Source organism: Nicotiana sylvestris, chromosome 5 (assembly GCF_000393655.2).
Source record: "Nicotiana sylvestris chromosome 5, ASM39365v2, whole genome shotgun sequence".
Lineage (NCBI taxonomy): Eukaryota > Viridiplantae > Streptophyta > Magnoliopsida > Solanales > Solanaceae > Nicotiana > Nicotiana sylvestris.
The window spans coordinates 107637842-107709930 of record NC_091061.1 but is presented as its reverse complement, the minus strand read 5'-3'; the positions used below and the strand labels follow the sequence as shown (position 1 = coordinate 107709930).

Genomic DNA, 72089 nt, shown 5'->3' with positions numbered 1-72089 from the left:
CATAAATTAGAGCTCTGATACCAACTTGTCACGACCCAAATTTTCCACCATCGGGGGTCGTGATGGCGCCTACTCGAAGCTAGGCTAGCCACAAAATATAGAAATTCTAACTCGTTCATTTTTTCATCCTTTTAACGAGTTGAATTAATAGGTGATCAACATTTAAATAATAGTGAAAGATGAAATTAAGTGGAAGACTTAGACTAATATAATATCAAAATCAGTACGAAAATGCCAACATGCGTCTCTACCCAGAAACCAGTGTCACAATATCCACGGACTGTCTATGAATACTACATACAAACGCCTGAACAAGGAAATATAGTCTGTCTTGGAAAAAAGTGAAAACAGAACATATAAATAGATAGAAGAGAACGTCGGGCCTGCGGACGCCTACAGGACTACCTCGGGATCTCTGAGTGGACTGAAGGCTGGCTCCCCAAGTGCTACTTCTCAAATGCTGCTCCGGTATCTGCACATAGTGCAGAGTGTAGCATCAGCACAACCGACCCCATGTGCTAGTAAGTGTCTGGCCTAACCCTGGCGAGGTAGTGACGAGGCTAGGACCAGACTCCAGATAAACCTGTGCAGTTATATAATATACAATGAAAAATAAATAGGAATAAACAATTTAAATGGGAGGGGGTACATGCTACGGAAAATATCAAATCCAGCAGAAACTTAAGAGAAATATGAGAGAACGATTCAAGATCTACAACAAAACATTAATAATACTGTTGCGGCGCGCAACCAGATCCCTTATCATTTAACACTGTTGTGGCGTGCAACCCGATCCATTTATATCACTGTTGCGGCGTGCAATCCGATCCAATATAATATTTATTGCGGCGTGCAACCCAATCCGTATATAATAATGTTGCGGTGTGCAACCCGATCCAATATAATATTTGTTGCGGCGTGCAACCCGATCCATAGATAATAATGTTGCGGCACGCAACCCGTTCTAAATATACAGTCAATAATGATCATAAACATAGTCCCGACAAGGGATAAATAACAAACTACACTATCCCGGCAAGGGAATTGACAACATAAATAATTACGTCCCGGTCATGGAAAAATCGCTAATCCAACATCTAACCATTTCAGCTATCACCAATACTTAAACTTCGTAATTTCCATGAAAACAAACTTATTCCTTGCTCACTATTGAGAGTCATCAATTAAAACGTCCGCAATATCATTTAAGAACACAACTAGTTGCAATTTAAGACTCACGGTCATGCTCGACACCAACGTATAGATACTCGTCACCATGCTTATACGTCGTACTCAACAAGAAGCAAATAGAAAATAGGACGCAACTCCTAATCTCTCAAGCTAAAGTTAGACCAAAAACTTACCTCGATGCCACGAACACAACTCAAGTTTCAATTATAGCTTTACCCCTCGATTCCACCGCCAATTCGCTCGTATCTAGTCACAAGTTACTTAATTACATCAATAAACGCTAAGAGAAACAATTTGAATGCATGAAAATGAATTTACCAAAGTTTTACCTAAAAAGTCAAAAATCACCCCCAGGCCCACATGGTAAAAACCCGAGGTTCGAACCAAAACCTGATTACCCATTCCCCCACGAACCCAAATATATAATTTGTTTTAAAATCAGACCTTAAATCGAGGTCCAAATCCCTAATTTTTGAAAAACCTAGGTTCTACCCAAAACACCCAATTTCCCCCATGAAAATCATTGATTTTAAGTTGAAATCATGTTAAGAGATGTTAATGATTGAAGGAAATGAGTTAAATTAACTTACAATCAATTTGGAAGAAGGGTTGTTCTTGGAAAATCACCCAAAGGAGTTTGTGTTTTGAAAAGATATGAAAAATGGGTTTAAAATCGTCTAAGTAAAAAGTTGCAGGTCGCAGGTATGGGAAATGCGAATAGGGGTTCACAATTGCGAACCCCAACCTCTGCTAACTTGGGAATTGCGAAATAGGACTCGTATTTGTGAGCCCTTCAAAGAAAACTAGACTTTCTCATTTGCGGTCGACATGTCGCATTTGCGACTTGGGAATTGCGAAGAAAGGGTCACATTTGCGACCCAAGGCTGAGCAAGGGAATTTCGCATTTGCGATCGAAGCCTCGCATTTGCGAGCAAGATAGGCTTGGGCTGGTTTCGCATTTGCGATCCAGCCTTCGCATTTGCGAAGCCTGCAGGCCTGGGCACACCAACTAAAATCTGCAACTTTCTAAGTCTAAAAATTCACCCTATGGCCTATCCAAAACTCACCCGAGCCCTCGGGGCTCCAAACCATAAATACACACAACTTCAAAAACATCCTACGGACTTATTCGCGTAATAAAATCACTAAAATAACATCTTGAATGTCGAATTAAACCTCAAGATCAATGAAATTTCTCAAAACTTCTTAAACATCAAATTATGCATTTAAGGTCCGAATCACGTCAAACGGATTCCGTTTCTTACCAAACTTCACAGAATTATCTTAAATCATATATAAGACATGTACCGGGTGTCAGAACCAAAATACAAGCCCGATACCAACATGTTCTAATAAAAATTCATTTCCAAAACCTTTAAACCATTTCAGAAAACAATTTTCTTTAAAAATTCATTTCTCGGGCTTGGGTCCTCAGAATTCGATTCTGGGCATACGCCCAAGTTCCATATTTTCCTATGGACCTTCCGGGATCGTCAAATCATGGGTCCGGGTCCGTTTACCCAAAACATTGACCGAATTCAAATTAATACATTTATAGTCAAAATTTATCATTTTTCATAGATTTTCGCATATAGGCTTACCGGCTACACGCCCGGACTATGCACGCAAATCGAGGTAATGCTAGAAGAGGTTTTTAAGACCTCAGAACGTAGAATTTCAATGTAGAATGGCTCTGAAATTTCTTGGAAGATATTCCATTTTGACCCAAATCGTTGGCCCCAATATGTATACATTACGATAGTCAAGCGGCAGTTGGAAGGTATGGGAGTGTTATGTATAACGGTAAATCTCGTAATATATGATGAAGACATAAAACAGTTAGGAAATTACTCTCTCGAGGAATTATCATGATCTACTACGTAAAGTCAAGCGATAATGTGTCGGATCAACTTATGAAAGGCCTAACTAGAGAGGTAGTTGAGAAATCATCGAGGGAAATGGGACTATGGCTGAGGACAAGTCATTATGGTGGTAACTCTACCTAGAAGACTATTGATCCCAAGATCTAGGTTTAAGGAGATCAAACAAAGTCATTAATGACGGTTCAACATTGTCAACTAAAATATTTTGATCCATTCTCGTGATGAGACAATGTTCAATACCAAGGATAAAACATTAAGGATTTTTAATGGTTTCTAAATTTGATACGGGTTATATCAAATAGTGTATCTGTGGAATGACACGTTTAGGAATCACCTATGTAAGTGTGAAGTGTTAGCCGCTTCAAGGAGAATTTTGTAAGACCAGTTCTCTATGCACTTATGAAACAAGGCGGTGTTCATGGCTAAAACAAACACAAAAATGAGAACCCAAGATGGTTAAGGGTTGATTGTGTGACTTATGGTTGTCTAGGTATACACCAAAGTTCGACGGTTCAAAGATATCAAATCTACCGATTGACCGAATATATTCGACATAAGTTCAAAGGAAAATCTACTTATCGAGATGCGATTAATCCTTGCTTATGAATCATACAGTTTTCATGCATATTTCCATAATATAGACATTCCCCATTGATGTGGGAGATTGTTGGGGTTTTAAGCTTGGTTTAGCTTAAAAAAGGGTGAATGGGAAATGGAGGGAAAAATGAAATATTGATTTTCTCTCCTTGACAAAGGGACATTGTCCCATATTGGAGGAGGGAAAGAGTTTTGATGGGTATATATACAATTGCTCTTCTTCTAGCTCTTAAAGAGTTAAGAAGAAAGCAAGCCTCGCTCCGCCGTCGTTATCGCTCGGCTCATTGTTGCCGCTCGGCTCGTCGTTGCTAGAGAAGGTGGAAACTAAGTGTACAAAAAATACAGTAAAGGTGTATCTTCCTGAAGGTAAAACACTAATTATTGCTTGCACATGAGAGTGTAAAATTGGTGAAAATGACACAATTAAGAATGTTTGTATATACCGGGATTTAAGTATAATCTGTTATTTGTCTCCAACTTTATAAGAGATTGGAAGTGCTTTATCTCCTTTTATCCTGACTTCTGGGTAATGCAGGACCTTCATGCTGGGAAGGTGAAGGGGATTAGTAAAAAATATAATGGATTATACAACTTGCAGCAGCAGAAAGTCGAGGCAAAAGTTGCAGCTCTACACTTATCTAGAGAAACTTTGAAAGAAGAAGATTTGAAAGTTTGGCATGAAAGACTTGGCCATGCTCCTGATAAAGTACTTAAGTTGATTCCAAATATGAAGTTCAAGACAAATAATAGTAGAATAAAGGAATGCAAAATCTGTTCACTAGCTAGACAAGGAATATTGCCTTTCCCTAAAATTACAAATAGATCTAGTAAAACTTTTCAATTGATTCATGTAGATGTGTGGGGTACCTATAGAGTTCCAAATCATGATGGTTATAGATTTTTCCTTACCATAGTTGATGATTGTAGTAGGATGGTGTGGATTTACTTGTTCAGACTGAAAAGTGACGTCATTGTATGTCCGAGATAATTTCTGGTATCAATAAAAAATTAATTTGGTGTAACAGTGAAGATCTTGAGAAGTAATAATGGCACTGATGTTTTCAACTCCAAATGTAAAGCTCTTCTCTAATCTTATGGGATGATTCATTAGAGTTCTTGTGTACATACTCCACAAAAAAATGGAGTCGTTGAAAAGAAGCATCGACACATAGGTAGGAAGAGAAATTCTACTATAGGAAATTTACCTCTTACATTTTGGGGTAAATGTGTTCAAGCGACAGTGTATGTAATTAATAGACTTACCTTATCAGTACTATCTGGAAAATCTTCTTTTGAGATCTTGTATGGTAAAGCACCATCCTTGAAACATCTGAGGACAATTGGTTGCTTATGCTTTGCAACAAATATGACACGAAGTGACAAGTTTGTAGAAACGTCAACTAGGGTTGTTTTGATAGGTTATTCACAACTCAAAAAGGGTACAATATGCTGACTAACACCTTCTTTTTTAGAAGGGATGTCAAATTCATGGAACATAGATTTCCTTTCCAACTGTTAATAGAAGGAAAGCTGCAAGTCTTTCCTAATGGAGTGTTGTCCAACTATGACACTGTTGTTGATAAACCAGGAGTAGAGATGCCAGTTGATAGGGAGGTCACCAGTTGTAGAGGCACCTCTTTCATCGAGTTGATTGCAATGGTATAAGATATAAGCTTAAAGAAATATATACACACAAGGTAAACGATAGAACCATGTACTAAGCGGACAGAAGGAATGGGTCTCATGTACAATCTCTAGCCCAAGAATTTGTCTCTCCCCTACTTCATCCCAACATATAGGAGTCCTGCATGAAACTATAGTAGAGCCAAATTCTGAGATTACAATGCATAGGCCTACTGAGCCATTGAGGAAATCAATAAGAATAGGAAAGGAACCTGCCTCGATGCAGGATTATATTTGTGATAGATCTTCAACAAAGCTCCATGCTAAAGTTGCTTGTCAGTATCCAATGCAAGCATATTTGTGACATGATGGTGATTCTGATAGTATCATAGGAAGCTCAAATCTATTCAAGGACAAGGATGAAGATTTGGAATCTCAAAGAGGGTTTAACAAGATCTCAAGCTAAAAGCTTGCAAAACAAGGTCATTGGACTTCAGGAACGATCAAAGAAGTTGTTAGTTGGGAGGAAGAGCTTAAAGATAAAGGATATGAGTTATCTAGGTGTTATAATTATTTTATGGCCCAAATTCATGTCCAATAAGAGGTAGATTAGATCCCAAGAAATATCCTCTGAAGAAGCTCCAAATCAGCCATTGTTGGACCAATTTAGCACTTAAATGTGTCCCAACTTGTAGCCCTTGAAGTCCTACTTAAAGCCACATTTTTATAGCATAAAAAGGACTTACTTGATGTCCAAGAATGGTACAATAGTCATGCTAGATATTGATCTGGGACTTATTTTCATATATTATGGGACTATATTTATTGCTTTTCCAGTTAGTTAAGGTTATATTTTTCTTTTACTAAGATTTTTGGAATTACTTTTCAAGAATGACTTGGTTTTTGCTTCCTAGTATTTTTCTTTCCCTAAGGTAGTTGGACTTGTTGTCCAAAATAGTTTAGGACATTATTTACTTATTTTTTAGATAGAATTTTGTGACCCCTCTCTATATAAAGGGGTGTATTCTTTGTTTTTATATTTAGATTATTCAGATTATTATTAATAAAAATTGTGAGATTTTTTTGCACTCTTGTGTGTGGCTACTCTGGGATTTATTCTTCAACCTTCAAGACTCAACTTAAGGTGGTAAGATTAAACTCTTTCGAAATCTTAGATCAATTATAGGTATTCAAGAAAGGTGATAAGTTTAAGCTTATTGTTGTTCTTGTTATTCTAAAGGGTCAGATTTCACAATCTATCTCCTGTTTTTAATTCTCTATCAAAGTAGATTAGTTCTTTGTTAGCTAATTGTTGTTTTTAGGATTCAAATTCAAGAATAGACTTCTTGAATTTAAGAAACTCTTTCTTGAATTCAACATATCTTTAATTTTCTGTCTTTTTTTCGTTCCTCCACTTTCTTTTCGCTTCCGCAAGTTTCTTTATTTTTTGGTTTTTCTTTAGTAATTCTTGAATCCTCTATCGTGTTGCTATCAAGTGGTATCAGAGCATAGGCTAATCAAGATTTCAATCTTGATAGACTTGGGAGGTTCTTGAGCAACAAAAAAATGAAAATCAGCCCCAAAAAAGTGTTATTGCTCATTATTATTTTTAGAATTCAAGTATTATTTGGTGTAACGACTCGACCGGTTGTTTTGAGCTTTTTCACTTTGCTCGCCAGTTCTCGGGCATGACTTGCCCCGTGTGATGTATTATGACCTATGTAAATTGTTGGTTTTGGTTTTCAGGGTAATCGGAATGAATTTGGAAGAATAATTCTCAGTTTGAAGCTTGAAATTTGAAAGGTTTGACCAAGATTTGACTTGTTTGTATATGATCTCGGATCGGAATTTTTATGACTCGTCTAGCTCTGTTAGGTGATTTGAGACTTAGTAGCGTGATCGAAAAGTATTTTGGAAGTCCGTGGAAGGTTTAGGCTTGAATTGGCAAAATTGAGATTTTGGCGTTTTCTGGTTGCTATGTGAGATTTTGATATAAGGGTCAGAATGGAATTCCAGAAGTTGCAGTAGCTCCGTTGTGTCATTTGTGACGTGTGTGCAAAATTTCAGGTCATTCGGACATGGTTTGGTCGGTTTTTTTTATCAAAAGCTTAATTCAAAAGATTTTGGAATTCTTAGGCTTGAATTCGATGCAAATTTGGTGTTTTGATATTGCTTTGAGTATTCTGAAGGTTGGAACAAGTTTGAATGAGATTATGGGATATGTTGGCATGTTTAGTTGAGGTCCCGAGGACCTCGGGTGAGTTTCGGGTGGTCAATCGGACCATTTCATGTTGTTTGGAATTGCAGAAAATTGCTGATTAGTATTGCAGAGAAATGGCCTTCACGTTCGCGAGTAGGTCCTCGCGTTCACGAAGGGTTAGTTGGTGAAGGCTGGGAGTTAAGCCTTCGTGTTCACGAGGAAGGCTATGCGTTCGCGAAGGGCTGGATGTTTGGTCATCGCGTTCGCGTAGAGTAATTTGGTCAGTTGGACTTGAGGCATTTTTATTCATCGCGTTCGCGAGTGGTGTAACGCGATCGCGAAGGTTTAGTCTAGAAAGCATCGCGTTCGCGATGGGCAGGTCGCGATCGCGAAGAGGAAAATTCTGGTCAAAGTTATTTTGTGCTTCGCGAACGTGAGGCTTTGACCGCGTTCACGAAGAAAGTAATTTTACCTGGGGCAGAATGTTTAAAAATGAGTTTCACGAGCTTTGGTCTATTTTCTCCATTGTTGAACGATTTTAGAGCTTTTGAGAAAGATTGAAGAGGGAATCGAAGGGTAACACTTGGAGGTAAGATTTTTGAACTCTATACTCGATCCTATGTTGATTCTTACTTGTTTAATCATGAAATATGTGGAAATTAAAGCCTAAATTGGGGAATTAGGGCTTGAATTTGGAGAGTGTAAATTGGGAATTTGAGGGGGCAATTGAGGTCTGATTTTGATGTTCTTGGTATGTATAGACTCGTGAGTGGATGAGGATTCTATTGATGTGACTTTTATCGGATTCCGAGATGTGGGCCCAGGGGCTGGGTTTGAGCAATTTCGGGATTTGTTGATGTAAATTAGATATTCTCGAGTGGGCTTTGTTCCCTTGGTATATTTTAATAGTTATGTACTGATTGTGGCTAGATTTGGAGCATCCGGAGGTCAATTCGTGAGGGCAAAGGCATCGCGGGCTAGAGTTTGGACCGGATCGAGGTAAGTAATGATTGTAAATGCTATCCTGAGTGTTTGAAACCCTGGATTTCACATCGTTGTGCTACTTGAGGTGACACACACGCTAGATGACGAGTGTGGAGTCCTGCACTGTTGGGGATTGTGACTTGGTCCATCTCGTACGAGTGATAAGTCGCGTATTTGATTTGAAATCTTATGATATTCCACATTTTAGAGATTGATATTATATTTTGGGATGTATGCGATGTTTGAGGCCTTGTGCCGACCTGTTGAGACCCTTAGGGGCATTTTTACTATTCTTCCTCACCCTATTTGTTTTGAAAGCATATCCTCAGTCATGATTTACCTGTTTATTGTTTAAACCTGGTTTTATCACTTAAATTCATAAAGTGTGAAAACTGTTTGGGCTGAGTTCCCTGTTTTACTGATGGTCCGAGTGATTGTGAGGTTGATGACTGAGATAGACCGAGGGTCTGATTGTGAGGGTACTGACTGAGATAGACCGAGGGTCTGATTGTGAGGTTAATGACTGAAATAGACCGAGGGTTTGATAGTGAGGTTAATGACTGAGAGAGGCCGAGGGCTTGGTTTTGAGGATTATATATATTTGGATCGGGCTGCACGCCACAGCTATATATATATATATATACAGATCGAGTTGCACGTCGTAGCGATATACTGGATCGGGCTGCAAGCCGCAGCAATATAGCGCTTGGGCTGTAGGAGCCCCTCCGGAGTATGCACACCCCCAGTGAGCACAGTCGACTATATTTATGAATCGGGCTGCACGCCGCAGCGATATCTGGATCGGGCTGCGCACCACAGTAGTTACTATATGGTACCTATTGAGTGTGAGTGCTGAGTGTGAGCGCTGACCGGTAAGAGTGAGTCATGAGTGACTGAAAGGCTGCCTGAGGGGCTATAGATATACATGTACATGAGTGATGCTTTGCCTGAGGGGCCTGTTTATGAACTTACTGTTTTTTCACTCCTCCTTAAAGTGAGTTTTTATCGAATATGTTGATTTAATTACTGATTTCACTCATCTTTAGATCGAGCTTCTATTGAAAATGTTGAGCAAACGCTTTAAAACAACTTTCATTCAAACTGAAGTTTTTAAGTTATGAGATGGGTATAAATTGCTGTTTCGCCGAGGGGCTGTATACAAACTATGTTTTGCCCGAGGGGCTAATTATGATTTTCATCATTTCCACTATATATATATTTCATTAAACCTATATTGAAAAGGTTAGAAAGACAATTTTTAAAGGATTTTTCTGAAGTTGGGGGTTTAACGAAAAGAATTGAATGGTATCCTGGTTTGGGAACATGTTGTAAACACTGTGGTGCTATGACATGGTTGATGTGTTTTCTTACTGCTCAGTCTTTATTTACTCTTATTACTTACTGGGTTGGAGTACTCACATTACTTGCTGCACCTCATGTGCAAATTCAGGTATTTTGGAACCCGATAGCGGGTGTTGATTGCTCAGAGGCGAAGTCATCGGAGTTAGCAAGGTGGTTGCATGACGTTCGCATCACTGCTTTCCTTCCTCTCATTTTCATTACTGTATTCAGTACATTTTTAGACTCTTGTTGTATTCAAACCTTGGTAGATGCTCATGACTAGTGGCACCCCGATGTTGGGCTTGTGTAATTATTATGCACTTTTCTTCAAAAATTTCATTATGAGAATTATTGTTTATAAATGGTATAAAACAATTGTTATTAGAAAATGGTTGATTCGGGAGTTGTGTTGGCTGGCCTAGTTTCATGATAGGCGCCATCACGACTAGGTCTGAGTTTTGGGTCGTGACATTTGGTTTCCAAGTCAAGAAAGGAAACAAGAAGAGGGGATCCTTATTCTTGAAAATTAAAGAAACTTCTTTCCTTATTCTTGTGGGTTTGGGTTTCCTAAAACTCTTTTCTTTTCTTTTCTACTAACCAATTCCTATTCTTCCTAGGTTTGGTCATTCACTTTTCTTTCTTTTTCTAACTCCATATTCTTATCACTAAGGGTTGTGACTAGTAAGGTTTATTAATAAATCTAAAGATTAATGACCAAGAGTTGCATTGAGTGAAAAATGGCAAGAGAGGTGAGAATATTAGAAGGAAAAAGCCAAATTTGAGAGAGACATAATTCTTCTAATCTTTGTTCAAGATATTTCAAACAGGTAGTTATTGTGAAAGGAGGCGAGCTATGACTCAACAACTTAAAAAGTCGAACTTACAGTATACCAAATGGAAGGAAGACAATAGTAAAGTTATTTTTCAAACAAAAGCTAAAGTGATGTCTGCAATTTGTGCCCTTAGAATTGACAAAGAGTTTGGCTATAACTCAATTAGCACTTGTAAGGTTGAGAAATTGAACTTGCATTGTGTTGAGCATATCGAACCCTACGTGTTGAGAGGAGTAAAGGTAGATAAAAGAAAATTATTACTATTCTCTATTGGAAGGTATGAGGATGCAACTTGGTGTGATGTGATTCCCATTAATAATTATCATATCTTGTTGGGAAAGACATGGTATTTTTACAGAAGAGCCTCATATAACATGAAAAAAATAGATACTCTTTTTGAGGTTAACGGGAAGAAACTCATTCTTGGACCTTTGACTCCCTCACAAATTTATGAAGATGAAAGACCATTAAAGAGAATATGAAAAAATATGAGAGAGAAAAGAATGAGAGGAGTAAGGGAGTGCATCCCGATATCCCAAGAGAGGAAAACGAAGAGGCTGTGTTGAGTGAAGAGAATGGGATGTCAAAGAGTGAGCTTGAGGGAAAAGAAAAGATAAAAGGCAATGAGATAACAAAAGTATGTGAGGTAGAGAGAGAAAAACAGGAGGTTTTGAGTGAAGAAAAAGAAGAAAACTTTAGTGAGAGAAAATAGGCTAAGTGTGAGGAAAAAATTAGTCTTGAGACAAAAGCCAAAGAGAGTGTAAGTAAGAAAACATATTCTTTACTTCCTAACCCATTAACTCTTTCTTGTTTTAGTTCTTGTGATCTTGTGCAGCCAAGTATTGACAGACCTTTTGAAAGGGGAGGTAAAGTGCAAGAGATGGTGGCAAAAGTTCCAATTGGATTCCAACATGAATTTGGTGATATCTATTCTTGTTGGATGGTGGAAGATAAAAGCTTGGTTAATTTCTTTGTTGTTGAATCTTTTGACTCTTTTGATCCTTATTTATAGGTTTATGACATGAGTTCCCTAAAGACATTGCTAAGCTAGAGCCATTGCATTAAAGAATAAAAGGTGATGTTGTCCCATTAATAAATAAGTCCAAGTAAGGTATGTATAATTGGTTTATTCACATTTTTGGCCTTTCTAGAACACCTAGGGTATTTCTGTAGGTAATGAAAAATACTCTTATTTCTTATATTGGTGACTTTATAATTTTTGTGGATGATGATATTTGATGCATATCAAGTCACTAACTGTAATATCTAAGTTCAAGTGCAAGAGTAATTTGCTTCCTTTTGAAATTGAGTACGACATAGATGATTATATGTTCGAACTTGGTGGAAAGAGGCATGAAATTTATGAGAAGAGACTTGGAAATGAGTTTTCATGTGATAAATTTCTAGAATGTGAGTTTTGTTGTGTGATAGGAAGTTATTCTTCTAGTTATGTTGATTGTGAGCATGTAAAAGTATTTGATACTAGTAAAGAGGCTATGCATGATTATTGTGACGTTAGTGATCAAATGCTCTTTCATGAGCTTATCTATGACTCTTTCTGTGACCCTTTAAGCAATTGTTTAGAATCCTTTGATGTTGAGAATATTATTTTGGAAAGTTATAACCATGATCTTGAATGTATTTAATTTTGGGAATTATGGGTTCTTTTAACCTTCTTGTGAATTTATGTGCTTCTTTGAATAGCTTACATATAGAAGAATCCATGAAATTTGTAATTGATACTTAGCTATATCATAAAAGTGTCTTATTTGATAAATGTGGTAGAGATACTTGTTTTAAATGGATGCGTGATCAATCTTTTGTAATTTTATTGTCATGCACATCTTTTGACTACCTTAAGAGAGGTTTTTATGGGATAAATCTAAGTAGGAATAAATTTTATTGGGATGATGATGTCCATATGCTTTATAAAGGAGTATTTACACCTATTAGGCTTAATTGAGTTAAGTGGACACATGGTCACTATCTTATTTTATTCTTACTATTTTTTCATATTAGTGGATGCCATTTTTTAGTGCATGTATTCGTTTTCTTGCAAGGTCGAAATTCAAGGATGAATTTTCTTCAAGAAGATGAGAATGATAGCATTCTAGGAAGCTCAAATCTATTCAAGGACGAGGATGAATCTTTGGAATCTCAAAGAGGGCCTTTCACAAGATCTCAATTTAAAAAGTTGCAAAACAAGGTCATTGGACTTCAGGAACGATCAAAGAAGTTGTTAGTTGGGAGGAAGAGCTTAAGGATAAAGGATATGAGTTATCTAGGTGCTATAATTATTTTATGGCCCAGATTCATTTCCAATAAGAGGTGAATTAGATCCTAAGAAACATCTTCTGAAGAAGGTCAAAATCAGGCCATTGTTCGACCAATTTAGCACCTAAAATGTGTCCAAACTTGTAGTCCATGAAGTCCTGCATAAAGCCACATTTTTATAGCATAAAAAGGACTTACTTGATGTCCAATAATGGTACAATAGTCATGCTAGATGTTGAGTGCAAGTTGGTGCCAAGTTGCTTGCAAACTTCCTTCAAGATTTCCAAGATTTTTAATATTTTATCTAAGATTGGTTTGGGACTTATTTCCATATATTATGGGACTATATTTATTTCTTTCCTAGTTAGTTAAGGTTATGCTTTACTTTTTCTAAGATTTTTGGAATTACTTTCCAAGAATGACTTGGTTTTTGCTTCCTAGTAGTTTCTTTTTCCTAAGGTAGTTGGACTTGTTGTCCAAAGTAGTTTAGGACTTTATTTACTTATTTTTTTAGGTAGAATTTTGTGACCCCTCCCTATATAAAGGGGTGTATTCTTTGTTTTTAGACTTAGATTATTCAGATTATTATCAATAAAAATTATGAGATTTTTCTTGCACTCTTGTGTGTGGCTACTCTTGGATTTATTCTTCAACCTTCAAGACTCAACTTAAGATGGTAAGATTAAACTCTTTCGAAATCTTAGATCATTTTTAGGTATTCAAGAAAGGTGATAAGTTTAGGCTTATTGTTGTTCTTGTTATTCTAAAGGGTCGGGTTTCATAATCTATCTCTTATTATTAATTTTATCAAAGGCGATTAGTTCTTTGTTAGCTAATTGTTATTGTTAAGATTCAACTTCAAGAATAGACTTCTTAAATTAAAGAAACTTTTTTTGAATTCAACATATCTTTCATTTTCTGTCCTTTTTTTTCGTTTCTCTACTTCCTTTTAGCTTCCGCAAGTTTCTTGATTTTTTTTGTTTTTATTTAGTAATTCTTGAATACCCTATCGTGTTGTTATCAATTTCACCCAAGTATCAGAGTTTGTTAACCAAAATCACTAATTTCAGGGAGCCTCAGAGTTATGAGGAGGCAATAATAGATCCCAAATGGGTTTCAATAATGGAACAAGAAGTCACAACTCATAGAGAAAATAAGACTTGGTCCTTGGTGGACTTGCCAGATGGAAAATACTAATTGGATATAAATGGGTATTCAAGGTAAAGTATAAAACCGATGGCGAGGTGAAACGTTATAAAGCAAGGTTGGTTGCCAGTGGGTACAACCAAAGAGAAAGAGAGACTACCAGGAAACATTCCCGCCCGTGGTTAAAATGGTGACATCGAGAGTAGTCCTGACCTTAGCTTGCACGTAATTGGGCCTTGCACCAAATGGACATTTATAATGTATTCCTCCAAGGGGGCCTAACAGAGGAAGTTTACATGTCCTTACCTCAGGGATTTCCAACTAGGGAGAGAAGCAAGTATGCAGGATGCATAAATTCTTGTATGGTCTAAAGTAACCGTCAAAAAATGGAATTTAAAATATACTGAAGCACTTATCAACTCAGTCTTTGTACAAAGTCATTTTGGCTATTCCCTGTTCACAAAGAAAGTAGACACAAGGGTGGTGATTATCTTGGTATACATAGATGACCTTCTCATAACTAGAAATGATCAGAATCTAATATTAGAGCCAAAGACCATACTACAATGTACCTTCAAGATTAAGGACTTAGGTGAATTGGAGTTCTTTCTTGGAATTGAAATAGAAAGGTCCAAGCAAGGGATATTGATCAATCAGAGAAAATTTGCATTAGAGTTGATTAACGAACTGGGATTAGCAGGGTCAAAACCAGTTAGCACACCAGTGGAGTGCAACCAGAGGTTTACATCTGTGGAATTTGATAAGCATACAGATTGTAAAGGAGATGAGAAGCTGGAAGATGCAAGACCATACCAGAGATTGGTGGGAAAGTTATTGTATCTTACATGGAAAGGCCGGATATATGTTATGTAGTATATGTCTTGAGCCAATTCATGCATAGTCTAAAAATATCACACATGGAGGCAGCAACTAGAGTTGTAAAGTATGTCAAGAATGCACCAGGTTTAGGGGTGTTAAAGAGGTCAAGACAGTCAACAAAACTTACTGCTTTCTATGATGCAGACTAGGAATCATGTCCAGTCTCTAGGAGATCTGTGATAGGATATATGATGAAGCTACATATTCTTTGGTGTCGTGGAAATCACAAAAATAATGTACAGTATCTAGGAGCTCGGCCGAAGCTCAGTATATAAGCATGGCAAGAGGAGTTTCACTAATTCTATGGCTGACAGGATTATGCAGGATTTGGGTGCAGATGTTCAATTACCAGTTGAGTTGAACTATGATAGCAAAACAGCAATTCAAATCACGGCAAACCTCATATTTCATGAGCAGACAAAGCATATAGAGATAAATCTATATTTCATCAGGGAAAGAATTCAATAGGGGATTGTTAGGACAAGATATGTTATGTCAAAAGACCAAGAAACAGATTTGTTCAGCTATAGGTAAGACACAACATGAGTATCTGATGAGCAAGCTAGGAGTGCTTAACTTGTTTGCACCACCTAGCTTGAGGGGTAGGGGCGGATGCACGCTTATCAAAGCGGGTCATGCGACACCACTTAATCAAACTTTTGTACTAAGTATATGTATTAATACTGTGAGAAAAATGATACGTAAGAAAAAAATAACACCACTTGACATAAATTATCTCTTGGTTCATTGATTTTGTGTTTGATTTTTGCTTCAAGAGGTCAAAGGTTCAAACCTCAACAAGCACTTTTTTTTTGCCAATATTTTTTTTAGCAAATATACCACTAGGCAGGCTGCCTAGTGGCTAATATATAAATAAAATCCCAAAATGGGTCCAAAGCTTACAAGATGTCCAAAACCAAAATAGAAGTTGCATGAAGCTACTATCTACTAAAAAGATAGAAAAGCTAAAGTCTAATGAACTAGCTATTACAACATTGTCCGCTGAATACTTCCTTCTCCTGTTAGTGTATGTGAATCCAATTACCAGTGGCAAACACCAAGCAGCACCTATCAAGCTCTCACCAGGCACCAGGGTATGCAGTCCATAGGCTAAAATGAATTCCAAACATCTCCACCACAGAATTGAAGCCAGCAAGTCTTCCAATCATTAGAGTTGCTACAATATGATCTCCATAAGTAGTGTATTGACTCTATCCAAGTATAAATCATGTGGTCGATCATCAATATTTTAATGTAAAAAAGCCTGGCTATACCTCTCTTGAAGCTGGCTTTAGGCAGGCTTTGCAAGGCAAAAGCCAGGTTGGGGTTGGCTTTAGGCAGGCTTTGCAAGGTAAAAGCCAGGCTGGGGCTGGCTTTAGGCAGGCTTTGCAAGTCAAAAGCCAGGCTGGGACTGGCTTTAGGCAGGCATTGCAAGGCAAAAGCCATGTTGGGGTTCGCTTTAAGCAGGCTTTGCAAGGCAAAACCCAGGCTGGGGCTGGTTTTAGGCTGTCTTTGCAAGGCAAAATCCATGACAGAGATGGCTTTAAGCTGGTGACGCCAGGGTAACGCTAGGGTATCATCAGGCTTTAGTCTAGCGTCGCCAGGCCTGAGGAGCTGGGTGTTTTTATGATTGTGTAAGCTCAGATCCTTCTCTTCCCGAACCTTTAATGTAAAAATCATTCTAAATATTGCTAAACCATCCTTAGATTGAGCATGAAGACATGCTAATACCACTGAGAAATGATTCAACAATCTCCAGAAATTCCACATAACAGATTCAACATTTTCCTTAACATTTGAACATATCAGAAGTAGAATAAATTGGACCATCCAATACCTGCTTATCACATTGGTCCTGTACACTATCAAAGCACACCAAAAATGAGCATGTGACCATGATAATACCACTGGAAAGTACCTTAATAGCATACAGAATAAGACATAAAAGAAACACGCAGGTATGTGCAGATTCCAATCCTGTGAAGCCATCAGTCTGGGACTCTTCTCTTTGCTATTCTAACCCTAAAGTTAGGAGTTTGAGACTTGTCTAAATTAATCAACCTCCTCCCTGCACTAGGCAGTTCAGAAAATGGGTGAAACTCAGATGTACCTGCAAAAGAAAACACAATGTTAGCTATAAAATCTGCCACTGAGTTGCCTTCTCTGAACACATGTTGAAAGATCACATTGAAGTTGTCCTTCATCTCTATAATTTTCTTCACATCATTTGAAATTACCAAGGAGGATCCCATTCCCCTTCTATCACTTTCTTTATCACTAATGAGTCAGTTTCCAATATGAGAGGGTGAAGATCATGCTCCACACAGTATTCCAACCCTTGAAATAGCCTTAGCTTCAGCCACCACATTAGTTGTAACCCCCAGGTCTACTGCACTTGCATACACCACATCACCTTCATCATTCCTCACACAAAAGCCTAATGATCTAGGACTAGGATTTCCTTTTGAAGCTTCATCAGTATTGCATTTGTACCAACCATGAAAAAGAAGTGTGAGCACGTGATTTTTGTGTTTGCGCGACAGTCGCTCCAAAAGAATAAAGTTGGTCCTGCTGTACAATTTTTGGATTTCTGTGCGGCACTTTGTTGATTTATTTGTGACTTTGGCCCATTTTATTTATTTACCTTATTAAAACAAAATTGAAAAATGCGTACGTGTCATGCATAATTTGAACCGTAACATGGTTTAAATAGAAAGGCATAAACAGGCATCTTTGTCCGTGATTTTGTTTTGTTCGACTTTACCTGTTTTAAAATATTTTAGTGTGTGTGCAAATAATTGTATTGAGTGTGTATTTAATTTTAATTTGATTTTTTTTGGCTTAGTTTTGTTTTAAAATAAAATAAAAAAAATAATAAAAAAAATAAAGAAAAGGACCCTGCCTTTCCGGACTTGGGCCAATTTATTAAAATTGGCCCAAACGAACAGCCCAAAACCCAGGCCTGCCCGGTCCAACACCACCTAATGCCCAGAGAATCCAAACGATGTCGTTTTGGTACAGGTTGATCTGGGCCGTTGATCTCAAATTGATCAACGGCCAAGATCAATTCCCCATAACCCATCAACAAACCCGACCCGTCTCACCCGGACCGACCCTAACCCTTTACCCTTGAAACGACGTCGTTCCCTGATAGCCAAAGGATCCTGGCCCTTTATCTCATCTCATCCAACGGCCAGGATCCATTTGCTCACTAACTATATAAACTCCTAACACTACCCTGCCCCCCTATCCAAACCCCAGCCTTCGTCGTCCTCACCACAACCCCCAAACCCTAGAGCCGCCCTAGTATCCCCCACCATGAAAACCGGCGGCATGAACGCCGGTGACCTTCCCCTTAACACCATAGAACCCCCTTGACGTCCTGAACCCAAATCCATCAACCACACACCTCGAATCCTATCCCACCTTCTCGAATCTTCATTTGAAGATTCGAGTCGGAACCCAATCTACACCGATCTGCCCTAAATTCATACCAGACACTCCCCAGACCCCCTCGTGACCAAACCATACTTGGTTTGGTCCGAATCTAACCAAGGAAACACGAATCCCAGATCTAAGTTTTTGAACTCTAGTTTTCCCTGTGCATGTTCCGTGCTTTGTTCAAACTGAAGAGATTAAGGTCTAATGGACCTTAATCGAGGTGTTTCTCATCCGAGAAACATTTCGTTTAAAAGTCCATTCAACCTTAAAGAAGGTCCGTTCAAACACCAGTGGATTTTTCTGATTTGTTCCTTAAAAAGCTTTAAGGTGAGTTAATTTTCTTTTCTTTATTTCAGTTCGTATGTTTGTGTGTTGTTAAAGGCCTGTCCGCATGGCCAAACTTTTTGTTTTGTGTTTTTGAACTGCTATTGTCCACCTTGGCCGGACCTCTGTATTCAGTCAGTTTCTTTCTTCATAATGCGTGTGTATAAATGTATGTTCAATTGAATCCGTAACTGGTCATTCATTTAGTTCTTAGGGCCTTTCTGTTTGACATTGCAAAATGAACCCCTTATGTGATACTGTTAAATGTCTGATTTTTGGCTACGATTGTATGTGTTAATGCTAATATAGTCGAGTCGACATGTGTCGTCAATTAGTTTCAACTGTCCGAACAATAACAAATCAACTTACTTCTGCTAAGCATGTGTTGAGTCAATTAAGAACCAGTTTTTGTTTACTTATAGCTTGTTTGAATTGATCAGTAATGTAAAAAGGATTGTTTTGTTTAAAGTTCTGAAATGGAGGGCATGTGCACTTGGCACAGCATGTGCATTGGTGCACCTCATGTGCCTTGTGCACAGCCTGTTTTTCCTGCATAAAAGGGCTTTCAATTTTAAAAATGGTTTGACAGCATATGCTGTCAGATAGATTCTACTGCCCATACCTTGCTTTAAGTTTAAAAGTATTAAACCTTTTAAAAGTTAAATCTGCCAGGGAATGTTGATGGAGGTTAATACTTAAATAACTAATGGGAATCTGAAAATGTGAATGCACATGGGAGGGTACTGTGATATTCTGAAAAACAGGATGTTAAAAGGGCTGAGGTTTAGGCTTATAAAAAGAGAGATAGACATACACACAGAGGGGGATATACAGAGGGATTAGAGATAGTCATATACAGAATTAGAAAAGGGGGACAGAATTAGAGAGGAGGGGATAGACACTGAACCTTGAGAGCCTACAGAGATAGAGAGAGACACTGAGAGGGAACACCTGAGAGTTCAAATTCCGAAAACAGAAACTGGAAAAGAATTCTTTTTGATAACCCAAATAGATTTCAAAACTGAGGATTGACATTTGAATTTGAAAAGAAAGGAGATAAGGAAAGGGATATCACAAAGATCAGAAATTGTCTTCTTCCTACTATTTGTTCGATTCTCAGTTTTGTTCAAACTGTCCAAATTAGTTCTGTCTTCTTTCAAGTGTTGGCTAAGTCTATTGTTTGGATTTGTATTGTTTGTTTCTTCTGGAATTGGATTGCCTAGATCTCTTATTCCGTACTACTGGAAATTTGTTTCATTCTGCCCTTCCTCCATTGGCTTTACTGGTCTTTTGCCCTGGGATTTTTTGTTCTATTGGAACCTACTGTTACTGCTGCTGTTTGGTATCGCTTCTATTGCTCAACTGACTGCCTTACTTTCTTCATTGTAAGCATTTCCTCAGGTACACATTTCGAATCTGTCTGATGTTGCAATGAAAGTTGAATCGAAAGATCTGAAGGATGTTATAATCATCTGTTGCATTGCTTACAAATTTTTATATAAATGTTGTTAAGATATGCAGTTTCTGGGTCTGTTAGCCTAATGGAGACAGATTAGTAAGGTTGTATTCAATTAAAGTTTATGCCAATTGGAAACTGTGACATTTTATTCGTTTAGGAGTACACAAGATGTAAATACAATCCGTGAAATATGCAGAGCCATTTAATACAATTGCTAATTCAAACTCGCTCTTTCAGCATGTTTCGAATATGTAAGGACAAATAATTGTTTAGATCTAGCTAAAGACAATACAGTTTCAAACTCTTGAGTTTCAGTTTTTCATGAAGCAGTTTATAGGATGAGTTTCAAATATCATTAGTCGCATTTTTCTAATAAGTAGTTTTAATTAATCTTGCCTAAATAAGTTAGGGTTAGGGAGCTCTTGCAGCAGTCGTAGCATTTCATCAATCTTGTATATAATTCTTCTATCAAGTTAAAAGCATGTTTCATGAGGTACAACGTCTCTTCATTCTGTAAATAATTAATCAGACGATTAACTAAAATCTTAATTTGGCCAAAGCATATAATTGAATTAGCATGCATCTTTTCTTCTATTTTAGAGACAAACACATTAGAAATGTAGTCTCTTTAGGATATCCTTTTCTAAAATAGAGATGAGCCTCGCCAAATAAAAATGCAAAATTGCGGGGCCCTCAATAAATAACCATGATAATTATTTAGAATTCAGGATAGGCCATTTAATAAATTTCATGGCCTTCTACAAAATAATAACGCGTTAGACTCCGTAGGCGCGGACTTAATTAAATCATATTCTTAAATTCGGGTGCACATTGATGTGACCCAAATCCGAATCTCAACGAAGTCCGAATGTGTCGACGATCACGGGTGCATTGATTGTGACGTGGTTCGACATGCATTTTCACGACGTTGCAATTCTATAAAAATAAATGATAATAATAAAAGCGGTATAAATCTAATAAGAAGCATATAAATCACAACATGTATTTAAATCAGTTATTTAGCCATTATAACAATTTAAGCGACCGTGCTAGAACCACGGGATTCGAGGGTGCCTAACACCTTCCCTCGGGTCAACAGAATTCCTTACTTAGAATTTCTGGTTCGCAGACTTCATTCGGAAAAGTCGAAAATTTCCTCGATTTGGGATTCAAGATAAACCGGTGACTTGGGACACCAAAAGCCAAACCTTTCCCAAGTGGCGACTCTGAATTAAATAAATAATCCCATTTTCGAATATTGTCACTTAAATTGGAAAAACTCCACCCGCGCATCTTACCCCTCGGGGCAGGGTGCGCAAAAAGGAGGTGTGACAGCTCTGGCGACTCTGCTGGGGATGTAACCCAGAACCACTGGTTCAGGGTTCAAGAATTCGAGCTTAGAATAATTGTTATATTTGGCTTTATTATCTGATCTTTATTACATGTTTTTGCATAATGTGCTAAATGTTGTCTTTTACCGCTTTGATATTATCTGAACTGTATATAAACTGTGCTGAAACTCTTCTCTTCTTACCTCCGGGGAGAAGCTCGCTGGTCGAGACTCCCTATTCTGTTAGTGTCAATACCTGAAATAAGAAAGAGGTCGGACAAGTTACAAAGCCGGACGATCTCGCGGGTCCTCGGTACGTAGCCCCCTCCTCGGCTCGAGTTGTCCGCTCGGGTACACAGTCTAGAACGTATACCCAGGTTATAAACCCAGTATAACAAAACCGCTGCTGGAGAATTAGACCCAGAACCACTGGTTCAGGGTTCAATAATTCGAGCTTAGAATAATTGTTGTATTTGGCCTCACTATCTGATATATATTACATGTTTTGACATAACATACTAAATGTTGTCTTTTACCGCTTTGATATTATCTGAACTGCATATAAACTGTGCCGAACCCTTCTCTCTTCACCTCCGGGGAGAAGCTCGCTGGTCGAGACTCCTTATTCTGTTAGTGTCGATACCTGGAATAAGAAAGAGGACGGATAAGTTACGAAGCCGGACGGCCTTTTGGTTCCCGGTAAGTTGCCCCTCCTCGACTCGAGTTGTCCGCTCGGGTACACAGTCTAGAACAAATACCAAGGTTTAAACCTAGTATAACTCGACTTCATGCCGGATCCCTAGTAGGAACGCTTATTTGCATCATGTTGCATTTGACTTAGGGGACTCAACACATGGGTTGGGTCCGTCTAGGACTAGCAACCTGAAATGAAAAGACCATCTTGTTGCATCCTATTTGTTTCCGTGCATTTATTTGTCTCGGACATGCATGCTGCCTGACTTTGGAGTATTTGAAAAATATAAACAAAAAAAATAATAATAAAAAATAACAGTGTATAAGGCTAATTTTCTACTTTGAAAAATAGCAATGCCCAATTACTGTCAAAACTCTGCCGAAATTTTGCGATAATAAAAGGGAAAAATGTTTTATTTACTAAGAAAAAGAAAAACAAAAAGATAGAAAAATAGTCTTTTATTTTTGGGAAGTTGTTTGTTGAAAAATAAAAGGAAAAAATTTTGTTCTAAATTAATTCGGTTAATTTGACCGAACTACGTGGGTCTGATTCTCACCGGATGTGAGATACGTAGGCAAACCTCATCGGTTCCGGCCCCAATTTCCAAAAATCAAAGAAAATTTCTAAAAAAAATTCCCTTTAGTTCTTTCTTTGGAAAATATAAAAAAAAACAAAAAAATATAATATAAGGGTTTTCTTAAACTCAAATAAAAATAAAAAGTCTCTTTCTTTCTGAAGTCTTTCATATGAAATAATGTAATAAGAATTAAAAACCAGCAATAAAAATCCAAAAAAAAACAATACTCTTTGCTTTTAGTCTCTCTTTTGTAAAATGTTTTTTTTTAAAAAAAATAATAAAAAAAAATAATATATATATTTGAAAATCTGAATTTCGAAATGTTAGGATTTTTTCTTTGGAAGTGATTTTGTAAATAAATAAAACTCAGAATTTCACATCATTTTCTTAAAAGTCCCTCTTTCAAAATTTAAGGGGCAACATCATAATAAACTTCCGTAGAAAAGGTAAAAAAAAAAAAAAAAAAAACGACCAAACATATTTTCTTTTCTTAATAAATTTCCAGAATTCAAGACAAAAGCAAATAAATTGTAGAAGTCTTTCTTAAAAAAAAAAAATCAAAATAAACAAATTTTCTTTCTTCTTTTAAAGTATTTCCTTCAAAAAATTTCAAAAAAAAAAAGAATTTTGAATAAGTAAATAAGCAAAGAATAGTCAAATCTTTCGAGCCCTATGCTAAATGAGCACTTGCTTCTTTATTTTTATGCTTGTTAGTTTCGAACTACGTAATGATCTGATTCACGTAGGCATCGTGATACGTAGGCAATCCTCATCGGATCCGGTCACATTTCTTTTACTGCAAAAAAAAATATAAAAAAAAAAAAAAAAAAAAAAACTAATAAAAAACGCCGGAATGACGCATGCTCTCGCAGCAAACATATAGTGATCCACTTAACTGAATAGGTGCATCATGCCCAACATGAGATTAACTATCTGTTATTTGCTGCAAATTAACCGTGCGCTTGTCGATGAGTATATTCAGGGTTTTTGGAAAGACGGTTGGTTTGGTGAAAGTCTGGCCTCGCACTCATACTTCACGAGGTCAAGGAGAAGTGTTCAGCTACCTGTTGTTAGGACCAGAAGCAGTACTCACACTTACTTCACCAGGTCGAAAGGAAGTGTGGAAATGTCTTCAGAAATTCCATTGCAAACAATCCCTGTTTCCGAGGAAAGCTCGATCTCAGCCGTCCTCACACCTGAGTCCGCAACTGCGGAGGAAAATAGAATCCTACGGCTCCGCATGCTGGAAATGCTGGACGACTGGAATAATGGGAAAGAGCCGCCAAGTGTCGTCCCCGGATTCCCTGAATTATTCTCCAGGGTCAAGTGGGACTTCAAATGTTCCCATAAATTATCCTGCTACCCCATTCGGGTACCCAGCCACCTCAGCCTTCTCTGCTGGATCACCTTCTGACTCTCATCCCCGAATGCCAGCCACCGATGCAAGCATGAACATCTTTACTACATCGCCTTGCCCGATTACGGCACAGCCTGCCACGTACAAGCCAAGCTTTGACTCATCCTCTTTTACATTCCAAGCTCCATCGTTCTCAATGGAACCAACTAGGTTCGCTACCAGCACTAATCCTCTACCGCCTCAGTGCGAGCTTGCACCCAGGCAGGATCAGAACCCCAGAATTGCAGAACAAAATGAGATTGCCAAGAGAATGAGAAGCCTTGAACAAAGCTTGAAAAATATTCAAGGATTGAGCGGACAGAAAAGCGTCTCTTACGCCGACCTATGCATGTTCCCTCACGTGCACTTACCAGCAGGTTTCAAGACCCCAAAGTTCGAGAAATACGATGGGCATGGTGACCCCATTGCACATCTTAAAAAATACTGCAATCAATTACGGGGAGCTGGCGGAAAAGAAGAACTGCTGATGGCATATTTTGGAGAAAGTTTGGTGGGAGTCGCTTCGGAATGGTATATGGACCAGGACATATCTCGCTGGCATATATGGGATGATCTTGCCAGAGACTTCGTAGGGCAGTTTCAATATAATATCGACATCGCGCCAGACAGAAATGCTTTGTCAAATTTAAAGAAGAAACCCTCGGAAAGTTTTAGAGAATACGCCATCAAATGGCGTGAGCAAGCGTCAAGGGTAAAACCTTCCATGGACGAGATAGAGATGGTCACTACTTTTCTCCAGGCTCAAGAGTCCGACTATTTCCAAAACATGATGTCAGCAATGGGAAAGCCTTTCGCAGAAGCGATTAAGATTGGAGAGATGGTGGAGAACGGTCTGAAAACGGGAAGAATTTTGAGTCAGGCAGCCATAAGGGCAACCTCCCAAGCCGTCCAAAGCGGGTCTGGAGGAATGGCAAGAGGGAAGAAAAAAGAGGAAACGTCCATGACAGTGGCAGAGGTGGGAGAATATCATAATCCCGGGCTTTGTTCTTCGGAAAGAACCTCGCAACAGTATTTCCCCCACCAAAATGCGACCTACGCTCCTCAGCCCTACATGGTCATGAGCACCCAGCCTTATATACAGCGGACACAACCAGTCAATCGGGGGCAGGCCCCACATCCTAGGAATCAGCCTCCTCACCGAAACCACTACAATCCTCGACCTCCTCAAAATAATTTCCGTCCTCGGGAACCACCCAGGAGACCCAACTACACACCAATCGGCGAACCCTATTCCACCCTATTCCCTAAGCTTGTCCAAATGAATTTGTTGCAGCCCATACCACCGAACGGGCAGAACCCGGGATCACCATCATATCGGCGGGGTGCCAGATGTGCGTACCATTCAGGGGTAGAAAGGCACGACACCAATGATTGTTGGACATTGAAACAAGCTGTAGATAATCTGTTAGACCAGGGGAAGATTGTGTTGAGAGACGAGGATATCCCAAATGTGACCAATAATCCGCTGCCCGCCCACAACAATGGGCCGATAGTTGGGATGATTTGTGAAGACGAGGAAGTTGATCCGGCACTTAAAGCCATAATTGCTGTTGCTGATACAGGAAAAGGACCCAGGGTAACTCCGGAGCAAGAAAAAGAATAAGTGATGTATTCAAGCAGGCCTCCATGGTATGGGGGACGATCAAACAACCTCGGCCGAACGAGCTAGTGTTTGTCGGACGCATACCACGGGAACCAAAATACAACAAAGAGGGAGATGATGAGGTGTCCCCGCTCGACGAGAGCGAGGAAATATGTGAAGCAACAAGGGAAAAGCTATGCGAAATACACATGGTCCAGCCAGGAGAGGGCACTAGCACCGTTGAAGTATCGTACGTGGGGCCAAGCACCTAGTTTCAAAACTAGAAGGCTACGCCATTCTTGATCAAACGGAAGTCCTATTGAACCTGTCTTGCCATTTTTTCTGCACCACGAGTAACCCCCGAGGGTGACTCAGATGTTTTTCTTCAGTTTCATGTTTTTAATTTCCTGAATGTCGACCTTTTTCCTTATCTTCCCCAAAATGCCAAGAAATGAAATCATGCTTGATTACTCACTTTCTTCTTCTATGTTTTCTTTTGTGTTCTCTTCAATTCTGATAAATGCAGCTTTAAATAACATGACATGTTTGCGGACTTCATGCCCGGATCACGAGAACTCCGATCAGACTTCAAATAATGAGTCAAAATTTGAGATATAAAGAATTTGAAAAGTAGGAACAACTAAAGAAAATTGGTTCATGGTTTGGAAAATGTCTGTCACTAAAGCAGAGCTTGAGAGCAGTAAAAGGGCTTAGACCCGTACAGAATGATAACCTTAATAACTGCGGTTTGTCATGAGCAATTGTATCAAGAAAGAAGGGTCCATACGTCATTGAAAAACGTTACCAAATAGAGCATTTGTATCTGGACGACGTCGAAAGAAACGACGTCAGCCTTGCTTGGAAGACAGGTGCAGTGATATGTCTAAATCACTCTGGCGATATCTTTGCACGGTTTGAGATGACGAAGGCTTTCATTCTCGCCACCCAAACACTATTAACCCTTTGCAAACCCATTTGAGCTGGTTACTCTTCTTTGATTACCCTCTTTGGAACCTGAAAATATTATTGAAAAAAAAAATGAAAAAAAAAAGAATTGGAAAAGTAAGAAAATATATAAAAAACGAAAAAAAAAAATCCAAAACAAAGGCTATGAACTACGTTTGACTTGATTCCGAAAGGATACGTAGGCAACCTCTCCTTGGGGTTCAGTCACACCAACAATAAAATCCAGGAATTCCCCCGAAAGTAAAACTGGGGCAGAAGTTATAACGATTCAGCAATAATCCCACCCAAAAGGTTCCAAAGTTGTAGTTCAATCCAAATTCTTTTCACCCCAAACCTTTTTCAAGTCCTTCTGATCAATCAACGAAGTATTCCAAAATAGGAAGACGGAATTATTTGGGTCCGATACAACAAATGAGGAGAATGAAGATAAGAAAGTCTTGTCGGTGAAAACCTTTGGGCACCGTGAGGCGACGCGAGAAGGGAAATCAAAAATGAGAGAACTTGTTTAGTAAAAACTCGCAAAGAGTACTAGCAGGCGACAGTAAGAAGAGAAATGAGAGAGGTCGACTAACGAAAACCCGCAAAAGGCGTTGTCGGCCAAAAAGATGATTCCACCTCAGAAAGTCCTGGCAAGGTTCCCAGGTTTTGAAAAATATAGGTCTGTTTTGATTCATGAGGAAATGCAAGTTCTCGGAGGTCGGGCATCCAGTCCAAAAGGCATGTCATGTCAGTTTGAAACTGGCATACACTCCAGATAAGTCCTTCTTTTTTCCCCGAAAGGGGCTTTTCTCTTTAAACTCATATGTTCTCCTTTACATAGTTTTCTTTGATCTAACTCTTAATTCCATAATGACCGCAAAGAAAGGTGGCAGGACCGGTTTTACAAGGCTCCGTTTGGCAAGAGTCAAATAAATGTACGACCTCAGTGGCGCGTCAGTCCCACCCCGACTGGCCATGGTAGTTGATTTGCTTCCAAAACCGACAAATCCCCACAGGGTATCCCTTGTTACAAATCCCCACGAAGTCTCCCCCTGGTACAATTCCCCAAAGAGGTCCACCCCAGCACATCCCCCGCAAGTCTGCTACAATCAAAAAAAAAAAAAAAAAAAATCCTCACAGAGTTCGCATTGGGCAAATACCCACGGAGATTCCCTTGTACAAATCCCCACAGAGTCTCCCTAATGAAATCCCCACCAAAAATCCCCAAGCGGAACGGGACGGGAAAACCAAAACCTTATAAGGCAAATCATCACAAATCTGGGAACGCAGGTCTGAGTAGTCCAAAGGGTTTCACATCAATGGCAGAGTTGGTCAACAAGAATCAGGCTAAGACAAAGCAATTGGAACGATCAAGGCCCCCAAACCAACCGCCATTTCCAAACTGACAATGTTTTCTTTGTGTAGGAAATTGAGACAGGTACGACCCAAATCAGCCATGCATGAAGCTGGTGTAGCCCAAAGAAATGGAGCACACAAGCATTGAAACAGCCTTGCAGCGGGAAAACGACCAATGGTAAGTTTCCCCATAATTCTTTCGTGCATTTCTGATAAATAAAAATAGAGAAAGGGGAGAACCAAAGGAAAGAAAGAAGACAAGGAATAAACATCTCAAAAGAAAAACAAATCATGGTAGCATAGGACCTCGTTCCTCAACTATCCCGGTAAAAACCCCGGATCTCCCTGGCATAACCCAAGGAGCCCTTTTTATCCAAATTCCCGGCATAACCTAATGAATCTTTTCGGCATAACCCGATAAATTTTTCGGCATAACCCGATAAATTTCCCGGCATAACCCGATGAATCCTTCCGGCATAACCCGATAAATCTTTCCGGCATAACCCGATGAATCCTTCCGGAATAACCCGATGAATCTTCCCGGCATAACCCGATGAACCTTCCGGCATAACCCGATGAATCTTCCCGGCATAACCCGATGAATTTTTTCGGCATAACCCGATAAACCCTCCCGGCATAACCCGATGAATCCTCCCGGCATAACCCGATGAATCTTCCCGGCATAACCCGATGAATCTTTTCGGCATAACCCGATGAATCTCCCGGCATAACCCGATGAACCTTCCCGGCATAACCCGATGAATCCTCCCGGCATAACCCGATGAATCCTCCCGGCATAACCCGATGAATCCTCCCGGCATAACCCGATGAATCTTCCCGGCATAACCCGATGAATCCTCCCGGCATAACCCGATGAATCCTCCCGGCATAACCCGATGAATCCTCCCGGCATAACCCGATGAATCCTCCCGGCATAACCCGATGAATCTTCCCGGCATAACCCGATGAATATTTTCGGCATAACCCGATAAACCTTCCCGGCATGATCCGATGAATTCCCCCGGCATAACCCGATGAATCCCCTCGGCATAACCCGACGAATCTTTTCGGCATAACCCGAATCTCCCGGCATAACCCGATGAATCCTCCCAGCATGACTCGATGAATCTTTTCGGCATAACCCGAGAACTCTTTTCCATGCAATCAGCATTAGGGTTTTAAAACCCTAAACTGAATTTTCCTTTTTAGTCAGCATTAGGGTTTTAAACCCTAAACTGAACTTTTCCTTCCAGCTAGCATTAGGGTTTTAAATCCTAAACTGAGCTTTTCCATGCAATCAGTATTAGGGTTTTAAACCCTAAACTGAATTCTTCCTTTGAATCGGCGTTAGGGTTTTAAACCCCAAACCGAACCTCTCCCCAGCTAGCCGGTGTTAGGGCTCCAACCCTGAACTGAGCATGCATATCCTCTTTCATCGATTTTATGAACTTCTTGGCGAATAATTAACGAAATTTTCCTAGTGAAACTGGGGCAGAAAATTTCGTTCGTTTGTTTGTTTTTCCCGCAGGTCTAACCTCGAGCCACACGGATCGAAATGACCCACGAGATGAGTCTCAACTCAGAATCAAAGAAGAAAAAGACAAAAGAAGACATCCTGAGATATCAGAGTGAATGGAGAGCAGATCGACTCCAACATTTGACTAAGGTCCTGAACCCTACCAATCGCGTCTCACTCAGTATCCCAGAGATTAAACAAGTCGCCGCAACTCGCAAGCATCAAGATTCAGATCGGAGTCTACAAGCAAAATCAGCTAAGACCCAAGATCAAGTCGTAAAAGAATCATAGATAGGAATCTTGTAACTAGCAGTTGACATACATATAAGTAGTTAGTTCAGTTTCTAATTTTCGTTTGGTTGTAATAAGGCGGTCAGTGACGCAGCAGTGACAACAGCAACAGCAGTAGCAGCAAGCATTGCAATCCCATGGTAGTCCCAGCTACCAAAACTTCCCGAACTACATTGACCTGATTCCTGTTTAGCCCAGGATATGTAGGAAATCTTTGAAGCAAGATTCGGTCAGATCTTTTAAAAAAACATGCTTCGTACGGAGTGGTCTATAGGCGAAAATCGCTCATACACGCTCACTTTATCTTTGCACGAAAACTCTTCGTGTTTCCGAACAAAGAGGGACAGCTGTGAGCACGTGATTTTTGTTTTTGCGCGACAGTCGCTCCAAAAGAATAAAGTTGGTCCTGCTGTACAATTTTTGGATTTCTGTGCGGCACTTTGTTGATTTATTTGTGACTTTGGCCCATTTTATTTATTTACCTTATTAAAACAAAATTGAAAAATGCGTACGTGTCATGCATAATTTGAACCGTAACATGGTTTAAATAGAAAGGCATAAACAGGCATCTTTGTCCGTGATTTTGTTTTGTTCGACTTTACCTGTTTTAAAATATTTTAGTGTGTGTGCAAATAATTGTATTGAGTGTGTATTTAATTTTAATTTGATTTTTTTGGCTTAGTTTTGTTTTAAAATAAAATAAAAAAATAATAAAAAAATAAAGAAAAGGACCCTGGCTTTCCAGACTTGGGCCAATTTATTAAAATTGGCCCAAACGAACAGCCCAAAACCCAGGCCTGCCCGGTCCAACACCACCTAATGCCTAGAGAATCCAAACGATGTCGTTTTGGTACAGGTTGATCTGGGCCGTTGATCTCAAATAGATCAACGGCCAAGATCAATTCCCCATAACCCATCAACAAACCCGACCCGTCTCACCCGGACCGACCCTAACCCTTTACCCTTGAAACGACGTCGTTCCCTGATAGCCAAAGGATCCTGGCCCTTTATCTCATCTCATCCAACGGCCAGGATCCATTTGCTCACTAACTATATAAACTCCTAACACTACCCTGCCCCCCTATCCAAACCCCAGCCTTCGTCGTCCTCACCACAACCCCCAAACCCTAGAGCCGCCCTAGTATCCCCCACCATGAAAACCGGCGGCATGAACGCCGGTGACCTTCCCCTTAACACCATAGAACCCCCTTGACGTCCTGAACCCAAATCCATCAACCACACACCTCGAATCCTATCCCACCTTCTCGAATCTTCATTTGAAGATTCGAGTCGGAACCCAATCTACACCGATCTGCCCTAAATTCATACCAGACACTCCCCAGCCCCCTCGTGACCAAACCATACTTGGTTTGGTCCGAATCTAACCAGGGAAACACGAATCCCAGATCTAAGTTTTTGAACTCTAGTTTTCCCTGTGCATGTTCCGTGCTTTGTTCAAACTGAAGAGATTAAGGTCTAATGGACCTTAATCGAGGTGTTTCTCATCCGAGAAACACTTCGTTTAAAAGTCCATTCAACCTTAAAGAAGGTCCGTTCAAACACCAGTGGATTTTTCTGATTTGTTCCTTAAAAAGCTTTAAGGTGAGTTAATTTTCTTTTCTTTATTTCAGTTCGTATGTTTGTGTGTTGTTAAAGGCCTGTCCGCATGGCCAAACTTTTTGTTTTGTGTTTTTGAACTGCTATTGTCCACCTTGGCCGGACCTCTGTATTCAGTCAGTTTCTTTCTTCATAATGCGTGTGTATAAATGTATGTTCAATTGAATCCGTAACTGGTCATTCATTTAGTTCTTAGGGCCTTTCTGTTTGACATTGCAAAATGAACCCCTTATGTGTGATACTGTTAAATGTCTGATTTTTGGCTACGATTGTATGTGTTAATGCTAATATAGTCGAGTCGACATGTGTCGTCAATTAGTTTCAACTGTCCGAACAATAACAAATCAACTTACTTCTGCTAAGCATGTGTTGAGTCAATTAAGAACCAGTTTTTGTTTACTTATAGCTTGTTTGAATTGATCAGTAATGTAAAAAGGATTGTTTTGTTTAAAGTTCTGAAATGGAGGGCATGTGCACTTGGCACAGCATGTGCATTGGTGCACCTCATGTGCCTTGTGCACAGCCTGTTTTTCCTGCATAAAAGGGCTTTCAATTTTAAAAATGGTTTGACAGCATATGCTGTCAGATAGATTCTACTGCCCATACCTTGCTTTAAGTTTAAAAGTATTAAACCTTTTAAAAGTTAAATCTGCCAGGGAATGTTGATGGAGGTTAATACTTAAATAACTAATGGGAATCTGAAAATGTGAATGCACATGGGAGGGTACTGTGATATTCTGAAAAACAGGATGTTAAAAGGGCTGAGGTTTAGGCTTATAAAAAGAGAGATAGACATACACACAGAGGGGGATATACAGAGGGATTAGAGATAGTCATATACAGAATTATAAAAGGGGGACAGAATTAGAGAGGAGGGGATAGACACTGAACCTTGAGAGCCTACAGAGATAGAGAGAGACACTGAGAGGGAACACCTGAGAGTTCAAATTCCGAAAACAGAAACTGGAAAAGAATTCTTTTTGATAACCCAAATAGATTTCAAAACTGAGGATTGACATTTGAATTTGAAAAGAAAGGAGATAAGGAAAGGGATATCACAAAGATCAGAAATTGTCTTCTTCCTACTATTTGTTCGATTCTCAGTTTTGTTCAAACTGTCCAAATTAGTTCTGTCTTCTTTCAAGTGTTGGCTAAGTCTATTGTTTGGATTTGTATTGTTTGTTTCTTCTGGAATTGGATTGCCTAGATCTCTTATTCCGTACTACTGGAAATTTGTTTCATTCTGCCCTTCCTCCATTGGCTTTACTGGTCTTTTGCCCTGGGATTTTTTGTTCTATTGGAACCTACTGTTACTGCTGCTGTTTGGTATCGCTTCTATTGCTCAAACTGACTGCCTTACTTTCTTCATTGTAAGCATTTCCTCAGGTACACATTTCGAATCTGTCTGATGTTGCAATGAAAGTTGAATCGAAAGATCTGAAGGATGTTATAATCATCTGTTGCATTGCTTACAAATTTTTATATAAATGTTGTTAAGATATGCAGTTTCTGGGTCTGTTAGCCTAATGGAGACAGATTAGTAAGGTTGTATTCAATTAAAGTTTATGCCAATTGGAAACTGTGACATTTTATTCGTTTAGGAGTACACAAGATGTAAATACAATCCGTGAAATATGCAGAGCCATTTAATACAATTGCTAATTCAAACTCGCTCTTTCAGCATGTTTTGAATATGTAAGGACAAATAATTGTTTAGATCTAGCTAAAGACAATACAGTTTCAAACTCTTGAGTTTCAGTTTTTCATGAAGCAGTTTATAGGATGAGTTTCAAATATCATTAGTCGCATTTTTCTAATAAGTAGTTTTAATTAATCTTGCCTAAATAAGTTAGGGTTAGGGAGCTCTTGCAGCAGTCGTAGCATTTCATCAATCTTGTATATAATTCTTCTATCAAGTTAAAAGCATGTTTCATGAGGTACAACGTCTCTTCATTCTGTAAATAATTAATCAGACGATTAACTAAAATCTTAATTTGGCCAAAGCATATAATTGAATTAGCATGCATCTTTTCTTCTATTTTAGAGACAAACACATTAGAAATGTAGTCTCTTTAGGATATCCTTTTCTAAAATAGAGATGAGCCTCGCCAAATAAAAATGCAAAATTGCGGGGCCCTCAATAAATAACCATGATAATTATTTAGAATTCAGGATAGGCCATTTAATAAATTTCATGGCCTTCTACAAAATAATAACGCGTTAGACTCCGTAGGCGCGGCTTAATTAAATCATATTCTTAAATTCGGGTGCACATTGATGTGACCCAAATCCGAATCTCAACGAAGTCCGAATGTGTCGACGATCACGGGTGCATTGATTGTGACGTGGTTCGACATGCATTTTCACGACGTTGCAATTCTATAAAAATAAATGATAATAATAAAAGCGGTATAAATCTAATAAGAAGCATATAAATCACAACATGTATTTAAATCAGTTATTTAGCCATTATAACAATTTAAGCGACCGTGCTAGAACCACGGGATTCGAGGGTGCCTAACACCTTCCCTCGGGTCAACAGAATTCCTTACTTAGAATTTCTGGTTCGCAGACTTCATTCGGAAAAGTCAAAAATTTCCTCGATTTGGGATTCAAGATAAACCGGTGACTTGGGACACCAAAAGCCAAATCTTTCCCAAGTGGCGACTCTGAATTAAATAAATAATCCCATTTTCGAATATTGTCACTTAAATTGGAAAAACTCCACCCGCGCATCTTACCCCTCGGGGCAGGGCGCGCAAAAAGGAGGTGTGACAAGAAGCTGCCATGTTACTCTTTTAGTGATCAATATAAGTTTATATCCTTCAAAATATTGAATTATGTCTGGCCATAAAAATGGAATATTAGGTATCCAAGCATACCTCACCCTCGCCAATTGATGCAATATCCTATTGATCTCATGATCACCCTATTTGTGGACACTGAACCCCATGTTTACAGGCATTTCTTTCTTCCAAAGTTCCCAAGTGATGATAGCTGGTACTGCTTGAAACAATGGCTTTAACTTTGGACAACATTGAACATACCACCAATGCCTTATAACCTGCTTCAATTGAATCAATGTCACAGTAATTCCAGCAACCTCCATGAACAAGTTCCATACTTTAGAGGCAGTAGGACTTGCGACAAATATATGCTCAATAGATTCCTCTTGGGGCTGCTAACGACACCAACACCTAGACATCACCATTTGCCCTTGCCTCCTCCACATGTCATCAGTGGCTATTTTCTGCCTCCACAATCTCCACAAGAAGAAGGATATCTTGAATGGTAAATTTTCATCCACATTAACTTGAATTCTTGATTAGGATCAGCCCTATGCCTTAATATTTGCCAAGCACTGCTAACACTGAACTTGCCTGAAGGAGTTGGAATCCAGTATGGCCTATCCCAGTATCCCTCACTACCTTCATAATGCACATTTAGCCTTATATGTTCTGCAATTTCCTCAATGAAGGTTTGATCTAGCAGCTGATCATCCCATGTTTCACCTTGCCGTAATTCTACCACATCGAAGATTTTCATTGATTGGAAAGCCTTCAGGTAATACGTGATAAAGTGCACCAAATCCAGTCCAATTTTCATGCCAAATATTAGTTGTTCCACTATTCAATTCCCATAGGATCTCATGTTCTACTTCTTCCCTAGCATTTAGCATTTGTCTCCAAACATGAGACCCCCGTCTAAACTGCACCACCGTTGGTATCTCCTTCTTGCAATACTTATTCCACATGAAATTAGACCACAAAGATTTTGTGGTCCTAAAACTCCACCATAGTTTAGCAAACAATTCCCTCGACACATCATGTAAGGACCTAAAACCTACGCCCCCTTCCACTTTAGGAAGGCAAAGATTTTGCCATGAGGCCCAATGTCTTCTTATCCCTTCTTCCTTTGTGCTCCAAAAGAACCTAGCAAAAATCTTATGAAGATGCTCCAGGACATTTTTTGGTGGATGTAGGACTGATAACATGTGGACTAGCATACTTTGCAACACACTAGAAATGAGTGTTGCCTTTCCTCTAAACGCCAACAACTTTCCTTTCCATGAATGTTATTTAGCCTTTACTTTCTTGATAGAATCCTCATAATATTCCTTCCTTCTTCTAGTGTAGAAAATAGGACACCCTAAATATGTGAAGGGGAATTTACCTCTTGCAAATCTTGTAATAACTCCAATCGCTTGACACAATCCATTAGGAACCTTTGAATACATGTAGTATGAACTCTTATCTTTGTTGATCATCTGACCTGATATCTTCTCATAGTTCCCTAACAATGCCATAATCTTGCTCAAGTATGGAGGATGAGCAGAAGCAAAGATTATAGTATCATCAACATATGCCAAGTGGTTCAAGGATCTGACCACTTAAGCATTCCAAATCCTACAAATGACTTGTCTTCAAATAGCTTATTCAAAGACCTGGAAAGTACCTCAGTTGACAGAATGCGCAATGCTGGTGATAGAGGATCCCCTTGCTTGACACCTCTTGTAGACTTAAAGAACCCTAAGGACTGCCCATTCACAAATACTGAGTACCAGTTATTTGACACCAAGTTCCACACCATGTTGATGAAGTGCTAAGAAAATCCCATCTTCCTTAGTACATGGAATAAGTACGTCCATGAAACCCTATCATAGTCCTTAGCCATATCAAGCTTGATCACCACATTAGCTGGCTTTCCCCTTAACCTTATGTCAGCGAAAATTTCTTGAGTCAATAAGATGTTCTCAAATATGCTTCTACCCTTCACAAATCCAGATTGATTAGGAGATATTAGAGAAGGCAAAAAAAATTCCAATCTATCATGTAACACCCTAGACAAGACCTTGTTAATGAAGTTGCTCAAGCTAATAGGTCTTAAGTCAGAAAAGGTCTCAACTTTAGGTTTGTTAGGAAGCAACACTAGATTGGTGTGAGTGATGGATTTAGGCAGTGCAACTCCTCCATATAAGTGTATCACCATGTTGTGTATATCAGCACCAATAACATCCCAGCATGTTTGATAAAACAGGCCAGTGAATCCATCTGGACCACTAGCACTCTCCCCACTAAGCTCAAAAACTGTTGTCCTTACCTCTTCAATTGTTAGAAATCTGCTAAGTTCAAAATTCTGTTCCATAGTGACCATCGAAGGTACATTATTGAGCAAGAAAAATTCAGATGTATCACCTTCATTTGTGAACTATTTTTCATAGAAGTCCACTGCAGCTGTAGCCAATTGTTCCTGGTCTTCAATCCATACCCCACTTCCACTTTTGATCCTCTTCAGTTGCAATTTCTTTCTTTTGCCATTGACATGATTGTGAAGAAACTCGTATTCCTATCTCCTTCAGCAAACTAAGTCATCCCAGCTTTTTGCTTCCAATACTGCTCCTCAATGCTCAAGTATTTCTTCAATTCAGATTGAGCCTTTTGAAGCACAATCCTGTTCTCAATTGTAGGCTCTTCTTCAAACAACATCTCTTTCACCCTAACAGTGTCTTCCAAAATAGCCAACTACTTGAAGATATCACCAAATATTTCCCTACTTCATTTTGACAGTGTTGCCTTCACCCTCTTGAGCTTTTGCTTGAACATCAAAAATGGATCCCCTATGAAATCAGCTTCCCAATTCTGCCTCACCACATCCATAAATGTAGCATGTTTAGTCCAAAAGTTCAAGAACTTGAAAGGCTTGACAAAATTGGTGGTCTGCTCCCTACATGTCATTAACAATGGTGCATGCTTTGATCCAGTTCTGATTAGATGTTCAACTTCAATAGTTGGCAAAATGTTCTGAAATGGAAAATTCACAAAGATCATATCCAATCTTTTGAATAACATGTAGCATTGGATCTCCCATTCCACCATGTAAATGGACTTCCTTTGTATCCTTGCTCAAACAAACCACAAGAGTTTACACAAAATGCAAAATCCTCATATTCAGGCGGGTGTACTGGTAGTCCTCCTATTTTCTCATTTTCATGTAATATCACATTGAAATCCCCTCCTACCAACCATGGCAATTTCATATCACTTGCTAAGTAATACAAGTGATCCCATAATTCCAACCTCTCCATTGCTGAACATTTTGCATAAACAAATGTCATCATCATGTGTTGCCCCAAGTCATGGTGAAGCACTCTCACAGTCACCTGTTGCTCAGTATCCTCCACTAATTCCCATTCCACCACTGTATCAAAGAACAACCATATTTGCCCATTAATATTTGCATAAGTCGTCTCCATATTCAACCTTCTTCTATATCTATCAATGAGTCTCTTCTTTTGAAAAGGTTCCATCAATGCAACTACACAAAGGTTATGCTCCCTATTCATGTTGATCACCCTAGGAAAGGCCTGTTGTGTATTCACAGACCTTATGTTCCATATTAATGTTTTGATCATCATTTAGATAGAGAAGCTGCCCTCCTGGGCATAATTCTTGAAGGTTGTTGTGGCTCTTTATTCTGATTCTTCTTTATTTTCTTACTACTTTTAGCACTAGCTGTATGTGATAGATCCTCATCCCTAGCCACCTGTTTGAAGTTTTCTGTTGTTGATTCATCATCTCCCTCATCCTCCATAGGATTTTGTCTCATTAAGTCTTCATCAATTGGTGCCACATTGTGTGTAACTAAATCATGTAAATGTTGTAGTGGAGTCTTCAGTGGAACATTAAGATGCAGCTGCATAATTTGATAAGTGCCATATTCCAGAGGCACTTCCTCTATTTCCCTAGATGCTCTTGGAACAATTGCCTGCTCATCATTCTTTTCATTGCTATTCTCTGATCCTACTGTATCATCCCTAACCTTCACATTATCATCAAGTTTGTTCTCCAATGCATACACCGGAACATCATCTACATAGGCCAAAATCTTGCTAGTTGCACTAGGGATAGGGTTTACTATCGATGATTTATCAGGTGACCCTGGAGCCAAGCTTGGTGTCGCCAGCCTAACGCCTGGAGTACCTGGCTTTAGGCCTGGCGTCGCCAGCCTAACGCCTGGGTTACTTGGCTTTAGGCCTGGCGTCGCCAGCCTAACGCCTGGGGAGCCTGGCACCGCCAGCCTATCGCCAGATGGGCTATTGTCCCTCACTTTGTCTCATGTTGTCTTTGTCGTGCCTAGTTGATCATCCTCCACCTCAATTACATCACTCCCTACAACCTTTGTTGAGTTTATCTCATCAAGGTTCTCAAGTTTCCCAGATTCTATAAAAATTTGAGACGGAATATTTTGACATGATTGGTTTATAGTCACATTGAGTTGCCTTAGCTCCTCTTTGCTAGTTCCAAACCTTCTGTGAACCCAGTCGATTGTGGATTTCTTATTAGCCTTTTCATCAGTACTTTGATCACTAGGAACAATAGGATTAGCCTTAGCTAAGTTCCCATTATGCTGATCTTCCAACACTTTCTCAACTACTTCCTTCTTTACATTCTTAAGTTCTTGTTGATTACCTTCTCTCGCTGGTTTAGTAGTAGCATCCTTCCCAACCCTAACCCCAGAAGCCTTAGGATTATGGCTTGTAACTCTGGTATTGCCTTCTTTTTCCTTCTCATGGCCCTTCTTGGATTGATTTCCCCCATGTTCCTTCTTCTTACCATTGCTATGATCCTCACCTTTGCCTTTAGTAATTTGTAGAGTAGGTTGATGAACTTCCTCAACCTCTAGTGAATTAAACTTATTCTTGGTTGCTACTTCCTCAAGTTTGGCCTTCCCTTTACCCTTGTTAGCTTCCTTACCTTGTTTGTTATCAACAATGTGACCCTGATTATCCCGTTAGTATATGTTCTTCCTTGCTTGTATCCATTCCTACTTGGCATGATTAATAGTAGGCTTACCAACCACCTTTCCATTTGACAGAACCTTTGTTGAATTTGCAGCTGTACCAATTGCTTCAGTGCTCACCATAATTGTCTTCTCTTTGCCTTGATCCTCAACATCTTCATCAAATCTCTTGTGTAATTCAGGATGAATTACCCAGCATTCTGCCTCACTATGCCCTTGTTTCTTGCAAGGCTTGCAATATTTGGGCATATAATCATACTCAATCCTAATCCATTTAAACTCTTCTGGCCCAGATTCATTAGCTTCTTCAACAATCTTAATACGTTTAGGGAAATTACCTGACAAATTCACTTTTACCTTTACCTTGGCACAACTAGGTCTAGTCCTATTTTGAGTTGCTATGCCTACATGTAATGTATTACCAACTGCACGAGCTAATGAAAATAAACATTCCTTACCAAAGAAATTTGGAGGAAGTTCTGGAAAGCTAATCCACGCTATGACAATTGGATTCTCTTCATCAGGTGTCTACCATGGATTCCATTTTGTACAACGCATCTGCCACATGTCTGATTGAGCCTTTAAATGAAAAGCTGGCTTTGAGAGAAGATGAACATAATCCTCCAATAAAGACAACCTAATTAACACATTATTATCTTCAATCAAGCCAACTGAATAATGACCCTTAATCTCACATTGAATTGGAATCACTATACGTAATTCACCAATAACAGGCTTCACATATGAAAAAATTTCAAGAACTGCAAGTTGAAGCCCTTGTTGTACGATGGATTGCTTCACTTCTTGTTTCTTCCACTTCACAACTGGTTCTCCATGAAGGAACTCAACTGGTTTCAATGGTAGCATAGCTAGGGTTTGCATGGGCATATTTATGACAGTAGGGTTTAATAAATTCGCATAGGTTTTAGGTGGATTAGGGTTTATATTAGGGTTTGTGGAGGTTGGTAATGGCTGAGGGGGGAGGAAGACGACGGACCAACCTCAGGAGGAGGCTGGCCGCCGTCCGTGAAGGCCATGAAGGGCAGTCGCCGGCGTGCACTGTTGATCGCAGGAGAGAGGAGAGCATTTTCCAGACTCTCTTTATCTGAAATCTAACTCATACTAATATTTAAGAGAGTCTCAGTGATTAAAAATTGTGATAAAGTAGAATTGAAGTCACGACCATTTCTACTTTAGATTCAACAAAACCAATAGACTAAGACTATTTCTTGTCTAAAAATATAATAATTAAAGTTATTATTGTTCTTCTATAAATTTCGACACCACTAACAAAAAATCCTGCATACACTCTTGTTTTTTTTTTTTTTGGGGGGGGGGGGTATTGAGGAAAAAGGGTGCACGTGACTGTCACATGAGAAAGTTAGTTGGTGCAGGTGCAATTCCAGCGTATTTTCTCCTTATTTGCACATATGGCCTTATTCTCGCATCTGTGAGTCCGCAGAAGTGGTAACTCTCTCGCATGTGCGAGATTACTGGGAGCAATTTTGCAATTCTACAACCATTTTTGCTCAATTCGTAAGTAATTATGAGATCAGTTAATTAGACAAAGATTAGGTAGGTAGATTAGGCGTATATTGGAGACAATTGTATATACAGATTGTAACTACTAGATTTAGGAAAATGAATGGAGATATTCTCATTTTTCTCTCATCCAGGCCGGCCTTGAGAGCTCTTTCTAGAATCTTTTTTGTTTCTCCTCCATTTCTGATCTTACGGAGCTTTACTTGGATTCTCATTAGACTATTATAACATTGAAGAATTACTTTTGCCGATAAGAGAACTATTATATAACACTGAAGAATTACTTTTGCCGATAAGAGAATACAACGAAATGTTTTAAAGAAGAATTATTTTTGCCGATAAGAGAATACAACTAAATGTCTTAAAGAAGGTCTTAGAATAGCATAGACGTGTAATTTGGTCATACTTTGCATCATTTAATGTAAGTGCATACTGAATTTTAAAGCACTAATGTTACTTTAGAAAAGGGAGAGATCATGTTCGTACTGAAAATTCTAAAATTATGCTAGAATGAATCAAGAATTGGGAAAGACCAATAATGGAGAACAATTTATAGCTGCACAATACCTCCATTTGAATGTCTAGTATAATTATATGGGACACCCCTAAGAGGGGGCGTAGAATTAATGAAGATACGCAATTCAAGCGTGGCCTTTAAATAGCTTAAGAATCGGACAAGCAAAATATTCTTCATATCACATGGTTTTCAATAGCCAAACCATATTTATTCAGGAAGTGCTAACATAGTTACATTAATATTCTTCATTCGACAAAGCTGGAAATGCAATCACCTGTTTCTGCCTAGTGGTCCCAGAAATACCATTTCTTATAGACTGCAGTTCAGCAACAACATCGGCAATGTTCATCCTGTCTCTTGCCAATTCTACAGAGCAAGTAAACCCTACTCCATGCACTGAATTCACACACTCCTCAATTTTGTCACGCTTCATTTCGTTGCTTTCTAGAAGTACTGGATCCAATATCTCTAGCAATCTATGTGGAAATGCAGCTAAAACGAAATTATGAAGGTCAAGACCATCTCTAAACATGTCATCAGTAGGCCGCTTTCCTGTGAACATTTCCAGAAGAAGTATGCCAAAGCTAAAGATATCACCAGAGGAAGACACTTTACTGCCAACCCCATACTCTGCATGTTCACATAAATTCCCAAACATTAAGTCACACAACAACCAAGAAAAGAAAAGAAAAGAAAAGAAAAGAAAAGAAAGGTTCTTCCTAGACTAAAAGACTCTATTATGATCATATGACATGACTCAATTTGCATAATAAGATGATAAGTATTACCAGGAGCAGTATAACCGATCGAGCCTCTAAGAGTAGAAGAGCTCTGCGGACAGGAGAATTCGTTAGTGTCTGCTGTAGGAAGGAATTTTGCTAACCCAAAGTCACTAACATGGCAACCAATTCATCATCAAGAAGGACATTGCTTGGTTTGAGGTCACAATGCACTATTGATTCATGGGAATGGTTGTGAAGATACTCCAATGCACATGCAACATCAATAGCTATGTTCATCCTTTGGAGAAAGTTTAATTTCTTGGTTTCCCCATAAGACATGTCTTCATTTGGGCATGGGTGCAACCAGTCATCCAAACTACCATTCTCCATGTATTCATAAATCAGAGCTTTGAAGTCATTTCCCTCATCCTCAAATCCTGAACATGCGGTTAGTACTTTAACCAGATTCCGGTGTCTGAAATTCTTCAATACTTCACACTCTACCAAGAAGCTCCTGGAAGCTCCTCGTTGTAAAAGGTTGAAGACCTTTACTGCGAATATTGCTCCATTATTTTCCATGAATCCTTTATATACAGATGCAAAGCCACCTTTACCTAACAAATTTGCTGAACAGAATCCATCTGTAGCCTGGTACAGGCTTCTGTAAGACACTTGTACGAGGGAGTGGTTCGTAGAGCTTGCCAAACGTGTCTTCTTTCTTTTGCAACTGTAAAATATTATGAAACAAAAGAGCAAGGCCAACCCAAGAACTCCAGAAACTATTGAGATGGTTAACTTAAAGGTGGATGTTGGGAAACTCTTATTTAACTCTTTTTGGGTACATTTAGGAAGCTGCAGTTCAAGTGCACCTCTACATAGCTTCGAATTTCCAAGCACGGAAATTGCACTTGCATTTTTAAATATACCTTCTGTTGGCAATGAACCTTCAAAGCTGTTAAAAGAAAGATTCAAAAGCTGCAAGTCAAAATCACCCAAATATTGTGGAACTTGACCAGATAGATTGTTGTTTGATAGATCTAATAACCGAAGACCTCGCAAAGAACTCAATGAGGGGATACTTCCCCTGAAGTAGTTACCTTCCAGCGAAAGTTCTTCTAATCTAACACAACTGCCAAGGGTGTCAGTGTTGCGGAAGCCAAATGTATATAGTGTGAATAAGTCACAACTACTATACCAAAATTATGACAGCCACCAAATAATAAATAAGACAATAAAACAACAATAAAGGAAACACCAGAATTTACGAGGTTCGGCTAATTTTGCTTACTCCTCGGACACAACCAATATTTTATTCCACTCCAAAAATACAAGTAAAATAATACTAAAGAGAGAAGATACAAATGCCTTAAACAAATGAGAAGGCAAATGAGAGGTGTGTTTAAATCCTAAACATTAAGCTTTCTTTTATAGGGGGAAAATCCCCCCAACCCTTCTTTTCCCACCGATGTGGGACAAAAGATTTGCCAAATTCAACAAATCTCCACCTTGGCAAAATTCCACATCTTCAATTTTCTCTCAATAACAAATTTTGATTGTGTCTTCATCTTCAATCTTCAGTTTTCAACAATGTTGATCAAATCCAAACAATGTTGAAACTTGACCGCAGTCACCACCTTTGTCAGCATATCAGCAGGATTCTCCGTAGTATGAATTTTCTTCACTGTGACTCCACCTTCTTCTATGATTTCTCGTACGAAATGATACCGAACATCAATGTGCTTCGTCCTTGCATGATAAACTTGGTTCTTCGCTAATTGAATAGCACTTTGACTATCACAAAAAATTGTGATACCTTTTTGTTCAACACCAAGCTCCTTTAGCAATCCTTGAAGCCAAATTGCCTCCTTCACAGCCTCTGTAATAGCCATGTACTCTGCCTCTGTTGTAGACAAAGCAACTGTTGACTGCAAAGTAGACTTCCAACTAACTGGTGCCTTTGCAAAAGTAAACACATAACCAGTAGTTGATCTTCGTTTGTCCAGATCACCCGCAAAATCTGAGTCACAATATCCAACTACAGACTGATTGTCTTCCTGCTCAAAAACTAACCCGACATCTACAGTATTATGAATATACCGTAGAATCCACTTCACAGCTTGCCAATGCTCCTTCCCTGGATTGTGCATATATCTGCTAATAACTCCAACAGCTTGTGAAATGTCAGGCCTTGTGCAAACCATTGCATACATCAAGCTACCAACAACATTTGCGTATGGTACCTTTGACATATACTCTCGTTCAGCTTCATCCATTGGCGACATAATAGTACTTAGCTTAAAATGGGAAGCAAGTGGAGTACTAACTGGCTTAGTCTTGTCATCTATGCCAAAACGTTGAAGTACTCTCTTCAAATATTCCTTTTGAGATAAACAGAGTTTCTTTGAACGTCTATCTCTTATTATCTCCATGCCAAGAATTTTCTTTGCCTCACCTAGATCCTTCATCTCGAACTCCTTCTTCAGTTGAATCTTCAACTTATCAATTTCTTCCGAATTCTTGGAAGCTATCAACATATCATCAACATATAGGAGAAGATATACAAAGGAACCATCTTTAAGCTTGCGCAAATACACACAATGATCGTATTTGCTTCTCTTGTACCCTTGCCGCAACATAAACTCGTCAAATCGCTTGTACCATTGTCTAGAAGATTGTTTCAATCCGTACAATGATTTTTCAAGTTTGCACACCATATTTTCTTTTCCAGCAACTTTGAATCCTTCTGGCTGAGTCATGTAGATTTCCTCCTCCAAGTTTCCATGTAAAAACGCAGTTTTTACATCCATCTGAACTAGTTCCAAATCCAATTGTGCTACCAAAGCCAACATAATTCTAATGGAGGAATGTTTTACAACTGGAGAAAACACTTCATTGTAATCAATTCCCTCCTTTTGAGCATATCCTTTGGCCACCAATCTTGCTTTGTAGCGAACATCTACTTGGTTAGGAAATCCTTCCTTCTTTGCAAATACCCATTTGCACCCAATTGCTTTCTTTCCCTTCGGGAGATTGGCCAATCTCCATGTATGATTCTGATGAAGGGACTGTATTTCATCATTCATGGCAATCCTCCACTTATCTTCTTCTGAACTTTGGACAGCGTCTTTATAAGTAGTAGGAACATCATCAGCTACAATTGAGGTTGCACAAACAACCGTTTCTATGAGACGAACAGGTTTCGTTATTGTTCTTTTTGGCCTGCTGGTTGCTATTGATTCAAGTTGTTGTTGAGGTTCCTGAGTTGGAATCTCCTCTACTGGCTCTCCTTCCAGAGGGTAATCTTCATTTGTTTCCTCCTCTGCTTCTTGTGTAGGAAAAATAAATTTTCCCTCAAACTCCACCTGCTTAGAAGCACCTTTATTTTGTTTGGTATCTTCTGTTACCTTATTTACCATAGCAGATTCATCAAAGGTAACATCCCTGCTGAATATTACTTTCTTTGTCATAGGACACCATAAGCGATATCCTTTGACTCCAGAAGTAATTCCCATAAAAATAGCCTTCTTTGCCCTTGGATCCAATTTTGACTCCGTCACATGATAATATGCAGTTGAGCCAAACACGTGCAAAGAGTTATAATCTACAGCAGGTTTTCCATACCATTTTTCAAATGGTGTCTTGCCATCAATAGCAGCAGATGGTAAGCGATTAATGAGGTGGCATGCATATGTAACTGCCTCAGCCCAAAATTCTTTGCCCAAGCCACCATTGGACAACATACACCGTACCTTCTCCAGCAAGGTCCGGTTCATACGTTCAGCCACTCCATTCTGTTGTGGTGTATGTCTGACAGTGAAGTGTCGGACGATGCCATCATTTTGACAGACCTTATTGAAATGATCATTTTTGTATTCACCTCCATTGTCTGTGCGAATACACTTGATCCTCTTGCCTGTTTGATTCTCCACCATCGTCTTCCATTTGAGAAAAATTCCCAACACTTCATCTTTGCTCTTCATTGTATACACCCATACTCTTCGGGAAAAATCATCAACAAAGGTTACAAAATAGTGCTTCCCACCCAATGAAGGTGTTTTGGAAGGACCCCAAACATCAGAGTGTACATAATCCAAAATGCCTTTAGTATTATGGATCGCTGTACCAAATTTAACCCTTGTCTGTTTCCCTTTAACACAATGCTCACAAAACTCCAAGTTGCAAGCCTTGACTCCTTTTAACAATCCTTGATCTGATAGAGTTTTCAAGGATTTTCCTCCAGCATGTCCCAAGCGCATGTGCCATAGCTTGGTTGCTTCTGCCTCTTTGTCGTCACTGGATGTCACTGTCGTTGTCCCAATAACTGTACTACCACGATAGCAGTACATATTATTGTTCTTCCGATTAGCCTTCATTACCACTAGTGCACCTGAGCATACTCTCATCACTCCATTTTCTGCAATGATTTTGAACCCTTTTGATTCTAGGGCTCCCACAGAGATGAGATTCTTCTTCAAGTCTGGTACATATCGAACATCTGTTAATGTTCTGATCATTCCATCATGGTTCCTTAATCGTATTGAACCAATGCCATATGAGGTAAGAGGGCTGTTATCCGCTGTGTGGATGACTCCATATTCTCCTTCTTGAAATTCCACAAACCAGTCCCTGTTGGGACACATATGATGGCTACAAGCCGAGTCCATCAACCATATGTCTGATGATGTTAATGACTCTGTTGTAACTAATGAGAAGTCTGAATCATCACAATCAGCTACATTTGAATCCATAATGGCCTTTCCATTGTTATGTTTGGCCTTATTCTTCAACTTCGGACAGTCTTTCTTCCAGTGCCCCTTTTCTCGACAAAAGGCACATTCATCTTTGCTGGGTCTGGATCTTGACTTGGATCTTCCCTTCTTTGTCCTCATTTGACTTTGAGGACGACCCCTCACAAATAGTGCTTCTCCTTCTCCGCCCTTCTGTTTTTCTCGCTTTCTTTGTTCATAGCTGTACAAAGCCGAACAAACTTCTCTGAGAGAAATTTCGTCATTTCCATGGAGTAGAGTAGTTTCAAGGTGCTCGTACTCATCAGGAAGTGACGCCAACAACATTAAGGCCAAGTCACCATCATCATAAGTTGTATCCATATTTTGCAAATCTGTGACCAACTTATTGAAACTGGTGATATGTTCATTCATCGTGGTACCAGGAACATAGGTGAAGTGAAACAGTCTCTTCTTCATGTACAATTTATTTTGACTGTTTTTCTTCAAAAATTTATCCTCCAGTGCTTTCCATAATTTACTTGCAGAAGTTTCCTTTGTGTATGGATATTTCTGCTCTCTAGCAAGGTAGGATCGAATGGTACCGCAAGCAACACGGTTGATAATTCTCCAATCTTCTTCTCCAATAACATCTGGTTTCTTTTCTTCAATGGCCAGATCTAGCCCTTGTTGAAAAAGGACATCTAGAACCTCGCCTTGCCACATCCCAAAATGTCCGGACCCGTCAAATATTTCTACCGCAAATTTCGCATTTGACACAATTCTTGTCATAAGCGAAGATGCCAATGATGACGTATTGTTGACACTTGATGTAGATTCTTCTTGTTTATTGTCTCCCATCTTTGACACAAATATTATTTAATAGCTGACGACACAAATCAAGATTATTTCCTTTCTGGTGTGGAAGATCAGACTAAGCTGCAACCACAGAGCATACTCAGACAGAACCTTGACTCAGTTACCAAGATAAATCTTTTCTGATGTGGAAGATCAGACTATGCTGCAACCACAGAGCATACTTAGACAGTACCTTGGCTCTGATACCAATTGTTGCGGAAGCCAAATGTATATAGTGTGAATAAGTCACAACTACTATACCAAAAATTATGACAGCCACCAAATAATAAATAAGACAATAAAACAACAATAAAGGAAACACCAGAATTTACGAGGTTCGGCTAATTTTGCCTACTCCTCGGACACAACCAATATTTTATTCCACTCCAAAAATACAAGTGAAATAATACTAAAGAGAGAAGATACAAATGCCTTAAACAGATGAGAAGGCAAATGAGAGGTGTGTTTAAATCCTAAACATTAAGCCTTCTTTCCCAACCCTTCTTTTCCCACCGATGTGGGACAAAAGATTTGCCAAATTCAACAGCCAGGAATTTCACCAGACAACTTGTTTCCCTTAAGAGTCAATACACCAAGATTCTTAAGATTTCCAATGGCCACAGGAAGAGAACCAATAAACTGATTATGAGACAAGTCCAAATACAATGTCAAGGAAGAAAGGCCAAAAATTTCCTGAGGTATTGAGCTATTGAGGTTATTTTCAGAGAGATTTAATGCCTGCAAATTTTGGCACTGACCCAAACTAATAGGGGTACCACCATATAGTTTATTGTGATTAAGGTCAAGCTTGGTTAACAGACTTAGATTTCCAAGGGCTGATGGGATAGTCCCCCTGAATCTGTTATGTGATAAATCCAAAACTTGCAGCTTTTCAAATCTCCCAATAACAGATGGAATGGTACCAATCAATTGGTTTATTTGACATTCTAATAGTTGTCAAATTGGTAAATCTTTCCAACCAGCTGGGAATAGGTCCAGATAGATGATTGTTGCTCAAAAGAAATATCCTGTGAGCTTAGTTGAGAGATTTTTCATTGATTCAGGAATCACCCCTCCAAAGTTATTATCATCCAAACCTAATTCTTCAAGATTAGTGGCATTTGTTAAGGACGAGATGAAGCTTAGGTCATCATATCCTCCACTTCCCAGGAGGTTGCTGGAGATGCTAAAATGACTAAGCTTATACAATTTCTCCAAATTAGGAACTTGACCTGTAAGGCTGTTGCTATCAACGAAAAGATACTCAAGGTTTGACGAATTTGACAATGAAATAGGAAGTGGTCCTTAGAAAGAATTTTCAGATATGGCTATGTAGTACAAATTAGGAAGAGTGGTTCCCAAGTATGGTGGAAGAGTCCGTTTGAATTTGTTCAGTGAGACAAATATAGTAGTCAAGGAAGAGAGGTTAAAAATTCCAGGAGGAAACTCACCAGACAAGCTGTTATCGTTGAAGCCAATATATTCTAGCTTCATCAGGTTTCCTATCTCATTGGGTAAGTGTCCACTGAGATAGTTAGACGAAAAACCAAGAAACAGCAAAGATGATAAGTTCCCAAAAGAACGTGGAATGCTGCCTGTCAGACTGTTTCTTGGAGCTTGTATGAGCTGGAGTTTCGAAAAAGAGCCAAATTCAGCAGGAGGAATCCTTCCTATGAGGTTGTTCCAAGAAAGACGAATCTCGACAAGGTTGGAGCAAGCTGATAGATTTGAAGGGATTTCACCATCTAGTGAATTGTTCCTAAGGCATAACATTTTCAAATTTTGTAAACGGCTTAGCTCTGGAGGTATTCCACCAGTAAAGCTATTGTTGTCGAGAAGCAACTCATTCAGAAAACTCAAATTTCCTATATGGGGTGATATTGGACCCTTAAGTTTTTGATGCTGCAGCTTTAAAGATGTAACGTATCCACTGCTGCTGTAGATCACACCTTGCCACTTATAGAAGGGAACGGTTTCATTCCATGATCTCAAGACTTCAAAGGGATCATGTGTTATGGTCTGTTTGAATGCAAGCAGTGATAGTCTGTCTGTTTCATTGTCATGATTTGCAGCAATCACTACATCCAGAAAGCCAAAAATGAGGAAAAATGGGAAAATGTATTTGGCACAAAGACAGAAAACTGACTTCATCTTTGCGACGTCTTAGATAAATGGTGTAGGAATTTGTTATTAGGACCTTATTATAGTGTGACTAGAGCTGGAATACCAAATTGACATGCTGACTGACCATTGATATGTAGGAAAACAAAGTAAATTCCTACATATCTGGTAGCAATTAATGTTAAAAAATTTGCCAGTATCTTGACCTGAGAACCACTGTAAGATGATTTGAAGAAATTATCCATCATAGTACTATTTTTAAAGTAGCTGCGCTGATTGGGAACTCAGGTAATAAAGGTCACCCTAATTGTCACAGTCAGTTAATTAGTGTCAAATTTCTAGTCAAAATACAATACAAACTTTGCCACATGTCAATGAAAGTTTGACAAAATCTTGAAAGCTCACTTTCCATCTTTTAAAATATAGATCCTTTACCTGCCGCTTCAATTTTCCAAATTGATCTTTCTTTTTAATTGTCCGCACACATCATTTGATGTTTCAACATTTGTTTCATCAAGCACTGTTCTTAGGCATAATAGTTAATCAAAAAGAAAACACCAAAAATCTTCACCTTAGTTCGGAACAGCACATAATTAAAACCAACAAATATTATTATCTTTATACTTATATCGAAGTGCTCTTAAATTAAGCTGTGAAAATGAGCTCTTACTCATGAATAGAGAGTTCTAGCCAGAATAAAGAGCAAATCATCCATCCTTCCCCTCCAAAAGGACAACTTTAGTAAATAAACAAACCTGATACTTGCATAGAACAAGTTGGTAATTACAATAGCAACTTTCTGTTTTCCTAGTATTTTTCCTTCCTTTCTTAGACGCCTGGAAATACATAGTCACATAGATAGATAGGAAAATTCTGTTAAAGGTACAGCTTCCAGGGACCAGGTTGACTTTTCTTTTAATTCCTCTATCCCTCATGATTTTGCTCTCAATTATCTAGCTCTAATACATGTTATACAGATCTTCCCAAGTAGTGAAGATATTGGAATATGTGAAAACACCAATGATTGAACTGTTCTTAGGAAAACCTTCCCTTGGACACATGATAAAACTTGTATATTTTCAGAGAACTACAATTTTATAATCTTTATACTCCCTCTATGTGACAGTGTTTGAAATTTGTGGTCTTAAACAAGACATTTGTGTGACTATAAAACATCTTATTAAGGGTAAAATCTATATTATATTAAAAGGAGAGTAGTGAAGCATGAGGTTAAGCCAAGTGGCAAGTTAAAAAAAAACCGCTTGACAATTTTTAAGACAACATTAAAAATTTGAATTATAAATGGAAACATAATTAATGGAAGTAATAGTTCAATAAGAATTATTTTTTAATTATGATATAAATCTCTATTAGTAGTGTAATTTAGTTAACATTTTTTTGTATAATTATGGTAGGAACGAATTTTAATTAATTGATCAAGCTTTGTAACTGACCTTATTTTGGTACAATATACATTATTGTAGGTATCTTTAATTTTTATATATAATTCAGTTATGGTAGGTATCCTTTTTTCAGAAAGAATCAACTAAATTTTTATTTTGTATCTTACACATTAATTTTAAGTTGAAATAATAATTCTTTATTTGGTACAAGCTTTGTATCTGATCTTATTTGGGTGCAATACATTACTATAGGTATCTTTTATTAAAATTTTGTGTATAATTCAATTATGGCCGGTATCCTTTTTTGAGAAAGAATTAATTAAATTTTTATTTTGTATATTACACATTAATTTTAAGTTGGAATAATAATTTTTTATTTAGTACAATCTTTGTATCTGACCTTATTTGTGAACAATATACATTACTATAGGTATCTTTAATTAAATTTTGTGTACAATTCAGTTATGGTAGGAAGATAATTAAATAGTAATATATATATATATATATATATATATATATATATATATATATATATATATATATATATATAATGAGGTTATATTAATGTTTACAATTCGTACAAATAAATATTTTATACATAAATAAATATTTCTTAAAATAATAGTAAAAATATTGCTGCAACAATTAGAGTTTTTACGATTAATATTTGAATTGAGTATTCCTAGGTTAAGTTTGAAAGTATAAGATGATTTTTGAAAATGTGGTCCAATGGAGAAAATAAAAGAATAAGATATATTTGAATTTGAGATGGGACTTTTTTTTAATATGATAAGAAAAATCATATTTAAGAATATGAGCAATAGAGTCAAAGTTACTATTGAAATAAGTTTTATTTATTATTTATATTATATTAAAATAAATGTGATAAAAGTGGATATTAAGTATTGAATATACAATAGCAAAATAAGAAACAAACAGAGAAAAAATCAAAATTTCTATCATAAAAAACAAAAAGGATAAAACTTATTTAAATTTGATATAAAAAAGTTTTTTTAAGTATGATAAAAAAGGTCATGATGTGGATAAGGCCACATAACTGAAGTTTAACATATTAAAACAATTAAAAAATATCAAAATATTAATAAATTAGAGATAATGTGAGGTTATTTATACTAAGAATTAGTTTAAATAAATATATAATGCTTAAAAATATTATTAATGAATTTAAACTGTTTAAGAATTTTGAGTATTAATTTTAAATAAAATAAATATTTCTTTCAATATTAAAAAATCATACATCGATTTATATAATAATATTAAAGGATATAAATAGATTATGATATTAAATAAAGAGGCATGTTAATGAAAGCCACATAAGAAAATAAAATACTACATATTAGGTAACTTAATAGCAATAATCAAAAATTTAAAAATATTTAATATTAGAAATAGAAGGGAAAGACGATTTGAACTTGAGATTTAGATTAAAATTATGGTGAAAACGCTCAAACTATGGATAGGACTACAAAACTAAAATTTTACTAGATAAAAAACTAACAAATTAAAACTAAGGAAATACAAAATAAATATCTCATGTGGGTAATTTTATGAACGAAAATTAAAGTCTAATTTGTATCATAACGTTAAAAGAGAAAGAAAATTTAATTACACGTGATACAAAAAACAATTATAAGAAAATTTAATAGATTCAAAATATAACAAGAAAAAATTATCTATTAATATTTTAAACTAATTCAAAGTTATAACTTAAAATAAAATGTGATATTATATATTTTGTTTATTGGTAAAATATTAATGTAAAAAACTAATTAAAAATTCATCGTAGGGAAGAGGATGTATAAAGAGGAAAATAGAGCTAGTGTGAGAATATTTATACTTTGAATTAATTAAGTATAAGGAAATTAAATAATTAAATAATACTCAAAAATATAATTGAAAGATTTAAATGAAAAAAGAGTTCCAAGTAATTAAGAGGATAAAAGAACAAAAATAAATTAGCTTTTAGGAATAAAAAAATTTATATTTATATATGTTTATCAAAAGGGTAATAAGCAAGATATCAAGTCAATTGGTAAGCTATATCTAATACCCACAGTGAAGAATTAGTAGTAGCTAAAGAAACCTTGAAAACATTTTTCATTAATGTCTCACCTTGTTTCTTGTCCTTTAGAGTTGCAAGATACTCCTTGCAGTTTCTCTTTTAGTGCCATTTCTTCTTACAGTGAAAACATTCAGCATCATATACTAACTGCAAGATCAAATCTTCAGAAAGCTCTTTACCAAGCTTGTACCCCAACTTCTGATGTTCTTCGGTAAGAACAATCATATGATTGACAAGGGGTCCAACTGGAGAGTTTTCAATGTCCAACTGTGTATCAACCATCTTCTTAAGTTATTTAATGATTGCAGTTGGATCCATACTCTGATGTTTCCTCTGGAGTTTAGAACTCATAGAAGCGAGAATGATGTGTTTAATAGCAAGACATTCTTCCAAGTGTTTCTGATAAACCTTGGTGCCTTGAACATCATTCTCTGGTGGGATTATCTTTGTAGGCTTATCGATCACATGAATGAGCTTTTCATGCATGTGAACAATTCTCAAATTTCTATACCAGTCACCAAAATTTGGTCCTACCAACTTGTTGGTCTCAAGTATTTCACGCAGTGATATAATGGACATATTGAGAAATCTAAAATATAGAAAAGAAAAGGCAATAATATAAGAACATATTTGCATATATCATAAAGACATGGACTTTATCTAAATGATATTTTTACTAATTATTTTAAACTATTTACCCTCATTATAGTTTACGAAATCTTTATTTCTGTTAATAGAGTAAAGGAATCCTTTAACAATATGTATGAGCCCATTCGAAGTCAAGTCGTTTTTCACATATATTTTAAAGGTAGGTACTCTTACCAATTGTATCCCCATACAATTTTCTTAAATAGCTCTATGTCAAATAGTCCCCTGGTAGTCAGGTCGATCCTATTGGCATAGTTGAGTCCAACCATCATGATAACAAAGAACTTATTAGATTTTATACTCCCCCGGGTAGTCCAAGCGTCTAGTATAAAATTGAATAATTCTTTCAATCCATACATCTAATGCAATAAATAATTTTAACATATTCTCGGACTATAAGTCTCCTGGTAGTCAGACCGCTCCTTATAAACAAGAAATAAGTAAAATTATTTACTTTGATGGATAGCTCTATAATAAAATATCTCATATTTTATTATTTAAGAACTCAAATTTTAGTAAGAGGGAATTGTTACTAAAACAATTTTTAATAACATGAAGATAAAATCTTTTATAGCATGTGAATTAAGTTCAAGTTGTCTACATGCTTAGTCCTAAAATAATTTACATCACATGTGATAAATAATTCAAAATTATGTAATGAACAAGCATGTGACATAAAGACGAAATTCAACATTCTTCTAACATGTTTATCTTATATACCACATATATTAAATAAAAATAACTCATGCCAGAATATTATTATTAATTAACATCTCATGAACTAATAACAATTAAAAATAACAATAGAATCATGTAACCTATTGTAGATTCCCGTCGTATCTAATACATAAATTTCAAATTCAAGTTACGAACTATCTCAATAGTTTAACTTATATGTATATATATTTTATTCACAATAAAATTATATCAATCCATATGCAATCAAACAATTTGACTATTGCACAAGACACATGTATTATGGTTTGAACTCTTCAAATATAATCTTAAAATATTTCGTAAATAAATTTTAGACACAATAAACCACGACTCTGATACCATTGAAGGATTGCGTATAAGTGTTCGTAACACGCAGGGGAAGACAATAACAATCCTAGGCAGATTTTTTCGTGTTTAAAATTTATCTACATGTCAAAGATCGGATCTAAGACGTACCTAGTGAAGAGAGTCTCGTTTCAAATTTTCTTCGATAGTACGAAGACTCTATGCGTATCCACACCGAGACCGATCCTTGCTATTAACTCTTTGATCAACGAAACCCGCGAACAAATTGAACGAAGAATATTGTGTTGAAATTTTTCTCAAAAATCTCAACTCAAAGGTAGAAGAACAAGAAATACTTTTCTTGCAATTGTATTTTCTCTCTTGACTTTGTAATGTATTCTCACTTTCACAAAGTTTTTCTTCTCAAGAATTAATTATTGTAAATTTTCTCCATCACCCTTTATATAGCATCACCTACAAACCCTTTTCCTATTTGGTTGAGGCAATGATTTACTTAGGATAAAAGTTTATTCCAAAAATAACTTTTTGGGATTTTTTTAAACAAAAAATCGGTAACCCATTCTTAATGGGTTTGATTTTGCCGAATTCTACTTGAACTTTCCATGTAGTCGGCATTTTTATGGGATTTACAATCCAATTCCAAATTGGTACTTTATTAATATCTCCTATATATAGATATCAATTAGTATATCATATATATATTTCAACCAAGAGAAATAATTTTCTTTTCTATTCCAAATAGAAATTTCAATTCGTTCACAATATTAATTAATATATGTGATAGCAAAGAATATAATAATATTTTATTTGAACTAATAACTAAATTATTTGACTGCTTAAATTCTTTAGTTTAATTAACAAATAATAAAGTAATTAATCCTTTAGCAAAGATCAGAACACTCGTTAGTGTGCGACTCCATAGGTTCAATACTAAACCGGTAGTAAATTGACCACATCAATATACTAATCAAGGGTGGCGTCTAGCAACACTCCTTAACGACCAGATAGCATGAAGTATACAATTTACTCTCAAGAACCAGTAGAAGAATAATGTAGTAATTCCTTCTGTCCTTATAGCTCCGGATCACCCTAGGATATGGTTCAACTGTCAAATCCTAATAGGCGACCAACTATGTGTTCATGTCAAGTATAATCGACCATTGAATGACCTAAGAAACTCATTTCTTCTTTCATTCAATTGCCCTGGCCAAGGTCTTAATTTGGTCGTTTATAATTCATGACAACATGGAGCTTAAACTCATTATCAAGAGTTGACAGATTCCATCTTGATCAATCACTAATTCTACAAGTATTCAATCGTACCCAATATCCTTTCAACTATCGCCCTAGGGTCATAGGTGTCTAGTATTAAAGCACAACAAATAACTTGTAAATTACTATGACGATCTCAGGTCAAAGGAAACTCTTACATCACATTCTTCAAGAGAATATCCTATTGACAGTTTACGGTAATTCTAACCATTAGGAATTATCTAATGAGTCGGTTCAATGATCATATCTCTATATGCATCATCTATCTATGTGATTTAGTTAATGAGATCAACTAATCTTTATCCCATAAAGACAATCACATAAATATTGATCTAACCGGATTACTAATGTCCAAATTAATAATCTTACGATCAAGAACAAATTTAGATTAAATTGTAAGAGACTTTGCTCTCATTATCATGATCTCTATCACGATGACAAATCTCAAAATTTAATCAAGGACCTTATCAAATTAATGATAATTATAAAAGAATATCAAATGCCATATATTTTATATCAAATGATGTTCACAAAAATATGTTCAAATCATCAAATATGATATTGGATCTAGGGCATATCTACTATATCCCTAACAGGTAAAACTCATTTGAACCATATCTGTGTCAAGTATGGGCTGTATATATGACATGGCTTTAGCCCCAAAATTAGATCATGTGCTTTGATTCTGCATGAGCTTCAGTGGCGAAGCTAAGAGATTCTCCAAGGGTGTTCAAATTTTTTTTTTTAATTTTTTTTTCAAATTATGGGTGTTTAATATGTGTTATATACCTCTAAAACGTAATATGTACCTATATACATAGTAAAAAAATTCAGATTATGAATGTTTAATATGTGTTATATACCTCTAAAACGTAATATATACCTATATACATAGTAAAAAATTTCGACCAAGGGTCAAGTGGCTTCGCCCATGATGAGCTTCAAAGCACTTTGAATCATTTTCCTAGATTTTTCGTATGCATGTCTGGTTAGCTTTGATCGATGTAGAAACAGTAATGCTACAGTTTACTAGTTTCCGTTCCTTGAACCTCTAAGACTATAGAAGACCAGGACAACTACTGAAAGAGCAGAAGCCTTTTCAATGTGTCATGTTGATTAATATTAATCTGGAAACATAACAGTTAGTATCTAATGAAACTAGAATCAGTAAACAATGCAAAACATATACAACACATTAATTGAATTTGTTGAATCCTTTGAGTGACAGCAGTAGATATTGTTAAATTTGCTTGGAATTTGAATAACTTTTGAATTAATTGAATTTAACATTGTCGGGAGGAAATTATACCAATTATTTTGCTTTATTCTTCTACCAACGTTTGCAGCTTTGCTAGCTCAGATTTTGGAAAGTAAGTCATTTTGATTTTAGCAAAATGTTGAGAATCAAACCAGGATCTATCGAAATTCTGATATCACCTGAAACCAGTTCTATTGCCTTTCTTACAATAGTTTGATCAATTATTTTCCTTTTTAATCTAAAATGGAGTTTAGTATATGTAGTATTCTTGCCAAGTAATTTGAACCTCACCTAAGTTTGAACCTTAAGGATGAAGTGTTACCTCATTGAAATCAACAACTTCTCAGTCTTACATTTGTCGCAATGACATCATTTCTTTCCTTCATTAAGAAATTGAGGAAGAGACTTTGCATAATTAAAGAAAACATATTCTCAATCAAAAGCTTCCATACTTCAATCACATGGTGTTTGGTTGATGGATCCTTGCTCCCCAAGCTTGGAATTTAGCCAAAGATGTGTAAAAGTTCGTCCAAGTGCAACTTTTATACTCCTCCAAATATTCCAAATTGAAATTCCAAAAACAGCCTTCAGATTTCCACCCAAGCAGTGTTCAGCACTATCGCCCCAAGCCAGCACAGTTGCGCTTAGGAACTTTTACAAGGCAGCGCTATCGTTGACCATTTTAGTGCGACACACTTTTCTTTTTAGTCTGCCTCTAAAACAATGATATATTTTTATATTTAGAAACAGTTTAACTTTAAACTTTTACTAGTATTAGTACTCGCGCGATGTGCGTACACAAATATCAAATTATAATTTGAGTTATTGGAATTACCTTGAAATTTAAAACTTCCAGATAACATGTTTCTTTTTATTTATATATTTATTTTATATCTGTAACAATACAACTCCTTGATTTAGTACTTGTATTTTATTTTGTGGTCAATATTAAATAATACTAAACATATCACGTTTGTGATATGTCTTGTTTGAACATATTATTTAATAAAATTCTTACTACCACTTTATGTTTCACTGCAAATTCGAATAAGTCTTATCCTTCTACATTTTCACCCAAAACGACTCTTTCTTTAATCTTTGCTTCTAGTTATTGCATTATCTATTACTTAATAATGTTATATTCATGTAATCTTTTATTGCAGTGGTTATAACATTTGTAATATGTTGCAAGGGTTCAAGATAAGTAGGAGGCTAAAGAAAGGAGAAGTTAATCTACAAGTTGAAAATGGTGCAAAAGTTGCGGATGTAGCTGTAGGATCAATTTCTTTAATAATGCCTACGGGTAAAGTACTTATGTTGGATGATTGTTATTACGTTCTTAAATTTGTTTCGAACATAATTTCAGCTTATATGTTAGACAAACGTGGTTTTCGCATTAATATAGGCAATGATATTTGCTCTATTTATTATAGTGATAATTTATATGTGAATGGCTATCTCCAACATGATGTTTATGTCTTACCTAATGTGAATGCTAATTCGATTATGCATGTTTCAAGTCTTAAGAGGAAAAGAGATGATCAAGTAAATCATACATACCTTTGGCATTGTAGGCTTGGTCATATTGGATAGAAAAGAATTAACAAGTTGTACAAGAAAGGGTACCTTGAAAAGTATAATTTTGAATCATATCCAACTTGTGAATCTTGTCTCAAAGAAAAAATGGCCAAATCTCCATTTACTGGAAGTGGAGAAAGAGCTTCTGAATTATTGGGACTAATTCATATAGATATTTGTGGGCCCATAAAAATTCAAGCTAGAGGTGGATATTCTTACTTCATCACCTTCACTGATGATATGTCAAGATATGAATTTGTGTATCTTATGAAACACAAGTCTGAATCTTTGAAATGTTCAAAAGGTTCCGTAGTGAAGTTGAGAAGCAAACTAGTAAAAGTATCAAAGTACTAAGGTCTGATAGAGGTGGAGAATATCTTAGTGAAGATTTTACCAGATATCTCAAAGAGAATGAGATTCCCTCACAGTGGACACCTCCAGGAACACCACAACACAATGATGCGTCTGAAAGGAGAAATCGAACCTTATTAGATATGGTGAGATCTATTATGGGTTTCACTGATCTTCCAATAAATTTATGGGGATATGCTTGGGAAGCAGCAACATACTTACTTAATAAAGTTCTCACTAAGTCAGTCTCTACAACACCATATGAGATATGGAAAGGATGTAAGCCTAACCTTAAACATATTAAAGTTTGGGGTTGTCCAACTTATATTAAGAGACTACAATCTGATAAACTTGACTCAAGATCTGATAAGTGTAGGTTCATTGGGTATCCCAAGGAAACAATGAGATATTATTTCTATCACTCTTCTGACCATAAAGTGTTTGTGGTCAGGGGAGCAACCTTTTTGGAAAGGGAATTTCTTTTAGAAGGAAATTATAATGGAGAAATAGAACATGATGAAGTTCAAGAAACTAATGAATCAACACAATATAAGGATCATGAGACCCAAGTTGAAGAACCTTTATTAGATGTTTTGAAGTTGCCAAGGAAGTTGTCATCTTCAAGGGTTGAGGTTCAAGAACTAAATGAAGTTCAAGAATAGGTTAATAAACCAGTTCCAAACCAAATTGAACAACAACCAAATCCAGCACAAGGTGAACAGGTTGTACAAGCACCTCTTAAAAGGTCTACACGAGAACGTCATATACCAACTAGATTAAATTTATTGGTACAAGATGATGTATCAAATGAGGTTGATCATAATGATGATGACCCTAAGACCTATGAAGAGGCTATACAAAGTTCCGATATGAGAAGTGGCAAAAGGCCATGGAATCCATGAAGGAAAATAAAGTATGGACTTTAGTTGAACCTTCAAAGGATATAAAACCTATAGGTTGTAAATGCGTTTTTAAAAAAATGATTGGAGCAGACGGAAAGGTGGAGACCTACAAAGCCCATCTTGTTGCCAAGGGATATCGTCAGAAAGAAGGAGTCGACTACGACGAGACGTTCTCTCCCGTGGCAATGCTCAAATCTATTCGGATTTTGCTTGCTATAGCAGCATACTATGATTATGAAATATGGCAAATGGATGTGAAAACAGCTTTTCTTAATGGTGAACTAGAAGAGGATGTGTACATGACACAACCTGAAGGTTTCACATCTTGGTCTGATCATAATAAAATTTGCAAGCTAGAAAGATCCATTTATGGACTAAAGTAAGCTTCTCGAAGTTAGAATATTCGCTTTAACAAGACAATTGAAAAGTTCAATTTTATTAGATGCGAAGAAGAACCTTATGTGTACAAAAAGGTTAGTGGGAGCACAATTATATTCTTAGTGTTGTATGTTGATGATATATTCCTCATAGGGAATGACATACCGACATTGCAAACTACCAAGATTTGGCTATCTGAACAGTTCTCCATGAAAGACTTGGGAGAAACAGCTTATATATTAGGAATAAAGATCTATAGAGATAGATCTAGGAAGCTGCTTGGACTTTCCCAGTCTTTGTACATTGATACCATCTTAAAGAGGTATAACATGGATAATTCCAAAAGAGGCTATTGACCGATAGACACTGGAATTACTCTCAGTAGGGAGGATTGTTCTAAAACACCTGAAGAGAGAGAACGCATGAGTAGGATCCCATACACTAGTGCAGTGGGAGCTATCATGTATACCATGACATGTACACGTTCTAATGTGGCTTATGCACTTGGAGTGACTAGCCGATATCAGGCAAATCCTGGTGAGGAACATTGGAAGGTGGTGAAGACCATTCTTAAGTACTTAAGAAGGACTAAAGACCAATTCCTCATCTATGGAGATTCTGAGTTGAAACTTGAAGGTTATACTGATGCAAGTTTCTCTTCAGATAGAGATGATAGCAAATCTATTTCTAGTTATGTATTCACCTTAAATGGCGGTGCAGTGAGTTGGAAAAGTTCCAAACAAGCTACAGTAGATGATTCAGTGACTGAAGTAGAATATAAAGCAGCTAGTGAAGCTACTAAGGAAGCTGTATGGATGAAAAAGTTCTTAACTGAACTTGGTGTGGTTCCTTCGATAGAAGGTACAATTCCATTGTTGTGTGACAACACTGGAGTCATTGCTCAAGCAAAAGAACCAAGATCACACCAAAAATCCAAACACGTTCTGCGAATGTATAACTTGATAAGAGAGATCACTAAACGTGGAGACGTCTAGATTCAAAATGTTTATGGAAAGAAAAATGCTCCAGACCCATTCACTAAAGCTCTTGGTGCAAAAGAGTTTGACAAGTGCAAGTAGAAATTGGGAATGAAGTACAAGAGCGATTGGCTCTAGTGCAAGTGGGAGATTGTTAGGGATATAGTAGATACGCCCTATATCCAATATCATATTTGATGATTTGAACATATTTTTGTGAACGTCATTGGATATAAAATATATGGTATTTCTTTTATCATTATTATTAATTGTTTGATTAATTTGATAAGGTCCTTGATTAAATTTTGAGATTTGTCATCATGATAGAGATCATAATAATGAGAGCAAAGTCTCTTGCAATTTAATCTAAATTTGTTCTTGATCGAAGGATTATTAATTTGGACATTAGTAATCCGGTTAGATCAATATGTGATTGTCTTTATGGGATAATGATTAGTTGATCTCATTAACTAAATCACATAGATAGATGATGCATATAGAGATATGATCATTGAACCGACTCATTGGATAATTCCTAATGGTTAGAATTACCATAAACTGTCAATAGGATATTCTCTTGAAGAATGTGATGTAAGAGTTTCCTTTGACCTGAGATCGTCATATTAATTAACAAGTTATTTGTTGTGCTTTAATACTAGACACTTATGACCCTAGGGCGATAGTTGAAAGGATATTGGGTACGATTGGATACTTGTAGAATTAGTGATTGATCAAGATGTAATCTGTCAACTCTTGGTAATGAGTTTAAGCTCCATGTTATCATGAATTATAAACGACCAAATTAAGACCTTGGCCAGGGCAATTGAATGAAAGAAAAAATGAGCTTATTAGGTCATTCAATGGTCGATTATACTTGACATGAACGCATAGTTGGTCGCCTATTAGGATTTGACAGTTGAACCATATCCTAGGGTGATCTGGAGCTATAAGGACAGAAGGAATTACTACATTATTCTTCTACTGGTTCTTGAGAGTAAATTGTATACTTCATGCTATCTGGTCGTTAAGGAGTGTTGCTAGACGCCACCCTTGATTAGTATATTGATGTGGTTAATTTACTACCGGTTTAGTATTGAACCTATGAGGTCGCACACTAACGAGTGTTCTGATCTTTGCTAAAGGATTAATTACTTTATTATTTGTTAATTAAATAAAAGAATTTAATCAGTCAAATAATTTAGTTATTAGTTCAAATGAAATATTATTTTATTCTTTGCTAGCACATAGATTATAATTAATATTGTGAACAAATTAAAATTTCTATTTGGAATAGAAAAGAAAATTATTTCTCTTGATTGAAATATATATATGATATATATTTAATAGTCATAATTGATATCTATATATAGGAGATATTAATAAAGTATCCAATTTGGAATTGGATTGTAAATCCCATAAGAGATGCTCACTACATGGAAAGTCCAAGTAGAATTCGGCAAAATCAAACCCATTAAGAATGGGTTACCGATTTTTCATTTAGAAAAATCCCAAAAAGTTATTTTTGGAATAAATTTTTACCCTAAGTAAATCATTACCTCAACCAAATAGGAAAAGGGTTTGTAGGTGATGCTATATAAAGGGTGATGGAGAAAATTTACAATAATTAAATCTTGAGAAGAAAAATACTTTGTGAAAGTAAGAATAAAATACAAAGTCAAGAGAGAAAATACAATTGCAAGAAAAGTGTTTCTTGTTCTTCAACCTTTGAGTTGAGATTTTTGAGAAAAATTTCAAAACAATATTCTTCGTTCAATTTGTTCGTGGGTTTTGTTGATCAAAGAGTTGATAGCAAGGATCGGTCTCGGTGTGGATACGCATAGAGTCTTCACACTATCGAAGAAAATTTGAAACGAGACTCTCTTCACTAGGTACGTCTTAGATCCGATCTTTGACATGTAAATAAATTTTAAACACGAAAAGATCTGTCTAGGATTGTTATTGTCATCCGCTGCGTAAGTGTTACGAACACCTATACGCAATACTTCGTTACCAAATGCCAAAAGTAAGATAAAGAAGTTAATTACAAATTACTCATTTAATATCTGTTTGACTAGGATACCACGGCAATCACTTCCATGTCAGCCATTCTAATAACATATATTCAGGTAGGTAGAGGTCCATAGAAAGAGTTGTTTTCGCTAGAATGAAAGAACAATCTGATGAAAACAACAACGACCCCCGGCAAGCAAGCAAGAGTCACCAAATGAAACTTTTTTGAGATAAGTGTATCATACCAGTGCTTGTCTTCTGACAATCCATCAAATTCTTCAATTACAGTTTTTATCACAGCATCTAGAAGCTTCTTATACCGAATATCAACATCTGTTGCATTCACCCCTTGCATTCCAGCTTCTCATATGTACTTTATTACCATTTCTGCCTCAACAGAACCACTTGGACTATTCAACGCAATGCTTTCATCGTACTTGTTAGAAACAACTGCCGATGAATCAGTTAGCATACCCACAGCATCTGATGACGGAGGAGTTTATGGAATCAACAAGAAATCCTGCAAGGAATAGGTTCCAATAATAACATCTGGAATACTCAGGGAAATGACAAAGTGATCAACTTTCGAAAACATGAAAATTAATTGATCAATAGATCTCACAGTTGAAACATGGATCTTAATAATGGTGATGCAAATAGCTATAAAGCCGTATAAATCACAGAAAATTGTGAGAAATTATGAACAGATTTTGAGAAAACGAGTGGATTCTAAATTTTAAGCAAATTGCATGCTTCTACTTCAACCAATACACACAGAAGCACACACTATACTAGTGAAAACGGATCTCCCAACCCAAACATGTATTTACGTAATTCTGGTTCCAATGTGGTTAAAGATGAAACTGAAAAAGTTACTGAGGAAATCGGAGACAATGAGTGGATGTAAAGTTACTAATGAAAAAGCATGCATTCACTTTAATAGTTTAATACACGCACATTCTATCTCCACCGCTGAAAACAAATCTCACAACCAAAACAAGCATCAACTGTAATTCTAATATAGTAACGATAAAAGCACTTCAAGTCACAAAAATCAGAGAAATTACAGACGAATTGGAGATAGCTAGTGGATGTGTTGTAGAAAATGTTAGGGAAAAATAATACTCCCTCTGTTTCATATCAGACGAGGTACTTTCTTTTTCAGTCTGTTCCAAAACAAATGACACATTTCTAAATTTGGAAATAATTCAACTTTAAACTCTTTTATTTTACTCATTTACCCTTAATGAGATATTTTTATAGCCACACAAATATCATGGCCCCACAAATCTTTTACCCCTTAAGCTTTTAAGACCACAAGTTTTAAAAGTCTTCTTCTTTTTCTTAAACTCCGTGCCGAGTCAAACTACCTAATCTAATATGAAACGGAGGGAGTATATAATATCCCGCCGGGAATAATATCCACGATAAATAACAATAATACAAGAGAGTAACAAAGACATCAAATTTTTTAACGGGGTAAAATACAATACCCGAGCGAAGCAATATTACCACTATAATATTACAACTTAGTAGTGCCAAGAGACTACTACAATTTCAAATGAAATAACACTCTTTATTTTAAACACATCACTACAATATTACCCACACTCACTATTTATCTTACAAACTACAATATGTGGATTAATATCTCTAACTTTAGTTGCTTCTCTCTTGTTTTGGTGTGTCCGAAATGAGGAACGAGGGCCTCTATTTATAGCATGAAGAGTTGATAACTTAACCAATCAAAATTGATTGGTATCTCACAACTTCAACCAATTTTCCAATTTGCATATCTTGCAAATTGGTTCCACCGCCCAACCACAAATCCATCCAATCAACATTTTTCTCTTTTTTATTTTATTTTATTTTATTTATTTGGCTATGCCCCACAAATCTCTCCCTTAATTTTAATTTTTCTTTTTCATTCCAAGATTCAACCTCAATCTCTGGAAATCTTCAAGCCTGGGAGGCTTTGTGAAGATATCTGCAACTTGATCATGAGACTTCACATATTTGAGGTGGACTTCCTTCTTGGAAATGCATTCTCTGATGAAGTGATACCTTGTATCTATATGCTTGCTTCGATCATGATACACAGGATTCTTTGCGAGTGCCTATGCAGATTTGTTATCAATACAAATCTCTGCAGCTTCAATTTGTGGTAAATTGAGCTCCTTCAATAATCTTCTTAACCAAATAGCATGACAGGTACATGATGTTGCTGCTATATATTCGACTTCACAAGTCGAGAGAGTAACAATGGATTGTTTCTTTGAACTCCAAGAAATAACAGAATCACCCAAGAAAAATACAAAACCAGTTGTACTTTTTCTATCATCAATATCTCCGGCATAATCACTATCACAAAATCCCATAAGATTGAAATCGTTAGAAGAAGAATAAAATAATCCAAAGTCAATCGTATCTTTTAGGTAACGAAGAATTCTTCTAGTGACTTTCAAATAAGTGGAGGTAGGAGCTTCCATGAAGCGGCTTACCACCCCAACTGCAAAGAGTATATCTGGCCTGGTACAAGTCAAGCACCTCAAACTTCCCACAAGACTTTTGAAAAATGTGGGATCCACTTTCTCCTTCATCAAACTTGGATAATTTTGTCCCACTCTCCATCGGCGTGTTTACGGGGTTGCAATCGAGCATGTTGAACTTCTTCAATATCTCTATTGTATAACTTTCTTGAGAGATAAAAATTCCATCCACCATCTGCTTCATTTCTAGGCCCAAGTAGTATGACATGAGCCCTATGTACGTCATCTCGAACTCGTGGGACATATCTTTCTTAAAAGTTTCAAACAAACTTGGGTTATTACCAGTGAAAATAAGATCATCAACATAAAGACAAACAAGCAAGATATCTCCATTAGTATGAACTTTAAGGTAAAGAGCGTATTCATGGAGACAACGAGTAAACCCATTTTCTTGAAAATACTTGTCGATGTAACTATTCCATGCCTGTGGGGCTTACTTCAGCCCATATAAAGCTTTGTTCAACTTCAACACTTTATCTTCATGGTTTTTAACCACGAAGCCCAATGGTTGTTCCACATAGACTTCTTATTCAAGATAGCCAGTCAAGAAAGATGACTTGACGTCTAGTTGATGGATCTTCCACTTCATTTGCGCCGCCAAAGAGATCAGCAAACGTATTGTCTCCATGCGGGCAACATGTGCATAGACTTCTTCATAGTCAATGTCTTGCCTTTTCTTGTAGCCTTTAGCCACAATTCGTGCCTTGTATCTCTCCACATCTCCATTAGCATTCTTCTTTGTCTTGTATACCCATTTCACTTCAATTGCTCGATGACCCTTGGGAAGAGTTGTTAACTCCCAAGTATTGTTCTTCTCTATTGACTCAATCTCCTCCTCCATGGCTTGTCTCCACTTTTTATTTGTAACAACTTCATTAAAGTTCATTGGTTCACTTTCAGCAAAGAGACAACATAAAAAATCAAAATTAGTAACTTCTTCTGTGTCCTCATAGAGCTCTTGAACTTATCCTTTGCAGATGTTCATTCGAACTTTCTTGAGAAGAGGGAGATACAATATTGGTTGGAGAAGGAAGTGGAGTTGTATCCTGCACAGGTTCCACGGTCTCTGGTTCTTCTTCATCACCAAAGTATGGAAGAAAATCATATGAAGTTTCTTCCTGAGCTTCCCAATCCCATGCCAATTCTTCATCAAATTCAACATCGCGACTTACCACCACCTTGCCACTACTTGGGTTGCATAATTTGTAGTTTTTTGAACTCGTATCATAACCAACAAATACATGCTTGACACTTCGATCGTCAAGCTTTTCTCTCCCTTGATGTGGCACATGAGCATACGCTATGCTCCCAAATATTCTCAAGTGCTGGACACTTGTTTTTCTTCCACTCCATGCTTCTTGAGGGGTTTGATCTCTAACATTCTTTGTTGGAGACCTGTTGTTTAAATAAACTGCACAAGAAACAGCTTCAACCCAAAATTCCTTGGGCATACTTTTAGCTTTCAACATACATCTAGCCATATTAAGAATCATTTGGTTCTTTCTCTCTGTAATACCATTTTGTTGGGGTGAATAAGGTACCGTTAAAGGGCGACGAATTCCATGAGATTGACAGAAGTCATTAAATTCGCTTGAAGTAAATTCGCCTCCTCTGTCGGACCTTAGAGCTTTAATTTCATAGTCACTTTCTTTCTCCACAAGTACTTTGAAATTTTTAAAAGCAACAAACGCTTAAGATTTTTGGTTCAAAAAATAAACCCAAGTTTTTCTACTAAAGTCATCAATAAAAATAAGAAAGTATTTACTTTTACCAAAGGAAGGTGGATTGATTGGTCCACACACATTAGTGTGAACAAGCTGGAGCAGCATGGTTGATCTTAACATGGCCTCTTTTGGAAAACTCCTCCTTGCATGTTTTCTAAAAAGACAAGCTTCACACAATTGATTTGGATGGTTGATTGATGGTATCTCATGTACCATGTTCTTTTCTCCCATTGATTTGAGCACTTCAAAATTCAAATGCCCAAATCACATGTGCCAACACCATGATTCGTCTTGCACATTAGCCTTTAAATACTTTGCATCAATTGTCTTAAGATTCAGAGAAAATACCTATTCTTTGTCGTGTGCACTTTCGCAATTAGAGTTCCACTTGAATCCCTAAGCCAAAGATGCATATTTTTCATGTGGATGTCATATTCCTTTTCAAGAAGTTGGTCCAAACTCAAAATATTACTTTTTAATTTTAGCACATAATAAACATCTTGAATTAACTTGTGACTACCATCTTTACAAGACATCAGAATTTGTACTTTTCCCTTCGATTTGAATCTTTGAGGTATCTCTAAAGGACACATTACCTCTCACCATATTGATCTCCACAAATTTCGCTTTGCATCCACACATATGATTGCTTGCTCCATTGTCCAAATACCACGAGCTGCAATCATCTCTGTCTTCTTTCTTGAGTGTCATCAACAACGTTGACTCAACTTCTTCTTTCTTGTCGTCAACAAGGTCAGCTTTTTCTTCAACATTGCTATGACATTCCCAAGAGTAATGGCCAAATTTATGACAATTATAACACTCAATTTTTGATTTGTCATACCTTTGTCCATTATTTTCTTGGTAGTAGCCACGTCCTTTTCCTCCTCTTTGTCCACGATCATGATCTCTGAATGTTTGGTGCATTTTAACTTCATTATTGATGTTATTACCAATACTTATTCCTCTTCCATGACTGCCTCAGCCTCGGCCTCGTGTGTTTCCTCGATAGCTCTTTTCACCTCCATAATCCTTGAAGGATGTCTGAGTTTTAAGAAGTTGCTCCAATGGCACTTCTTGTTTCCTTTTGATCTTTTCTTCATGGTCCTGTAAAGAACCCTCCAATTGTTCCACCGTCATAGAGTCTAAATCTTTAGACTCCTCAATAGCACACACCACAAAATCAAATTTAGGTGTTAAAGTGCGAAATATTTTTTCTACCACACAGACATCTTCTATGTCCTCCCCGTATCTTCGTAGTTGATTTACAACAGACTTCACTTTTGAAAAATAATCCAAAATGCATTCGGATTCTTTCATTTTTAAAATTTCAAAATCAGCCCTTAGAGTTTGATGTTTTAACTTCCTCACCTTGTCAACTCCTTGGAGAGAATTTTGTAAAACCTCCAAGCTTCTTTTGAGGTGGTAGCATCGGCCACCTTCTCAAACATGACATCATCCAAACATTGGTGGATGAGCGCGAGGGCTTATTGGTCCTTCTTCCTTGTCTTTGGCAAGACATCTTTTTCATTTTGAGGCAGAGCTTCCTCATTATCAGGTTTGCATACCCTCTATCTACGATTTTCCACACATCCTGGGAGCCAAGAATGACTTTCATGCGTAGACACCATTTCTCATAATTATCTTTTGTGGACGTTATTCGCCATGTATCTAATACCACGTTGTTGGGAAAAATAATATATAATATCCCATCCAGGAATAATACCCACGATAAATAATAATAACACAAGAGAGTAACAAAGACACCAAATCTTTTAACGGGATAAAATACAATACCCGAGCGAAGCAATATTACCACTATAATATTACAACTTAGTAGTGCCAAGAGACTACTACAACTTCGAATGAAATAACAATCTTTATTTTAAACACCTCACTACAGTATTACCCGCACTAACTATTTATCTCACAGACTACAATCTGTGGATTACTCTCTCTAACTTCAGTTGCTTCTCTCTCATTTTGGTGTGTCTGAAATGAGGAACGAGGGCCTCTATTTATAGCACGAAGAGTTGATAACTTAACCAATCAAAATTGATTGGTATCTGACAACTTCAACCAATTTGCCAATTTGCATATCTTACAAATTAGTTCCACCACCCATCCACAAATCCATCCAATCAACATTTCTCTTTTTTATTTTATTTTATTTATGTAACGACCTGACTGGTCATTTTGAGCTTTTGCACTTTGCTCGCCAGTTCTCGGGTATGAATTGCCCCGTGTGATGTATTATAACTCATGTAAGTCATTGGTTTTGGTTTTCAGGGTAATCGGAATGAATTTGAAAGAACAACTCTCAGTTTGAAGCTTGAAATTTGAAAGGTTTGACCAAGATTTGACTTGTTAGTATATGATCTCAGATCGGAATTTTTATGATTTGGTTAGCTCCGTTAGGAAATTTGGGACTTAGGAGCGTGATCAGAATGTTTGGAAGTCCATGGAAAGGTTTAGGTTTGAATTGGCGAAATTAAGATTTCGACGGTTTTTGATTGATAGGTGAGATTTTGATATAGAGGTCAGAATGGAATTTCGGAAGTTGCAATAGTTCCGTTGTGACATTTGGGATGTGTGTACAAAATTTCAGGTCATTCGGACGTGATTTGGTTGGGTTTTGATCAAAAACGGAATTCGAAGATTTTAGAATCCTAGGCTTGAATTTGATGTGATTTTGGTATTTTAATGTTGTTTTGAGCATTTCGAAGGTTGGGCCGAGTTTTAATAAGGTTATGGGATAATTTTATGCTTTTGGTTGAGGTCCTGGGGGCCTCGGGGTGATTTCGGATGGTCGACGGTGAGATTGGGAGTTTGGTGAATGCTGCAGATTTGATGTTTCTGTTGTTTCCGCACCTACGGATTTAGGATCGCAGGTGCGATGCCGCAAATGCGGGAGATTAGTCACAGAAGCGGAAATAGGCTGGGAATGTTGTGGCCATAGAAGCGGTTGTAGAGCCGCACCTACGAAGGCGTAGGTGCGGGCAAGGCATCGCAGATGAGGCTTTTGGTAACTTAAGTGAAAGACAGCAAAAACGGCTCTTGGACCGCAAAAGAGGTACCGCAGATGCAGTGGATTGACCGCAGGTGCGAAAATGCCTGGGTCAGAGTGTATATATTTCACCCTTCGCGATTTTGAGAGGGTTTCCACCATATTTCATTCGGGAGAAAGCTTGGAAGAGCTAATTGAAGAGGGAATTCAAGAGGATTTCGTGGAGGTAAGATTTTTGGACTCTAAACTTGTTTCTATGATGAATTTTAACATTTTAAGCGTGAAATCTATGGAAAATCAGTAGCAAAATTGGGGGTTTAGGGCTTGGAAATTAGAGACCTTAATCTAGAGATTTGAGGGGTCATTTGTAATCGGATTTTGGTATTCTTGATATGCTTGAACTCGCGAGAGGATGAGGATTCCATTGATGTAAATTTTATCAGATTCCAAGACGTGGGCTCGGGGGCCGGGTTTGAGCAATTTCGGGATTTGGATATTTTCGAGTGAGCTTTGTTCCCTTAGCATATTTTAATGATTATGTACTGATTGTGGCTAGATTTGGAGCATCCAGAGGTCGATTCATGAGGGCAAAGGCATCGCGGGCTAAATTTTGGACCGAATTGAGGTGAGTAATGATTGTAAATGATGTCCTGAGGGTATGAAACCCTGGATTGCACATCGTTGTGCTTTATTGAGGTGACACACACGCTTGATGATGAGCATGGGGTCATGCATTGTTGGGGATTGTGACTTAATCTGTCCCGATTGACTATTTTACCGCGTATTTGACTGAAATCTATTTTCTACCATCATGTTTTGGGTTGAATGCCATATTTTGGCTTCATGCCAACTATTTGAACCCTTAGGGGATATTTATTGATATTTTCTCACTGTCTTGACTTTAGTTTTGAACTCAGTCATGCTATATTTCACTGTTTTCATAACTCAGCCATGTTTACACTGTTTGAATATATCAAATGATATTTCAAATAATATTTTAGGCTGAGAATCATGTTTTACTATTGCCCGAGTGGCTTATGTGATTTTGACTGAGTAAGGCCGATGGACTGTGCTGTGAGGATACTTTTGGGTCGGGTTGCACGCCGCAGCGGTGATACACTAATTATGATTATAAGGCTGAG

General features: G+C 37.3%; 1 protein-coding gene and 1 pseudogene across 1 annotated transcript; both read right to left on the bottom strand.

Annotated features, from left to right (window-relative positions):
- Positions 1-41594: 41594 nt before the first annotated feature.
- On the bottom strand, positions 41595-53552 carry LOC104212243 (probable LRR receptor-like serine/threonine-protein kinase At3g47570; annotated as a pseudogene).
- A 12232-nt stretch (positions 53553-65784) lies between these two features.
- Positions 65785-66267, bottom strand: LOC138869125 (secreted RxLR effector protein 161-like). Its single transcript, XM_070146718.1, has one exon. It carries the CDS (start codon positions 66265-66267, stop codon positions 65785-65787), a length of 483 nt encoding a protein of 160 aa, XP_070002819.1.
- Between the last annotated feature and the right edge of the window lie 5822 nt (positions 66268-72089).

Bases quoted from the DNA above. Each gene is read 5' to 3' on its own strand.
- LOC138869125 (XM_070146718.1), bottom strand. From the start codon at position 66,267: ATGAAGGAGAAAGTGGATCCCACATTTTTCAAAAGTCTTGTGGGAAGT.